Source organism: Amblyraja radiata, chromosome 17 (genome assembly GCF_010909765.2).
Source record: "Amblyraja radiata isolate CabotCenter1 chromosome 17, sAmbRad1.1.pri, whole genome shotgun sequence".
Classification (NCBI taxonomy): Eukaryota; Metazoa; Chordata; class Chondrichthyes; order Rajiformes; family Rajidae; genus Amblyraja; species Amblyraja radiata.
In genome coordinates, this window is record NC_045972.1 from 27,443,699 (window position 1) to 27,504,646 (window position 60,948).

The 60,948-nt window shown below is 51.3% G+C and overlaps 2 protein-coding genes across 3 annotated transcripts; both read right to left on the reverse strand.

Annotated features, from left to right (window-relative positions):
- Positions 1-14,716: 14,716 nt before the first annotated feature.
- Positions 14,717-50,092, reverse strand: cdh16 (cadherin 16). Its single transcript, XM_033035889.1, has 18 exons — positions 49,963-50,092; positions 46,833-46,941; positions 45,864-45,962; positions 45,075-45,212; positions 43,069-43,207; positions 40,872-41,030; positions 38,607-38,803; positions 35,936-36,067; positions 34,187-34,337; positions 32,898-33,119; positions 31,487-31,563; positions 30,502-30,693; positions 28,907-29,154; positions 26,667-26,791; positions 19,739-19,963; positions 18,965-19,081; positions 17,605-17,721; positions 14,717-16,345 (listed from the first exon to the last, which is right to left on the reverse strand). Exons 2-18 carry the CDS (start codon positions 46,863-46,865, stop codon positions 16,236-16,238), a joined length of 2,481 nt encoding a protein of 826 aa, XP_032891780.1. The 5' UTR covers positions 46,866-46,941; positions 49,963-50,092; the 3' UTR covers positions 14,717-16,235.
- Positions 50,093-52,931: 2,839 nt separating this feature from the next.
- On the reverse strand, positions 52,932-59,434 carry rrad (RRAD, Ras related glycolysis inhibitor and calcium channel regulator). Of its 2 annotated transcripts, none has more exons than XM_033035891.1 (5): positions 59,255-59,434; positions 57,494-57,792; positions 55,321-55,394; positions 54,647-54,851; positions 52,932-53,463 (listed from the first exon to the last, which is right to left on the reverse strand). In XM_033035891.1, exons 2-5 carry the CDS (start codon positions 57,783-57,785, stop codon positions 53,186-53,188), a joined length of 849 nt encoding a protein of 282 aa, XP_032891782.1. In that variant the 5' UTR covers positions 57,786-57,792; positions 59,255-59,434; the 3' UTR covers positions 52,932-53,185. The 2 variants fall into 2 exon arrangements, with proteins under 2 accessions (XP_032891782.1, XP_032891781.1); XM_033035890.1 differs by having other exon boundaries at positions 52,935-53,463; positions 57,467-57,792; positions 59,255-59,430.
- Positions 59,435-60,948: the final 1,514 nt, after the last annotated feature.

Consider the following 60,948-nt stretch of genomic DNA (forward strand, 5'->3'; position numbering starts at 1 on the left):
TCCCCCACCCCCCACACCCTCATCTCCCACTCCCCACTCATTCCCCACCCTCATCCGCATTCATTCCCCACCCTCAATTCCCACCTCAATTCATCTCCCACCCTCAGTCATTCACACTCTCATCTCCCACCACCTTGTTTTTGTTTGTGTATCTGCAATGAATTGAGGTCCTGGATTTCAGGTTTCATGTGCATAGGTTCAAGGCTTGCAGATGACTCGGGACTTGGAAATGCCCCAAATAGCGGGGAGACAGGCACCGATGAAATATGGATTAATGGAATAGGGGCTAGTGTGAAACCTTGCACTTTAGGAGGAAGTTTAGGAGTCAATATAGGGAGGTTGCATGCAGTCGAGGTCACGACCCGCGACCCGTACTGTTGCCACGCAACGCCAACTGGAGTACACGCGGTGAACTGCAGGTAAGCATTTACTATGGCCGCCAGCACAGCGGGCCCTTCTGCTGGCCCAGCATCTGGACTGGTTGCACACTCGCGGACCCCGGGCCGTCTTTCCCGGAGGTGGGGGGTAGGGGGGAGGTTCGGCGGGGGGGGGGAGGAAGAGGTCGGGGTGTTGGTGCAGAGTGGTCCGTGACTCTGGGTGGGCAGAGGGAGCAGACCGTCCCCAACTTTGCTGCAGCTGACATTGCCCAGAGCCGCAGCCCCACCTCACGCGGCCCCGCTCCACCCGGCCCCGCCTCACCCGGCCCCGCCCCACCCGGCCCCGCCCCACCCGGCCCCCGCCCCACCCGCCCCGCCCCACCCTCCCCCGCCCCACCCGGCCCCGCCTCAGCCGGCCCCGCCCCCCACCCGGCCCACCTCCCCACCCCGGCCCGCTCCCACCCCCCCCCCCCCCCCCCCCCCCCCCCCCCCCCCCCCCCCCCCCCCCCCCCCCCCCCCCCCCCCCCCCCCCCCCCCCCCCCCCCCCCCCCCCCCCCCCCCCCCGCCCCCCCCCCCCCCCCCCCCCACCCCCCCCCCCCCCCCCCCCCCCCCCCCCCCCCCCCCCCCCCCCCCCCCCCCCCCCCCCCCCCCCCCCCCCCCCCCCCCCCCCCCCCCCGCCCCCCCCCCCCCCCCCCCCCCCCCCCCCCGCCCCCCCCCCCCCCCCCCCCCCCCCCCCCCCCCCCCCCCCCCCCCCGCCCCCCCCCCCCCCCCCCACCCCCCCCCCCCCCCCCCCCCCCCCCCCCCCCCGCCCCCCCCCCCCCCCCCCCCCCCCCCCCCCCCCCCCCCCCCCCACCCCCCCCCCCCCCCCCCCCCCCCCCCCCGGCCCCGCCCCCCCCGGCCCCGCCCCACCCGGCCCCGCCACCCCCCCCCCCCCCCCCCCCCGCCCCGGCCCCCCCCCCCCCCCCCCCCCGCTCACCCGGCCCCCCCTCCACCCCCCCCCTCCCCCCCCCCCCCACCCTCCCCCGCTCCCCCCGCTCCCCGGCCCCCCCCCCACCCGGCCCCCGCTCCACCCGGCCCCCGCTCCACCCGGCCCCCGCTCCACCCGGCCCCCGCTCCACCCGGCCCCCGCTCCACCCGGCCCCCCCTCACCGGCCCCCGCTCCACCCGGCCCCCGCTCCACCCGGCCCCCGCTCCACCCGGCCCCCGCTCCACCCGGCCCCGCTCCACCCGGCCCCAGCTCCACCCGGCTCCCGCTCCACCCGGCCCCGCTCCACCCGGCCCCACCTCACCCGGCTCCCGCTCCACCCGGCCCTGCTCCACCCGGCCCCCGCTCCACCCGGCTCCCGCTCCACCCGGCCCCGCTCCACCCGGCCCCACCTCACCCGGCCCCAGCTCCACCCGGCCCCACCTCACCCGGCCCCGCTCCACCCGGCCCCCCCGGCCCCGCTCCACCTGGCCCCGCTCCACCCTGCATCGCTCCACCCGGCCCCAGCTCCACCCGACCCCAGCTCCACCCGACCCCAGCTCCACCTGGCCCCGCTCCACCCGGCCCCATGTGTGGGCGCTGCTGACCTACAGCCCCTGACAGTGTGGCCCACAGGGGAGATGGGCCGGAGGGCAGCCGTGGCTGGACAGCGCTGACCCCGGGGGGGGGAGAGTGGGGGGCTGTCCCGAGGGATGCGCTCCTTCGGCCGCTTACACCTTAGTGCTCGGGTTCAGAACAAAGATACTAGAGCATTTGATTCTGAGCGCTCAGTCACCCAAAAAAACAACCCCACAATATTGCAATCAAATTGCTCTGACTTTGAGTTGGCTTTATTTAGCGAAGGCTTATCGAGATGGTGCTGTCTCTCTGGACACGACAATGAATGCGGCTATTAGTCGCGGATTGTAAAAGACGCTACACCATGAGATAACACCAGTTTAAACCTGATACCTTCGCTCTTTCAATGACAGCACCCACAATTATTTACAGCGTAAAAAATGATAATTTCGGCGTTTTTTAACAGGAAAGAAAGTACGCGTTTCGTGTGTTCACAGTGCATACCGAGGCCGGCATGTCCTCCACATTGATTGAGCTACTCCGTGCATCACGCCCTTTGACCCGGTGACCTTACGTGCAACTCCCCTGTAAGGTCATTTTACAATGCCTTTATAAGGCTGTGGAGGCAGTGTAGCGGTAGAGTCGCTGCATTACAGCGCCAGAGACTTGGGTTCGATCCTGACTATGGGTATTGTCTGTGCAGAGTTTGCACGTTCTCCCTGTGGCCACGTGAGTTTTCTCCGGGTACCACACGCCTACACTCCAAAGATGTGCGGGTTTGTAGGTTAATTGCCACTGTAAATTGTCCCTAGTGTGTAGGATAGTACCATAAGGTGTACTATCCTACACAGGGTGTACAGGGTGATCGCTCGTTGGCGCGGACTTGGTGAGCCGAAGGTCCTGTTTCCGCGGTGTATCTCTGAGACGCTGGTGAATGTTAAGGCGTTGGGCAAGCTGAGAGTACATTTACAGAAACAGCCACAGTTCTTGGTTTTATAAATAGCGGCACAGAGCACAAAGGCACAGAAGTTATTCTAAATATTTATAAATCACTGATTTGTCCTGAGCACGTGGCTTGTGTTCTGAGCTGGGCACCGCACAGTGAGAGAGATGTCAAACCTTGGAACATGTAGAGATTTCTGCAGAGTTTGTGTGATCTCTTGGACTTAGTAGCCAATGAAGTGCTTTTTAAAAAAAGTGTGGTTATTAATAAAACATCGGGAACCAAGCAGCAAGGTTGTACAGAGCAAGACCCCAGAATAGCCAACAAGGTTGTTTATGTTTCTCGTGATCTGGGAGGTGTTATGTAGAAAAGAACTGCAGATGCTGGTTTAAATCGAAGGAAGATACAAAATGCTGGAGTAATTCATTGAAGAAGGGTTTTAACCTGAAACGTCGCCTCTTCCTTCTCTCCAGAGATGCTTCCTGTCCTGCTCAGTTACTCCAGCATTTTGTGTCTACCTGGGAGGTATTGTTAGTGGGTTTAGGTTTAGGTTTATTGTTGTCACTTGTAGCAAGGTACAGTGAAAAACGTTGTTTTGTATGCAACACTGTGGATGGCTGGATTGTAATCGTATAGTCTTTCCATTGACTGGATAGCAACAAAAAAGCTTTGCACTGTACCTCAGTACACGTGACAATAAACTAAACTAAACTATCTAATCAAATTAGATATAGCGTACATAGATGCAATCATTTCAAACTCAAGTACAATAGGTAGAGCAAAGGGGAAGATACAGAGTGCAGAATATAGTTCTCAGTATTGTAGCGCATCAGTTCCATTGACAAAGTCCAATGTTCGCAATGGTGCAGAGATGAATAGGACAGTGCCCTAGCTTATGGAAGGACCGTTCAGGAACCTGATAACAAGCTGTTCCTCAGCCTGGTGGTGGTGTGCACTTTCAAGGTTCTGTATCTCCTGCACAGTGGGAGTGGGAAGCAGCAGGAATGACTGGGGTGGGACAAGTCTTTCATCATGTTGGCTGCTTTTCTGAGGCAGCTTGAAGTGTAGATGGATAAATAACAGTTTAATCTTGGTCTGAACCTCCTCCCAATTAGGGAAAGTTTAAAAGGATGTTTCTGAGAAACTGCCACTGTGCCACTGTGCAATGACTCTATGAATCTTAGTGTCTGGGGGTGGAACTTGAACCCACGGCAGTCTGACTCTACTGAGCTGCAACCATGTCCCCAGCTCTGGGCACCAACGTGTTAACCGTAATACATCAGTGGCAAGCACAACACACGGAGGACACAATATCACCTTGGACTCCGTGCTGTCAGTTGAGTATCAGTTTGTGCTAAATCATGCCTTTTATTTTCTGCTGGGTGGTACATCTGCCATCACACAGCCTCTCCTAGTGTGAGAACAGAATTAGACCCGGCCCTGCCCTCTGGGGATGGGCTGTGTCTGTCCCCTTGTTGTGTCACAGTGTCGTTCCTCTCCTCAGTCCAAGCTCAGACACCGGGTGCTTCTGGAGATGAGGGGTCAGGGCAACAGTGTAGCAGAGACACAGAGACACAGTCCAACCTCCACTCCACAAAGCACAAAGGCAGCAGGGGAACATCCCCACTCACGGCTTCCCCTCCCGGGAGCACAGTACAGTGGCGCAGCAGGTAGAGCCATTGCCCCACAGTGCAAGACACCCCGGTTCAATCCTGACCTCAGCTGCTGTCTGTGTGGAGTTTGCTCGTTCTCCCTGTGGGTTTTCTCCGGGTGTCCTGGTTTCCTCCCACAACGTGAAGACACGCGGGTTTGTGGATCAATAGGCCTCTGTAACCTGTCCCCTCGTATGTAGGGAGTGGATGAGAAAGTGAGATAACATACTACTTTTTGCTTGGACTTGGTGGGTGAAGGGCCTGTTTCCACGCTATCTCTGAACTAAACTAAACTAAAGTCACGCATACCATCCTAACCTGGAAATGTATCAGGGCCATTCCTTGGCCCTCTGCTAGAAGCCTCTTCCCAAAGCACCTTCACTGATGCAGTTGATGCAGCAGGTCAAAAAGGCAGCTCCTGTCAACGTGTGAACCGTGGTTGGGAACCAAAGAGGCTTCAGTAGTTATGGACAAGTCAAGTCCTTTCTCACCCTGGTCATTCCATCTTCTCCCCTCACCCGTCAGGCAGAAGATACCAAAGCTTGAAAGCAGATCACCAGATTCATCTTCTACCCTGCTGTTATAAGACTACCAAACGGTCCTTCCATAAACCAGAGTGTAGTGTCGATCTCCCAACCTAACACTTTGCAGACTGTACACTATTTTCACTTGCACTACACTGGTAACTGTAACACTATAACACTCTATTCTGCAGAAGATAATAATAAACCAATACCAATTCCAGGGACCTCACATTACAGAACGGGCTATTTTAGACTCAATTCTTTCGAGTCAAAGGTGAATGGTGAATCTTTAGAACTACTTACCTGCACACTGCCTACAGATTGTCTGGACATTTCTGGATGTTAAAAACATCAGGAGATATGGGAATAGTGCAGGAAAAGGTAGAACATCAGCCATAGAGTTACACAGCACAGAAACAGGCTCTTCGGCCCAACTTGTCCATGCTGACCAAGATGGGCCTCTTCTGTGGCCAGAGTGAGGCCACACATAAACTAGAGGAACAGCACCTCATATTCTGCTCGGACCACTCACAACCCAGCGGTATGAACATGGAATATTAGGTACCAACTCCTCCCTTCTCTTCCCTGTGTCCTACCTTGATGAGCACTAATTTCTCCCTTCCCCTCCTCTCCCTCGTTCCCTTTCACCCCTATTCCTTCCTCTGGCTTCACATTCCCAGCCTCTTCTATCGGTTGCTCATTATCTCATGCTTTTGTCTTTTCATTTTTGATCTTTGGACAACCATCTGCCAATTAACCTCTCCCCCTCACCGGTATCCAACTATCACTCGCTGGGCTTTGTCCCACTCCCACCTTTCTCCCATCTTTCTCCCCCCCCCCCCCCCCCCCCCCCCCACCACCCACAGTCAGTCTGAAGAAGAGTCACGACCTGAAATGTCATCAATCCATGTTCTCCAGAGATGCTACCTGACCCGCTGAGTCACTCCAGCACTTTGTGTCCTTTCTCTAAGTGATTCAATGCTTACTCGCACAGTAGTTCTATTTCATTTGTGTTTATGTAACTTCTCAAAGCCAGTGGGGTTTGCTGACCTGGGCAACAATAGACAGATGTTGAATATTAATTGGTGAACATTCAGAAAACTGTGCCCCGGGTTTGAGTTAACATCTGGGTTCTCTGAGGACTAATGGTTCAATGGTTCTTTTATTGTCACATGTACCACAGGTACAGTGAAAAACATTTTTTACACATGGATCAGTACAATTATTGCCATACATAAAGACAACTCCTCGATTAAGTCCCCCATACATGGAAACAGCCCACTAAGTCCACATGCAAGAGTCGCCAGGTTTAGACGCCATTTTACACAGTCCAGGCTGCAGCCGACCTTGAAGGTTGCGGAAGGATTAGATTCCCCGGTTCTCCCACCGGCCCTATGTCCAACGTCCGCCGGTGTCACCGACTCTCTCCTCCTTCCGGTTCCTGATCTTTGGAGGGCGTGCGGGAGACAAAGCTCGGACTCACTCCAGGTGGGCTTCATCAGTTCATAGTGTTATCGGAGCAGAATTAGGCAATTTGGCCCATCAACTCTGCTCCGCCATTCAATCATAGCTGATCTATCTTTTCCTCTCAACGCCATATGCCTTCTCCCCATAACCCTTGACACATTTACTAATCAAGAATCTGTCAATCTTCTCCTTAAAAAATATCCATTGAATTCTACAGATTCACCGCCCTCTGGATAAAGAAATTCCTCCTCATCCACTTTCTAAAGGTACGTCCTTTAATTCTGAGGCTATGGCCTCTCGTCCTAGACTCTCCCACTAGTGGAAATATTCTCTCCACATCCACTATCTCCAGGCCTTTCACTATTCGCTACATCTCAATGAGATCCTCTCGCTCATCCTTCTAAACTCCAGTGAGTACAGGCCTGGTGCCCGTGGTAACGCGGTTGGTTGGCTGCCTGCCGGGGTTCGGCAACCACCCGCGCCACCCTCCGAGACCGTCCGCCGTGCTGCCCTGTGTCCGTCGCCGCCGCCGCTGGCTCCTCTGACCATTGTCAGACGTGGAGTGGGGGGGGGGGGGGGAGTATTGGCGTGATCTTCTGTACAATACCGGCTCAATTGGTCAAATTGTTCTTTTGCTAGTGAGTACGCAATGACTCACACCGAGCAAATCTTTATCAAATCTGCTAGCTGCTCAGACAGCTTCCTTCTATTTATAGTTCATTTATTCAAAAGATAGCTTTCAAATGATTGTGTGAGTTCTTTGCAAGTCAAGGATTCATATTCTGCTTGTGGCAAGAGCCAGTGCAGCCCCTACAGGGACAACATTGAGTTTTCCTTCTCCACCCACACCCGCCCCCTCCTGTGACACTGACTGCCTACACGCTGCTCTCCAATGAAGGCCAGCGTAGGCTGGGGAACAGCACCGCACCTCCCACGTGGACTGTTGCAGCCTTCCCGACTCCGCAACAGTCCACGTGGACAGTCAGAAAGATTGGAAATGCCAGCTCTGCTTCACCTCTACACGGCTCCTGCCTGACCTGCCGAGCATTTCTGACATCTTCAGCTTATAGTTAAATGTTTAGAGTTTGGTTTATTGTTATCACATCTACTGAGATACAGTGAAACTTTATGTGCTATCCAGGTAAATCATACCACACGTCAGGACTATCAGATAACAACATATCAAAGAATGTGCCATAATAACATTTAAAGGGCATTTGCACAGGTACATGGACAGGAAGGGATATGGGCCAAATGCAGGCTAATTGGACTAGACATTAGACTTTAAAGATACTGCGCAGAAACAGGCCCTTCAGTCCCCCGGGTCTGCGCTGACTAGCAATCACCCCATGCACTAGCACTATCCTACACACTAGGGACAATTTACAATTTTACCGAAGCCAATTAACCTACAAACCTGTACATCTTCAGAGTGTGGGAGGAAACTGGAACACCCAGAGAAAACCCACGTGGTCACAGGGAGAACGTAGTCAGGACCGAACCCGGGTTTCTGGCACTGTGAGACAGCAACTCTACCACCGTGCCATCCAAGCTTCAATAGAGCATATTGGTCAGCATGGATGAGTCGGGTCGAAGGGCCTGTCTCCGTACTGCATGACTTTTGGGCTCTCTGACCATCTCAAGCCTATTAAGAGTTGGGCAATAAAAACTGGTCTTAACAGCAAGAACCAAAACCTATCCCTTAATAAACTAAGTCAACATTCCATTTAATATTACTGATCAAGGCTGCTGTTGTTGTCCATCATTCTTATCGGTTTATTGTCGCGTGTACCAAGCTTCAGTGAAAAACATTGTGTACTATCCAGTCAAATCACACTATACATGAATGAGTACAATCAAACCACGCACAAATACAACAGGTAGTGTAAAGGGAAAATACCAGAGTGCTGAATATAGTGTTGCATCAGTATAGCCAAACACCTACAGACAAAGTTCAGGTAAAAAAGTGCAAGGTCCATAATAAAACTGGTTGGAAGATCGGTGATCCTTGACTATGGTGGTTATTTTCCTGAGGCAAAGTGGTGTCGATGGAGTGGGGGAAGCTGGTCTGTGTGATGAACTGGGCTACAACTCTGCAATGTGTGTGTGTGTGAGAGTGTGGGAATGTGGGTTTTTCTGTGTGTGTCTGTGTGTGTTTGCGTGCGTGCGTGCGTGCGTGTGTGTGTGTGTGTGTCTGAGTGTGTGTGTGTGTGTGTGTGTCTGAGTGTGCGAGTGTGTGTGAGTGTGGGAATGTGGGTTTTTCTGTTTGTGTGTCTGAGTGTGCGAGTGTGTGTTTGTGTGTGTCTGAGTGTGTTTGTCTGAGTGCGTGTGTACGTGTGTTTGTGTGTGTGTGAGTGAGTGTGGGAGTATTTATGTGTGTGTGTGTGTGAATGTGCGAGTGTGTGTGTTTGTCTGAGTGTGGGTGTGTTGGTGTGCGTGAGTGTGGGAGTATTTATGTGTGAGTGTGTGAGTGAGTTGCGTGAGTATGTGTGTGAGTATGTGTGTGCGTGAGTGTGGGAGTATTTATGTGTAAGTGTGTGTGTGAGTATGTGGGAACATGCGTGCTTGTTCATCCATGCCTGTATGTGTGCATGTGCATGCGTGCTCTGTGCACGGTGTGTATGTGTGCACGTGTGTGCGTGAGGCCAGAGGTCAGGGGTGAGGGGCAGCCGTGTTCCGGTAGCCTTGGTTTTCCGGAGCTCTTACTTGGAGACCAACGGGCGATTTCCCGACCAACAGCCGAGACAAACCGGGAGAGTGAGCACCTCAAGGTCAAGCCGTCCCTCCACCTGAGCCTCTCCTTGCTTCAGTCTGTCAGTGAACATCCATCAGCTCCCTGTCACCGGTATAAATAGAAAGCACTCCAAACAAAAATAAAATGCCCTAATCTAAGAGGCCTTAAAAATAGCAGCCACATGTATGCCTGACAATGGAGCGGTGGTGCTGACGGGCCTTCTCGGAGCTGAGTTTGATGCAAAGATAGGAAGACACTCACTTCTGTTTGGTAAACACCAGAATAATCCTCCTGGAAACCCTGAGCGACAGCCCATCTCCTTGCCCTGGACAGGCTCCAAGATTCCAGTAAACCTGTCTGATGAGGAGACAGCTTGCTGGCTACAAACTGATTAAGAGTGTCAGGAACATTTCATCGGCCGCGCCTGTCCCAACTGTGTTCAGTTATCACACCGCCGGGCCTTTCCAGACACAGAGAGAAGAGAGCAAAGTGAAATAAACTGCTGGAGGAACTCAGCGGGTCAGGCAGCAACTGTGGAGGGAATGGGGCAGGCGACCTTTCATGTCGGGGCCCTTCTTCAGTCTGACTGGACATATGTAGTAAAGTGGGTGATGGGTTCCTGAAACGTATTGCCAGGGATGGTGGTGGAGGCAGATACGTTGGATGTGTTTAAGAGGCTTTTAGATCGATATTCAGGGAAGAAACTATATGGATTACATGCGGGCAGAGATTACTGTAACTTGGCATCATGTTCGGCACAGACATTGTGGGCAGAAGGGCCTGTTGCTGTGCTGTACTGTTTTGTGTTCCATGGTGTATAAATTATTGTGAGCACCAGGGATCAGGTGAGCTGTTCCCCAACAGTGATGGCGGTGGAGGTAATGGCTACGTTAGTTTGTCAAACATCAAAGCTCTGTAGACTACACACTGATTCCCACAGGCAGGAAGGCAGCAGATGTAACCTAAACTATCGCGGAGAGGAGGAGAAAGCAAGTAAGCATCTGCTGAGAGCAACCAGCTGACTACAGCAGTGGGAAAAGTGCCAGCATCTTTTATTAAAAGAATAGGGCACTTGAAAAAAATAACAGAATCGGGGCAAGGTCAGTGTGGATTCGTGAAAGGTCAATGAGGTTTGACAAATCTGTGAAAAACATAAAGCGCTGGAGTAACTCAATGGGTCAGGCAGCATCCCTGGAGAATGTGGATAGGTGACGTTCCAGGTCGGGACCCTTCGCCAAGGAGAACTCCTTCAAAGTAGGCCTACCTCGAGGAGATGGGCAAACCATGTTTTAGATGGAACCCTTCATCAGACTTCAGACAGGTTCCCGACCTGAAACATCGTCTGGCCATGCCCTCCATAGATGTGCCTGGCCCCCCTGAGTTCCTCCAGCACTTTGCATTTTTCACAGGAATAAAGCATCTGCAGTTCCTCGTGTCTCCATCAATAGTGGCGTCCTAAGGTTTTCATAATCTATGCCAACGATTTGGATGCTGGAGACTGCATGTTATTCATACACTAAAATACATATTTGTCATCAATTCCAATGAAGGATCTGTTAACTCTGTTTCTCTCTCCATGGATGCTGTCTGGCCTGCAGAGTATTTCTATCAATGAGGAGTATTGTGGATAGTGAAGATGGTCTATGACTACCTCAGGATGGAGATCATTCTGTATCTTGCTCATTCAGGACCTGTCTCTTAAATTTATATTACTGTCCCAGCGTCCACCACCTCCTCTGGCACCTCATTTCATTTACAAATTATTCTTAGTGAAAAATTTTCCTTCCTCAGATCCCCTTTTCACCTCCTCTCTCTCTCTCTCTCTCACCTTAAACCTATGCTCTCTAGATTTAGAGATCTAGATCCTACCTGAGGCACAACGTTTTCCACACAAAGGGTGGTGGGTATGGAACGAGCTGCCAGAGGAGGTAGTTGAGGTAGATACTGACACAACGTTCAAAAAGCATTTGGACAGCTGCATGGATAGAATAGGTTGAGAGGGATATGGGCAAAGCACAGGCAGGCAGGTCTCGTATAGATGGGACATGTTGGTCAGTGTGGGTAAGTTGGGCCAAAGGACTTGTTTCCATGTTGTGTGGTTCTGTGACCTTCCCCACACAGACTGGGGTTGATAGGGAAAGGCAGATCAGCCATGATCAAATGGCAGAGAGACTCGATAGGCTGAATGGTCTCATTCACAATCTTATGATCAGTTGGAAGACGGGGCAGAGAGTTGACAGATGGAAGACAGTAAGTTCAAGATGATGAATTTTCTGAACTCAAATCGGAGTTGGAACACATCCTGTAAATAGAAGGGTGCTCAGAAATATTGATGCCCGGGGGGGCTAAGAGGTTAGAGTCATAGTCATGGAATCGTACAGCATGTCCTAGTCCATAGTCCTCTGACAGATAGAGGGGACTTGGTTAACCTGCATAAGATTACGAGAAACAAAGATATTTTAGATTTTCAGGATCTTTTCTTTTCCATGGTTAGGGTAGCAAAAGCAAGTGGGTATGGGTTTAAAATGAGAGGAAGGAGTTGAAAGGCGATCTGAGAAGAGTGATTTTACACACAGAGTGTTGATACCTTAACGCTGCCAAAAGGAGGTGGTGGAATCGGATACAATTGCCACATTTGACTGATTGAGATACAGCATGGAAACAGGCCCTTCGGCCCATCACGTCCACGCCGACTATCCATCACCCATTCACACTAGTTCTATGTTATCCAACTTTCTCATCCACTCCCAACACACTAGGGGCAATTTACAGAGGACCAATTAACCTATACATCTTTGCGGTGTGGGAGGAAACTGGAGCACCAGGAGGAAACCCACGCGGTCACAGGAAGAACGTGCAAACGCCACACAGTCAGCACCCGAGATCAGGATCGAAGCCTGCACACTGGCACTGTGAGGTATTGAGACAAACATCCAATTAGCAAGGCATAGACGGATATAGTCCGATAGACTGGCGTAGATCAGCAAAATGACCACTGATGGTCTGTGTCTGTGTTGTCCAGTCCTACGGCCCTATAATGATGATAGATGGCTTTCCTGGCTGCAGAGGGTTCTGGGATTGTCTATCCTCCATGGCTGGCCCTTTGCCACGAAGCTGTGGAAAGCCAATGTAGAATAGGAGAAAGCAAGGTCAAGCAAGTTGGAGGGGAGGGAAATGAATCATCACCGTTGGCACAGTCGGGAAATGGACAGGGAGTTAGAAAAGGCTCTTGTGAATCTCCAGACACAGGGACAGTAATTTAAGATCCCTTGGAAGTTTCCAAGTGCTGTGCCAAGCTTGGGCAGAGTTCCAGAGGGGGATGGTTATCTGGCCTGATCTGTCAGTGCGGTCTGAGGCTCCACGGCAGAGATTATACTCTCCCTGGATGAAGAGCTGCCTTGCCCTGGAGGGAGGGGGGCAGCAAAGAGGGGGAGAAAGACGGGGCCTCAGGAGAGGGGAGCGAGGAGGAGAGGAGGGAGGGGTTGTATCAGCGGGCTGGATTGTATGGGGGGGGGTGGATTGACTGCAAGTCATACAGCACGGAAACAGGCCCTTCGGCCCAACCTATCAATGCCGACCAAGATGCCCCATCAATGCTAGTCCCATCTGCCCGCCATTTGGCCCATATTCCTCTCAACTTTTCCTATCCATATACCTGTACAATTGTCTTATAAATGTTGTGATAGTACCTGCTCAACTACCTCCTCTGGCAGCTCGTTTCATACACCCACCACCCACTGTGTGAAAATGTTGCCCCTCAGGTTCTGATTAAATGATTCCCCTCTCACCTTAAAGTTATGCCCACTGGTTCTTGATTCCCCTACCCTGGGTCAAATACTGTGCATTCACCCTACCTATTCCCCTCATGTTTTATACACCTCTATAAGATCACTCCTCAGCCTCCTAAACTCCAAGTAATAATTAGTTGGCCTGCCCAACGAGACCCTCGAGTCCTGGAAACATCTTCGCAAATCTTCTCAGCATTCTTTCCAGCTTGCCGGCATTCTTCCTACAGTAGGATGGCTGTAATTGAGCATGGTACTCCAGGTGCGGCCTCACCAACGCCTCGTACGGCTGTAACCGTGTCCCGGTGACTGGTGGGTTAACTCAGTACCTGAAATGTCTCTGTGCACATGTTGGAAAATGTGAGTGAGACGGGTTACTGTGGCCGTCTCTCCCGCTCCCGGGCCACTCTCATTACACTTTCCATCCATTAGTACTGATCCACTGCAGCCATGGTGAATCACTGTCTCTTAATTGGTTTTCAACTGTATTTATAGAGAGCGATTCAATAACTGGGGGGATAAAGGAAAGATCGTCCTCAGAGTGAGAACCTGGGACAGGAGACTGGGGTGGGTGGGGTAAGCAGGTGGGGGTCATGATACTGTGCAAGCCCCTTGGCTGTGTTTGTGTTTGGGGTTCTGGATGCCTTGGGAGAGTGTTTGGGAGGGCGGAGTGTCTGTCTATGACTTTGGGGAGGGGTATGTTGGGTGTCTACATGTGAATAGTGGGGGGGGGGGTGTGTTTGAGGGGTGGGGGTGGGGGGTGTGTGTGTTTGCAGGCCGCACAATGGCGCAGAGGTAAAGATGCTGCCTTACAGTGCCAGAGACCCGGATTCCATCCTGCCTGCTTGTGCTGAGTGTACAGGGTTTGTATGTTCTCCCCATGAATGCGTGGGTTTTCCCTGGTGCTCCGGTTTCCTCCCACACTCCAAAGCCGTGCAGGTTTGTAGGTTAATTGGCTTTGGTTAAAAAAAAGTGTCCATTACCCCAAGTGTGTAGGTAGTCCTAGTGTACGGGGTGATCGCTGGTCAGCGCGGACTCAATGGGCCGAAGGGCCTGTTTCCACGTTGTATCTGTGCGTTGGGGAGTGAGGGGGAATGTGGATGTGGGTTGTGAGGGGTGTGTGTATGTTTGGAGTGGGGTTGGTGAGAGCGTGTCTGCCTCTAAAGTTTGAATCATATCTCATTTAAAGTGCCATGTCTATTAAAAGGTGTTATAGTACCTGCCTCAACTACCTCCTCTGGAGTTTGTTCCATATACCCACCACCCTCTGTGTCAAAAAGCCACCCCTCAGGTTCCTATTAAATCCTTCCTCCCTCACCTTAAACCTATATCCTCTGGTTCTTGATTTCATAGCTTATTCTTATTGTGGGTGGTGGGTGTATGAAATGAGCTGCCTTCCAGAGAAGGTAGTTGAGGCAGGTACTATAACAACAGTTAAAAAGCACTTGGACAGGTACATGGACAGGAGAAGGTTCAGTGGGATATGGGCTAAACACAGTCAAATGGTACTAGTTTAAATGGTGCATCTTGGCTGGCATGGATGAGTTGGGCCAAAGAGCCAGAGGGTCTGTTCCTGTGCTAGATGATTCTATGACTATTTATGAGTGACTGTCTTTAATTTCTGATTTATTTGGGATCTTTCTCAAGTTTTTCATACAGATTCCCATTAATAACGTTATTGAATGAATTTATAAATTTAAAGACATTTATTTGATCATGTTTAGCACAAAGTGCCCCAGTCATTTTATATACGTGACTCTATCACCCCAATCACCACCGATATAGCACCCACTACTACATTCAGAATAATCTCACTCATAATCCATCACCCATGAACTTCACACAAAACATATAACCTCATATATATCACATTACATAACATCTAGATATAAATTGGAAAGGGTGCAGAAAAGATTCAGAAGGAAGTTACCTGGGCTTGTAGGTATGTTACAGCGAGAGGTTGGAGAGGCTGGGACATTTTTCTTTGGAGCGTAGGAGGCTGAGGAGTGACCTTATTGAGGTGTACAAGATCATGAGGGGTATGGATAAAGCGAAAGCTCACAGTCTTTTTCCCAGCGTAGAGGATTCTAAAACTAGAGGGCACAGGCTTAAGGTGAGAGGGAAGAGATTTGAGGGACCTCAGGGGCAGACAGTCTGTATCTGGAACGAGCTGCCAGAGGAAGCTATAGAGGCAGAAACACTTACGACCTTTTGGACAGATATATGAATAGGAAGGGTTGAGAGGGATATGGGCAGTAAATGCAACTAGTATGCCAACTTGGTGAACATCAGCAAATGCCTGTTGGCTTCCCAGGATATTGAGGTTGGGAGACGGGGGAGGAGAGAAGAAGGGTCCAGTCATGGTGCCGCCCATTTCAAAGGAGACACATGGAACTGCAGGTGCTGGAATATGGAGCAAATCACAAAATGCTACAGGGACTCAGCGGGTCAGGCAGCATCTGTGACCCTTCTTCAGACTGATGGAGTGGGGGGGAGAAAGCTGGAAAAGAGAAGTGTGTCCAGGACAAGCCTGGCAAGTGATAGGTGGATACAGACGAGGGGGGTGTGTGATCGGCAAATGGGTGGAGTAAGGCTGGAGGTGTAAAGGAGATAAATGGGTGTCAGATAAAGAGAGGAGAGAAAAAGTGAAATGTAAAACTCTATGGAGGGATGTGGATGAGGGGACGGGGGAGGGGAAAGAGGGGATAAAGGAAAAGGTGGGCCCGGGGATGGGAGATGAGCTTACGGAGGAGGGGAAAGGAGCAGGGAGCGTGGATGGTGGGAGAAATGTGTACGCACGAGGGTGGGGGTGACAGGAAAGGCAGGGGAGGGGAAGGGATATGTTACTTGAAATTGGAGAGGTCAATGTTCACGCTGTCGGGTTGCAACCAGAATATTAGGTGCTGTTCTTGTAGTTTCTGTCGAGCATTACTCTGGCAATAGAGGGGGCTCAGGACAGAAAGGTCAGTGTGTGCCCATTCCATTGCTTCTATCCATTCTTAATCTGTTCAAAGTTGCAAAGCAGGTTGAGTTATGATTGTGATTTAGAAGTCTCTATGAATTTCCAAGCTATTTTTTTTTTTTTTTTTTAAGATACACATTTCCATAATCTCCAAGATCAGCAAGTAAATGAAATGATCAGAGCTGGGCTGCATTCCACACTAGGAGTGGGATGTTCACACCAAGCCTGGTGTTCGCTGGTCTGGGCCTCTATGCTGAGGGGCGTAAAGGGGCTGCTTCCACACTGACATCTCTATTGCTTTTCTTGCGCTGTTTCCTGGTAACAGAGAGATGCACGAGAACGAGGATGAGGGTAAATCCTGTATTTGGGGAGAGAGAGAGAGAGAGAAAGAAGGGTGATGGAGGTCAGGGAGGAAGCAACTGAATAATTGTTTAAGAAGGAACTGCAGATGCTGGAAAATCGAAGGTACACAACAATGCTGGCGAAACTCAGCGGGTTCAGCAGCATCTATGGAGCGAAGGAAATAGGCAATGTTTCGACCCGAAACGTCGCCTATTTCCTTCGCTCCATAGATGCTGCTGCACCCGCTGAGTTTCGCCAGCATTTTTGTGTACCAGCAACTGAGTAAACATGGAGTAATACAAAAGAAATGCAGATGCTGGTTTATACCGCTGGGAAGGAGGGGAAGAGGTTCAGGTGTCATCTCCCACATTCCCGTGCCTGTCCCACGGTCCGCTATCATGTTTTCCTCAACCTCACCTTCCTGCCCCACACATAGTTCTCCCAGTGCCAGAATACCTATCGACCTCCACTGGAGCCTCCATGGTCCTCAGTGTCACTGCTCTCTGAGGGAAGAGGCTTCAACACATCTCTGTCCTGAATGGCCAACCTCATGTAAGTCTGCAATCATCTCTGGCATTGCTCTGGCAGTAGAGGGGGCTCAGGACAGGAAGGTCAATGTGGGCCTATTCCATTGCTTCTATCCAATCTTAACCTGTTCAAAGTGTAATTGTTTAACTAGAAGAACAGCAACTCACACTGTATTCTCTCTCTTTCTGGCTATCATTCTCCTTTCTCTCTCTCTCTCACTAACTTGCTCTCTTTCTCTGTCCTATTCTCTCTGACTTTCTTTCTCATTCTCTCTCTCTAATTTGCTTTTTTTCTCTGACTTCCTCTTTGTCTCTCTCTGACTTACTTTCTCTTTCCCTCTCTGACTTTCTCTCTCTCTCTCTCCGAGGCTCTTTCTCTCTCACTTTCTCCCTCTGACTTACTTTCTCTCTCTCTCTCTCTCTCTGACTTGCTCCTTTCACTCTCTCTGACAATTCTCTCCATCTCCCTCTTGTTCACTCTCTCTCTCTTACTCTTTCTCTGACTTGCTCCCACTTTCTCTCTCTCTGTGTGACATTTCTCACACTCTCTCTCTCTCTCTCTATCTCTCGCTCTCTCTCTCTCTCTCAGATCATTCAGAGCTGCTACTACAAGCCCACCCCTCTATGTTTCCCAACTTGTGGAGCAAATCCAAGCGTTTGACACATACTTCACGGGAACTGTCATTTTTCCAACAAAGTGCTTGGACTGTAATCTATCACAAACTGTTTCTACGTAAATCCCACTCACCAATCACAGCCAGGGTGCCAACAATGGTGCTGACAGTTGTTAAGACAGTCGGTTTGCCTTGAATTGGCTCTATTTCAATCCTGCACTTGCCGTGCGAACTGCAGGTACAAATATTCACTGCAAGGCAAGGTTTAGACAACGTGAGACGCAAAGCCAATGTGGCACAAATACTCAGCAGGTCGGGCAGCATCCATGGGATTCATGTTTCCACTCAATGTTTAGTTTAGTTTATTTATTGTCACGCGCACTGAGTTTACAGTGACCATTCATCACCCGTTCACACTGGTTCTATGCTATCCCACTTTCGCATTCACTCCCTATGCACTAGGGGGCAATTTACAGACGGCCAATTAACCTATAAACCCGCACGTCTTTGGGATGGGGGAGGAAACCAGAGCACCCGGAGGAAACCCACTCAGTCACAGGGAGAGAAAGAAAATTCCACACAGCAACACTTGAGGTCAGAATCACACCCGGAGTCTCTGACACTGTGAGGTAGCAGCTCTACCCGCTGCACCACTGTGCTGCCCAATTTTGTTTAGAAATAACATGTTGTGCAGTTTGTCATGTCAGGTCCAGTATGATTTGACCGGGTAGAAAGCAGCAAAGATTCTCGTACCTTGGTACACGTGACATTAATAAACTAATACCAGAGGAGCCATGATTCAGAAGTGTGTTAATCACCACAAGTTTAGTATTTATGTGACATTAAACATTACACTAAACGTTATTCCCTTTATCCAATAGACACTAAATGCTGGAGTAACTCAGCGGGTCAGGCAGCATCTCTGGAGATAAGGAATAGATGATGTATCAGGTCGAGACCCTTTTTCATACTGTTTTTATCCCATATCCTGTACACTGTGGACGGCTTGATTGTAATCAGGTATAGACTTTCCGTTGACTGGTTAGCACGCGACAAACAAGTTTTTCACTTTACCTCTGTACATAGAAACATACAACATAGAAAATAGGTGCAGGAGGAGGCCATTCAGCCCTTTGAGCCAGCACCGTCATTCATTATGATGATGGCTGATCGTCCCCTATCAATAACCCGTGCCTGCCTTCTCCCCATATCCCTTGACTCCACTAGCCCCCAGAGCTCTATCTAACTCTCTCTTAAATCCATCCAGTGATTTGGCCTCCACTGCCCTCTGTGGCAGGGAATTCCATAAATTCACAACTCTCTGGGTGAAAAAGTTTTTTCTCACCTCAGTCTTAAATGACCTCCCCTTTAGTCTAAGACTGTGGCCCCTGGTTCTGGACTCGCACAACATTGGGAACATTTTTCCTGCACATGTGAGAATAAATTAAAACTAAACTAAAAAAACACTAAAGCAAACACTGCTCCAGGCTTTACCTGGGAGAGTGTCTCTGAGTATCACCGTCGCATCTCCTTCCTCTCTGAGGACTAACGTGACCTGGTGCAAACCTGGATCCACCCAGCTCAGCCCGATGGACAGGAACGCCAGCGTATCTGGAAGAGGAAACATGGACCATCAGCTTATACACCTCGCTAGGCTGCCCATCTAGTTCAGAAACCAGAGCCTGTGAATGGGCTCAGTAACTAGCACAAAGCAGCAAAACCAGCCATAGTTATTTGAGATACTTTGCGGAATCAGGCCCTTCGGCCCACCGAGTCCGTGCCGACCAGCGATCACCCCTTACAGTAACACTATCCTATACACTAGGGACAGTTTACAATTCACAAAAGTCAATTTATGTTAATCTACAAACCTGCTCGTCTTTGGAATGTGGGGGAAACCGGAGCACCCGGAGAAAACCCATGTGGTCAGAGAGAGAATGGAGAAACTCTGTACAGATAGCACCCATATAATCAGGACCTACATTTATTCGGGCAAGTTAAAGGTCCTAGATGTAGACTCAAGAACTGCAGATGTTAGTTTACAAAGAAAAAGACAAAAGTGTTGGAGTAACTCAGCGGGTCAGGTAGCATCTCTGGAGAAGTCGGATAGGTGACGTTTTGGGCCGGGACCCTGATCCAGACTGACCTAGACCACCTAGATGTTTGGTAACACTTCTCCTGACTCTGGGAAGGAGTGGTGCCCTCAGCCTGGGTCCCACAGATGTTGTCGCTGCCAGGGATTACCCATGGTCTGTACACCTTCCTCACCATTCCTTTGATCGAGCTTCCACTTCCGTTGCTCCATGGGATGGCCATCGAGGGAGAGAGTGGCCATCCTGGCCCCGTGAGACACGGTGACGGAGATTGACTGCTCTTCTCTCCGTGGGGTGCACAGGAAAGTTCCAGAATAGACCAGCAATGGGCCAGGAGGAGCCACTCGGAGTTCAGCGACGTGGACCACCAGGTATGTGGTGACAAACAGGCTCGGGTCATCTACAGAGAAAATGGAGATACCATCACTAGATCGACAGGATATTAGTATTGGCTTTTTGTAGTGTTATTTTTTGTTTGGATTTATGTATATGTATGTGCAGAGATGTATATGTATGTATATGAATATATATATATATTATGTGTGTGCGTGTAGGAAGGAACTACAAGATATGATGCTGTGTCCCGCTGAGACTCTCCAGCATTTTGTGTCTTTTTTTAGATACAATTATATATTATAACTTTTATATATTACCTTGTTTGTATATTATAACAGTTATCTATATACAGTGCCTTCAGAAAGTATTCAGATCCCTTCATTTTATCCACATTTTGTTACGTTACAGCCTTATTTTAAAATGGATTAAATTCATTTTTTAAATTATAAATCTACACAATATCGCATAATGAAGAAGCGAAAACAGATGTTTCGAATTTTTTGCAAAGTAATTAAAAATAAATAACTGAAATATCACATTTACATAAGTATTCAGACCCTTTGCTATGACACTCAAAATTGAGCTTCTGTTCATCCTGTTTCCATTGATTATCCTTGAGATGTTTCTACAACTTAATTGGAGCCCACCAGTGGTAAATTAAATTTATTGGACATGATTTGGAAAGGCACACACCTGTCTATATAAGGTCCCACAGTTGACAGTGCATGTCAGAGCAAAAACCAAGCCATGAAGATGAAGGAATTTTCTGGTCCCTCTAGAGATGTTCGATCGTAAACCTCCGAGACAGGATTGTGTCGAGACACAGATCTGGGGAAGTGTATAAAACAATTTCTGCAGCATTGCAGATCCCAAAGAGCACAGTGGCCTCCGTCATTCTTAAATGGAAGAACTTTAGAACCACCAGGACCCTTCATAGAGCTGGCCGCCCGGCCAAACTGAGCAATCGGGGGAGAAGGGCCTTAGTCAGGGTGGTGACCAAGAACCTGATGGTCACTCTGACAGAGCTCCAGAGCTCCTCTGTGGAGATGGGAGAATCTTCCAGAAGGACAACTATATCTGCAGCACTCCACCAATCAGACCTTTATGGTAGAGTGGCCAGACGGAAGCCACTCCTCAGTAAAAGGCCCATGTCAGCCCACTTGGAGTTTGCCAAAAGGCATGAGAAACAAGATTCTCTGGTTTGATGAAACAAAGATTGAACTCTTTGGCCTGAATGACAAGCGTCACATCTGGAGGAAACCAGGCACCGCTCATCACCTGGCCAATACCATACCTACGGTGAAGCATGGTGGTGGCAGCATCATGCGGTGGGGATGTTTTTCAGCGGCAGGAACTGGGAGACTAGTCAGGATCAAGGGAAAGATGAACGGTGCAAAGTACAGAGTGATCCTTGGTGAAAACCTGCTCCAGAGCGTTCTGGAGCTCAAACTGGGGGGAGGTTCACCTTCCAACAGAACAACGACCCTAAGCACACAGCCAAGACAATGCAGTAGTGGCTTTATGACAAGTCTATGAATGTCCTTGAGTGGCCCAGCCAGAGCCCGGACTTGAACCCGATCGAACATCTCTAGAGGGACCTGAAATAGCTGTGCATCGACGCTCCCCATCTAACCTGACAGATCTTGAGAAATCTGTAGAGAAGAATGGGAGAAATTACCCAAATACAGGTGTGTTAAGCTTGTAGTATCATACCCAAGAACAATTGAGGCTGTAATCGCTGCCAAAGGTGCCTCAACAAAGTACTATGTAAAGGGTCTGAATAATTATGTAAATGTGATATTTCAGTTATTTATTTTTAATTTCTTAGCAAACATTTCTAAACACCTGTTTTCGCTTCTTCATTCTGGGGTGTTGTGTGTAGATTGATGATAAAAAACTTTTAATACATTTTAAAATAAGGCTGTAACGTAACAAAATGTGAAAAAAAGTGAAGGGGTCTGAATACTTTCTGAATGCCCTGTACTTATGAAACTGTCATCTTGTATGTATGTATGTATGTATGTATGTATGTATGTATGTGTGTATGTGTCTGTGTATTTGTATATTTGGCAAAACGCTACGCGGTAGCGCTGAAAAATTTCCACATTCTTACTCACATTTTTCCCGTCCACGCCATAATCAGGTTCCCTTCAGATTCTATATTTCACATTATTGATGATTCAAGTTTTAAAGAAGTCAACTTTAACAAGATTTTTATTGTTAAAATCCTTCCTGTCGGCTTCCAACAAACTTCGATATAAAGTTGCAATCCACCAACTTTTCATCTGAATGGGCTTATCACAGACCTCCACCTGACATTTGCAACAATGTTGCCATTATAGCTCCTGGCAGGACAGGAGGGAGAGGGTCAATTGGTATTGCAATTGTGGAAGTGGAATTGGAATTTTATTTTGAAGTCCAGTGCTGGCGGAGGCTGGTGAGTGCTGCAATCTTATGTTCGGCAACGCATTGAGTTGGGGGACCACGCCTCCCGTGGGGGTATGGGTTAGTGGTGCAATATTGCGTTGGGGAACGGGTTGCGTTGGGGGACCAGGCCTCCCATGTGACATGGACCCAATGGGTCCCAGTTGGTCTAGTATATATATATAAAACTTTTTAATTTTACATATTCTGTTGTGCTGCTGCAAGTAAGAATTTCATTGTTCATGTCTGGGACATGTGACAACACTCTTGACTCTTGCAGGGTGAGTCAGCAGGATTAAAGCACCAAAGATAGAGACAAAATGCTGGAGTAATTCAACGGCTTAGGCCGCATCTCCGGAGATAAAGGTTGGGTGATGTTTCGGATCTTTGTGTGAAGAAGGGTTCCGACCAGAAACATCGACCATCCTTTATCTCCAGAGATACTGCAGTCCCATTACTCCAGCACTTTATGTCTATCATTGGTATAAATCAGCAACTGCAGTTCCTTCCTACACTGGATGAAAGCACCACTGGGCTTCCGTTTAGTGGGTCTGACGCATTCTAACTGGTCTAGTCCCGCTCCACCCACTAACTAAGGGCAAGCAGCCCGTGACCTTCCACCTTTGACCTGAATTGTTTCTCTCCCTCCACATACGCTGACTGACCTGCCAAGTATTTCCAGCTCATTCCAGATACGGGCTACCATCTGTATGAAAGCGTTGTCCCTGTGGTTTCTATTTGTTAGTTTTAGTTTTTGAGATACAGCGTGGAAACAGGCCCTTCAGCCAGTGAGTCCACGGCAACTAGCGATCACCATATACTAATTCTATCCTACACACTCGGGACAATTTACAGAATCCAATAAACTTAAAAACCCACACGTTTTTCTCTACAACTCTCCCCTCTCATTTTCATCTTATGCCCCCTAGTTTTAGAATCTCAGCCTCTTACACTCCAAAGAAAAATGTCCCTGCCTATCCAACCTCTCCCTGTAACACAAGCCCCTGAGCCCGGGTGAGTGGGAGGGGAGGGGGAGCGGGTGCCTCAGTTTGAGGGAGATTCCTACAGCCTGTCACACAGGCACGCTGCACCAGTCAAGAGGTACAGAAGTGTGAAAACGCACAGCTCCAGATTCAAGGGACAGTTTCTTCCCAGCTATTATCAGGCAACTGAACCACCTATTAACAACTAGAGAGCGGTCCCGACCTACCATCTACCTCATCAGAGACCCTCTTATCCATAATCGGACTTTACAGGACTTCATCCTGCACTAAACGTTATTCCCTTTATCCTGTATGTCTGTACACTGTGGACGGCTTGATTGTAATCATGTGTTGTCTTTCCGCTGACTGGATAGCACACAACAAAAGCTTTTCACAGTACCTTGGTACACGTGATAAAAAACTAAACTAAACCAGCGTTACTTGAGCACCTGGCTCAGTAACCAGCCAGTGGAGTTTGTATGTTCTCCCCGTGACCGCGTGGGTTTTCTCTGGGTGCTCCGGTTTCCTCCCACGTCCCAAAGACGTGCGGGGTTTGTAGGTTGATTCAGCTGAGAGTTTGACAGGCCGTTGAATGTGGTGAAGTGGAGCCAGGATAAGCGGTGGGATCTGCTCTTTGTAGGCGCGTTCCTGGACAGTGGCATCATTGTCAGCTCAACACTGCAGGGTTTCCATGCCGACGCCTCACAGTTTGTTTTATCACCATTCAAGTAACTAACACACTCACACACTCAGACCACAGCCAGTGACTCCCACTTGCCAAGCTTGACACCAGGATGAAATGTCTCCAGGTTTATGCACCCAGTCTTATACCCAGGGCAGGGGAATCAAAAACTAGACGGCACAGGTTTAAGGTGAGAGGGGCAAGATGTAAAATGACACATGCACTGGTATTAATTGAAGATACATTTCAGAATGATCTAACACGAGACGATCTAAAGCAAACCTACTGTACTTAGGTACCCTGACAGTAAAGTACCATTGAACCATCAAACCTTTCCACACAGAGGCTATTGGGTATATGGAATTAATTGCCAGAGGAGGTAGTTGGGGCAGGTACAATAACAACATTTAAAAAAATCATTTGAACAGATACTTGTATAATAGGAAATCTTTGGATATGGGGCAAACTTGGCAAATGGGACTAGCTTAGATCAGTCTGCATAGATGATTCTGTTTCTGTGCTGTCTGGCTATGACTTTTTTTTGTTTCTCCTCTCCGTCTCTTTCAGCTTAACAGCTTTTCCCTCTCACTCTGTTTCTCTTCCCCCCCCCCCCTTTCCCCTCTTTTTTCTCTGTCTCCCTCTCTCACTCCACCCTCACCCATTTTTCTTCCCTCCTCTCTACCCTATCTCTGTCTCTGCCTCTCTCTCCGTCTCTTTCTGTTTATCTCTCTCTCTCCTGTTTCTCTCTGTCTCTGTCTGTTCTCTCTCTCTCCCCCTCTCACTCTGGCTCTGTCTCTCTCTCTCTCTCTCAGCTTCTTGTGTTAGGTCATTCTGAATTCTATCTTCAATTAATACCAGTAGTGAGTGAGTGAGTGAGTGAGTGAGTGAGTGAGTGAGTGAGTGAGTGAGTCATTCTGTGAGGCTGATGGGAAGGCAGGTTACAGTAAACAGGAGACACAAAGTGCTGGAGTCATTCAGCGGGTCAGGCAGCATCTCTGGAGGACATGGATAGGTGACATAGTGGTCGGAAGAAAGCTGGACAAGAGGTGGGGGTGGGGCAAAGCCCAGGGACCTTGCAGTGCGAAGAAAGGTCACGACCTGAAATGCCATCCATCCATTTTCTCCAGAGATGCTGCTTGACCCGTTGCATTGCCCCAGCACTTTGTGTCTATCTTCGGTGTAGAGCAGCATCCGCAGTGCTTTGTTTCCTCGTTCACCGTGGGTGGCTGAGGGAGTGGGTCTCTAACGCTGCCTGGGCCATGAAGCAAGCAGCAGCTGCCCGTTGAACACGGGGAGCCATCTTCCCACCGAGACGTCCCTGTCTGACAGCGCTGGAACAGCTGCTGCTGGGAGAGTGCTGTCCCCCGGGGTAACGCTTCACGTCACCGCCACTCTTCCCCGAGTCTCGGTAACCCCCTTGGGGTAGACTCCATCCTCCATTGGGAGAGAGCTGGAGGCATAACTACATCAACAATCCAGGGACTCAGGGACAGCTTCTTCCCCTCTGTTATCAGGCTTCTGAACGGTCCTTCCATAAGCTAGGGCACAGTCCGATTCACCTCTACCCCATTGCGGACATTGGACTTTGTCTCCGGAATTAATGCGCTACAACGCTGAGAACTATATTCTGCACTCTGTATTTCCCCTTTGCTCTACCTGTTGCACTTTAGTCTGACGATTGTATTTATGTAACATGGTGTATCTGATCTGATCTGATCCGCACACATGACAATAATAAAGCCACATCTCAAAGACATGTGAGTTTGTAGGTTAATTTGCCCTCGGTAAATTGCCCCTAGTGTGTAGGGAGCGGATGAGAAAGTGGGATAATGTAGAACTAGTGTGAATGGGTGATCGATGGTGGGCGTGGACTAGGTGGGTCGAAGGGGTCGTTTCCATGCCGTATCTCTAAACTAAACCTAAACCTGATACAGGCGGCACAGTGACCCAGCGGCTCCAGCTGCTGTATCACAGTGACAGAGAATCGGGTTCGATCCTGAAATTGGGTGCTGCCTGTGTGGAGTTTGCACGTTCTCCTTGTGACTATGTGAGTTTCGTCCGGTTGCTCCAGTTTCCTCCCACATCCCATTGACGTGCGGGCTTGGTAGGTTTTGGAGTGTAGACAGTCTATCTGTCTGAGTAGATGTCCTTCTGAGTAAGTAGATGTCTGTCTGAGTGAGGAGACGTCCGTCTGTGAGTATAGGCAGTCCATCTGGGAGTGTAGCCAGTCCGTCTGGGAGTATAGGCAGACTGTCTGGGAGTGTAGTCAGTCCGTCTGGGAGTATAGGCAGACTGTCTGGGAGTGTAGTCAGTCCGTCTGGGAGTATAGGCAGACTGTCTGGGAGTGTAGCCAGTCCGTCTGGGAGTATAGGCAGACTGTCTGGGAGTGTAGTCAGTCCGTCTGGGAGTATAGGCAGACTGTCTGGGAGTGTAGTCAGTCCGTCTGGGAGTATAGGCAGACTGTCTGGGAGTGTAGTCAGTCCATCTGGGAGTATAGGCAGACTGTCTGGGAGTGTAGTCAGTCCGTCTGGGAGTATAGGAAGTTCGTTTGGGAGTGTAGTGAGTCAGTTAGGGTGAGCAGGTAGTCCGTCTGGGAGTGTTAGACATCTGTCTGTGACAGTGAGCATGCCGTCTGCTCTGCGGAGCCACGTCTGCGGGGCCACTGAGCGTCTCCTCACCTCCATCCTCTGCCCAGACCTGCAGACGGTAGCTGCGGGCAGCAGGGGGCCGGCCCTGAACGGTCACCTCCCCAGATGTTGCTCCCACCGACAGCCAGTTCCCAGACTCGTTGTTCAGACGGTACCTGCAGAGGGCAGGAGTAGGTGGTTAGTCCGGGGCCAGTGACCCCCACTCTTCCCATCTCCGGGGACTCTGTGATAAACCTGGCACATTGTTTATACTGGAACCATGGGATCTACCCGGCTGTGGTGCCTAAAACACAGTCTGGGAGGAAACGTGCAGGGAAACATTTTGATCACAGTGTTAGTTTCATCACCGTGTTATAGGAAAGATGTTGTCAAGCTGGGAAGAGCGCAGAGAAGATTTACCAAGGATGTTGCCAGGACTCAAGAGTCTGAGCTGGAAGGAGAGGTTGAGCAGACAAGGACTTTATTCCTTAATAGGAACCAGAGTGGTAACATCTTGTTTACACATTGGGTGGTGGGTGTATGGAACAAGCTGCTGGAAGAGTTAGTTGAAGCAGGAATTATCGCAACGTTTCTGAGACATTTAGACAGGTATATGGATAGGATAGGTTTAGAGGGATATGGGCCAAACGGTAGGCAGGTGGGACTAGTGTAGATAGGACATGTTGGTCGGCATGGGCAAGTAGGGCTGAAGGGCCTGTTTCCATATGGTATGACTATGAAATCAGTTAAACAGGATTAGTGAAGGTGAATCAGTCCAAAGGATTATCCCGGGGATGAATGAGTTAACATATGATGAGGGTTTGACGGCACTGGGCCTGTACCTGCTGCCGTTTACAAGCATGACGGGGGGGACCTTATTGAAACTTACCAAATAGTGAAAGGCCTGGATAGATGTGGAGAGGATGTTTCCACTAGTGAGAGTCTTGGACCAGAGGACACAGCCTCAGAATAAAAGGACATACCTTTAGAAAGGAGATGAGGAGGAATTTCTTCAGTCAGAGGGTGGTGAATCTGTGTAATTCATTGCCACAGACTTCGGTGGAGGCCAGGTCAATGGATATTTTTAAAGCGGACATTGACAGATTCTTGATCAGTAAGGGCGTCAAACGTTAAGGCAGGAGGGGTTGAGAGGGAAAGATAGATCAGCCATGATTGTAAGGCGGAGTAGACTCGATGGTCCAAATGGCCTAATTCTGCTCCTGTGTTAAATACTAGAGGGCATAGCTTTAAGGCGAGAAGGGAAAAGTTTAAAGGAGATCTCCAGGGAAAGTTTTTTTTAAACAGAGAGTATTGGGTGTCACGAACATGCTGCCAGGGGTGGTGATGAAGGCAGATACAAGAGTGGCCTATAAGAAACCTTTGAATATGCACATGGATATGCAGGGAATGGAGGGATGTGGCAGATACGAGGTGGTCTTGGCATTAATTTTGGCACAGACATCGTGGGCCGAAGGGCCTGTTCCTGTGCAGTACTGCTCAGTTCTAGATGAGAAGGGCAGAGTTTAAAGAGGATGTACGGGGAAGGTTGATTTTACACAGAGGATGGTGGGAGACATGGAACGCGCTGCCAGAAATGGGGGTGGGGGAGATATACAACAGCGATTTTTTTCAAGAGACTTTAAGATACTGTAGGCACATGGATAGGCAGGGAATGGAGGGATATAGGTCATGTGCAGGCAGAGGAGATAAGTTTAATGGCATCAGGTCCGACGCAGACACTGTGGGGCGAGAATTCCTGCGCTATACTGTTCTATATCCTACTTATACTGTAAGTCATTTAAAATTAACCCAGCATGTTAACCCAGTTTTATTATACATTTGGATTATTAAGTATGTCTAGGAGGTGTGGAGGATGAGATTGGGTTAACTTGGCATAATGAACGGCATGGACATTGTGGGCCGAAGGGCCTGTACTGTTTCATGATCTACAATGGTGGCAGGGAGACACAGCTAAGGGTGCAAGAAGGAACGACAAATGCTGGTTTATACCAAAGATAGACACAAAGTGCCGGAGTAACTCAGCGGGTCAGGCAGCATCCCTGGAGAACATGGATAAGTGGCGTTTCGGCTTGGAACCCATCTCCAGTTTGCCAGTCTGAGGAAGGGTCCCGCCCTGAAACGCCACTTATCCATGTTCTCCAGGGATGCTGCCTGACCCGCAGAGGTACTCCAGCACTTTGTGTCCATCTTCAGAGCCCAGGCAAGGAGCGGGTAGAGGGGGCGGTGTTGCCGTTGCCAGGGTGAGCCGACGTGTCGCGGAGTTTCCTCACCGTATGGGGGTTGCCACAGAATCGGGGTCCCGAGCCTGCAGGGTCAGTAAGACGGTGCCGGGCGGCACCTCGCGGGACACGTTGACCTCGTACGCTGCCCGCGGAAACTCCGGCCTCTCGTTCACATTCTGCAAGTGGACAGAGAGGGTGGTGGTGGAGCTGGCTCCGTATTCCCCATCCTCCAGCTCCTCCATGTTCCTGGCACTCACCACCAGGCAGTACTCACTCACCGCATCAAAGTCTAGGCGCTGGGGACACAAACAGTACAGTGTCACCCCTCAGTACCTCCCCTCCCACAGTGCGGCGCTCCCTCACCCCACCCCCCCTCTCCTCACCGCCCCTCCTTCACCGCCCCTCCCCCCTCTCCTCACCGCCCCTCCCCCCCCTCACCGCCCCTCCTTCACCGCCCCTCCCCCTCTCCTCACCGCCCCTCCCCCCCTCACGCCCCCTCCCCCCCCTCACCGCCCCTCCCCTCACCGCCCCTCCCCCCCCTCACCGCCCCTCCTTCACCGCCCCTCCCCCCTCTCCTCACCGCCCCTCCCCCCCCCTCACCGCCCCTCCCCCCCCTCACCGCCCCTCCCTCACCACCCCTCCCCCCTCTCCTCACCGCCCCTCCCCCCCCTCACCGCCCCTCCCTCACCACCCCTCCCCCTCTCCTCACCGCCCCTCCCTCACTGCCCCTCCCTCCTCCTCACCGCCCCTCCCTCACTGCCCCTCCCCCCTCTCCTCACCACCCCTCCCTAAGGAGGAAGGGGTGGGAGAGAGAGAGTGGGGGAGAGAGAGAGGGAGAGAGAGGGAGGGAGAGGGGGGAGAGGAAGAATGAGGGGGAGGGGAGAGAGGGGAGAGAGAGGGAGAGAGGGAGAGAGGGAGAGAGTAGAGCGAGAGAGGGAGAGAGGGAGGAGAGGGAGAGAGGGTAGAGACGGAGGGGAGAGAGGGAGCAGAGAGAGGGCGAGAGGGATGAGAGGGAGAGAGGGAGAGAGAGGGAGAGAAGCAGAGAGGGAGAGAGGGAGAGAGAGAGTGAGAGGGAGAGAGAGAGGGGGAGAGAGAGAGGGAGAGGGGGAGAGAGGGAGAGAGGAGGAGGGAGAGATGGAGTGGGAGGGAGAGAGAGGGAGAGAGAGGGAGAGAGGGAGGGAGAGAGGGAGAGGGGGAGAGAGAGAGGGAGAGAGGGAGAGAGAGAGAGAGAGAGAGAGAGAGAGAGAGAGAGAACCCTTGACACCCTAACTAATCAAGAATCCTTCAATCTGCGCTTTAAAAATACCCAATGCCTTATCCGTCTGTTTATTCCACAGATTCACCACCCTCTGACGAAAATAATTCCTCCTCATCTCCATTTCAAAGTCTGTGGTGCAAACCCAGACAGTTGGCAGTTCAGAGTTTAATTGGCTGTTGTAGTGTTCAATAGCTTGATGGTTGCAGGGAAGAAGCTGTTCCTGAACCCGGACTTTGGAGTTTTCCGGCTCCTGCATCTGCAGCTTGGAAGTGGGGAAATCGAGTGGGAAAGAGGGAAGGAGTTGGCGAGGAGCAAAATGCCCAAGAGAGTAACAGGAGGGGGCAGAGAGATGGGGAGTGTGGTGTGGACACAGAGGGTGTGATACCTTGCGCAGTATCAGCTTCCCAATGTTGCTCTGTCCGCCCTGGACTATTCCGAACCGCTGGCCTTCATTCCCGGATTCGAGTGCGTACGTAATGAGCCAGGCATCAGACGTGTTGAAGTCAGCATCGCTGGCACTGAGGTTGGTGATGACGTGACCAATGCCAGTGTCCTCTGGTACGTTGAACGGTCCGTACTGTAGGAGAGCAGGGGACATGGTCAGCTCGCCCGACCGGCAGGCCAGCAACTCACGGGCCAGTGGTACGGTGTAACCGACATCATCATCAGCCCTTTAGTCGTTTAGTTTAGTTTATTATTATCACGCATTGCGTGCTGTCCAGTCAACAGGAAGACTACACATGATTACAATCGAGCCGTCCACAGTGTACGGATACAGGATAAAGGGAATGACGTTTAGTGCAAGATAAAGTCCAGTTATGTCCGATTAAAGATAGTCCAAGGGTCTTCAACGTGGTAAATGGGAGGTCAGGACCACTCTCTAGTGGTGATAGGATGCCTGATTTACTGGTAAATCTTCTCCGCACTCTTTCCAGATTGCCTGACAACAGCTGGGCAGAAACTGTCCCTGAATCTAGGGGAATGCATTTTCACACGTCTGTACACCTTGCCTGATGGGAGAGGAGAGAAGAGGGAGTGACCTGGGTGAGACCCATCCTTGAATATGCTGGTGGCCTGGCTGAGAAAAGGTGAAGTGTAGACAAAGTGAAGATGTCTACTCTGTGCTGCCCTGTTTCAAGAGTGTGTGATGGGACAGTGTTATGGGAGCTGCACTCTGTGTCTGGCCCCAAGGCGCATGTGATGGGACAGTGTTATGGGAGCTGCACCCTGTGTCTGGCCCCAGGCGCGTGTGATGGGACAGTGTTATGGGAGCTGCACTCTGTGTCTGGCCCCAGGCGTGTGTGATGGGATGGTGAGGAGTAGATTTGAGTCTGAGATTTACAGATCCATCTCAATGGTAAAACCTGTACCTGTCGCTGGGAGAACTCAGGGGCATGGTCGTTCACCTCATCCACATCCACTATGACAGTGCACGTACTCGACAGGCCTGTGAATAAAACAGCAGCGTTAGTGTGGACCATCGATATACCCCAAATGTCGCCTGTCCATTCCCTCCACAGATGCTGCCTGAGCCACTGAGTTCTGAGGAAAGACATTCTTGCCATAGAGGGAGTGCAGAGAAGGTTCACCAGACTGATTCCTGAGATGTCAGGACTTTCATATGAAGAAAGACTGGATAGACTCGGCTCGTACTCGCTAGAATTTAGAAGATTGAGGGGGAATCTTATAGAAACTTACAACATTTTTAAGGGGTTGGACAGGCTAGATGCAGGAAGATTGTTCCCGATGTTGGGGAAGTCCAGAACAAGGGGTTACAGTTTAAGGATAAGGGGGAAATCTTTTAGGACCGAGATGAGAAAAACATTTTTCACACAGAGAGTGGTGAATCTGTGGAATTCTCTGCCACAGAAGGTAGTTGAGGCCAGTTCATTGGCTATATTTAAGAGGGAGTTAGATGTGGCCCTTGTTGCTGAAGGTATCAGGGGGTATGGAGAGAAGGCAGGTACAGGATACTGAGTTGGATGATCAGCCATGATCATATTGAATGGCGGTGCAGGCTCAAAGGGCTGAATGGCCGACTCCTGCACCTATTTTCTATGTTTCCTCCAGCACTGTGTGTTTGGCTCCCCCTGGATTCACATTGTTGGTCTCCCTCCATCAATGTCCAACCGAGCTCCCACAACCCATGGACTTCCTTCTCCATGGAGATGTCTCAATGCTATCTCACATGGACGTGGCTGCAGACCTGTCCCCGTGAAACGCACTCGCTGCTACCCCAAGTGCCAACACAATCAACGACCGCTCTCACCACTGTCGTTCCCTCTTTAGACATACAGCACAGAAACAGGCCCTTCGGCCCACCGAGTCAGTGCCAACCAGCAATCACCCCGTACACTGGCACTATCCTACACACTAGGGACAATTTACAATTTTACCAAAGCAATTTAACCGACAAGCCTGTACTTCTTTGGAGTGCGGGAGGAAACCGGCGCACCAGGAGAATACCCACGCGGTCACAGGGAGAACGCACTAACTCTGTACAGACAGCACCTAAGGTCAGGATCAAACCTGGGTCTCTGGGGCTGTGAGGCTGTAACTCTACCGTCGCGTCAATGTGCCACCATCACTAGTACCAAGGTACAGTAAAAGGCTTTTTTATTGCGTGTTATCCAGTCAGCAGAAAGACTAAACACGATTACAATCGAGTTGTCCACCGTGTGCAGATGCAGGATAAAGAGAATCGCCTTCCGTGCAAGATAAAGTCCAGTAGAGTCTGATCCAGTGTGTGCAGTGCCCGGTGCCTCCGGTCCCAGTGCTTACCTCCCTCTGCTCCGGCAAGGTCGGCTACCTCCACCAGGAGGCGGTAGGTGAGTGAGCTGTAGTCTGTCATGTCTCTGGCGAGGGTGACCTTCCCGTCACCGTCCATTGTGAACAGGGGCTCCGGATCCTCAGGCTCCTGCCCGAGCTGTCGGAAAGTGAACTGTCCGTTCTCAGTCGAAGGGTCATCCTCATCTTCTCCCCTCAGCTGAACTATGCAGGCGCCTGGAAAATATTAAACTTTAGAGATACAGCGTGAAAACAGGCCCTTAGCCCACCAAGTCCATGCTGACCATCGATTGCCTGTACACTAGTTGTATCCCACACGCTGGGGACAATTTACAGAGGCCAATTAACCTGCAAACCTGCACGTCTTTCAATAGTTCAATGGTTCTTTATTGGTAACAAATGCAACTGCACAGTGAAATTATTTTTGCATATATTACACACGCAGGTGTCTCCATGTATTGGAGCCATTTCCAAATGTGGGATGTGACAGGAAACCGGAGCACGCAGAGAAAACACACACAGTCACAGGGAGAATGTGCAAATTCTGTACAGACAGCACCCGAGGTCACAATCGAACCCGGGACTCTGACACTGTGAGGCAGTGGCTCTACCATCGTGCCGCCTCAAAGGATGAGCAAGTTACAGAATGGGAGCAGTGTGCGTTGGAGGAGTCCCTGCGCTGGGGATCAAACTCAAGTATAATAGGCAGGGCAAAGGGGAAGATACAACAAACATAAACCTCAGCCCAAATCATTGGGTATTTTTAAAGTAGAGATTGATAGGTTCTTGATTAGTAAGGGCATCACAGGTTACGGGGAGAAGGCAGGAGGATCGATTTAGAGATACAGCGCGGAAACAGGACCTTCAGCCCATCGATTCCACGCTGACCAGTGATCACCCAGTATACTAGCAAATATCCTACACATTAGGGACAATTTACAGGGGGGCCAATTAACCTACAAAACTGTACATCTTTGAAATATGGGAGGAAATCGGTGCACACAGAGGAAACCCACGCAGTCACGGGGAGAACGTGCAAACTCCACACGGTCAGCACCCGAGGTCAGGATCGAACCTGGGACTCTGCCGCTGTGAGGCAGTAACTCTTGCGTTGCACCACTGTGCTGACCTCTGATCAGCCATGATTCAATGGTGGGGCAGATCCGATGGGCTGAATGGCCTAATTCTGCTTCTATGTCATAGTTATATAGAATGCAAGCCTTGCTTTGGTCACCCTTCACTGCGACGAGTGGCCGGCGTTACGCTGCCATACGCGGACCCACCTTTCCTCCTGTGCTCCGTTACGAAGGCGAGGTGAATCTCTGGGGAACAGACGGGTGCGTTGTCGTTCTCATCCATCACCATCACCTGTAGCTCCAGCGGCTCGGCGTACAGGTCCCCCGCATAGTCCAGCGCCGAGACCGACAGCCGGTACTGTAGGGGAAACCGCCATGCTGTCACCGGCCCACACCAGCCCCATAGACCGTACCACACGGTGTCACCATCCCAGCATCCCCGTCTCCTTCCACACTCTCCCCCTCCCTCCCTCCCTCCACACACTCCCTCCCTCTCTCCCTCCACACTCTCCCTCCCTCCACACTCCCCTCCATTCCATATCAATATCCCTCCATTCTCTGCATATCCATGTCACTATCTAAGAGTCTCCTAAATGCCACTCATATATGCCTCCACCACCACTCCTGGCAGCACGTTCTACTCCAAATGAGAGCTCACCAAGTCCTTTAAACCAGCAAAGTGACATCCTGACTCTTATACTCAATGCCCCGACCGATGACGTCAAGCATACACCCACCGTATGCCTTCCTCACCGCTCTGTCTAGATGTTGCCACTTTCAGGGCATTTACAGGCCTGTTAAATGGCAGCAAGCAAGAACTTCAATGTTCCATTGCCAGTACATGTGACAAACCTCACCTGTTACCCCTTGAAACCCCAACCCCTGCATGTCCTGGGATGTCAGGACTTTCATATGAAGAAAGACTGGATAGACTCAGCTTGTACTCGCTAGAATTTGGAAGATTGAGGGGGGATCTTATAGAAACTTACAAAATTCTTAAGAGGGTGGACAGGCTAGATGCAGGAAGATTGTTCCCGATGTTGGGGAAGTCCAGAACAAGGGGGTCACAGTTTAAGGATACGGGGGAAATCCTTTAAAACCGAGATGAGAAGAACTTTTTTCACACAGAGAGTGGTGAATCTCTGGAACTCCCTGCCACAGAGGGTAGTCGAGGCCAGTTCATTGGCTATATTTAAGAGGGAGTTAGATGTGGCCCTTGTGCTAAAGGGATCAGGGGGTATGGAGAGAAGGCAGGTACAGGATACTGAGTTGGATGATCAGCCATGATCATATTGAATGGCGGTGCAGGCTCGGAGGGCCGAATGGCCTACTCCTGCACCTATTTTCTATGTTTCCATGTTTCTATGTTACTTGTTTTCCCCCCTTCCCCCTCCCCCCCCTGCATGCTCTCCTCCCAGTCACACACCGCCCCAACATGAAACATCCTCACTCTTCCTTCATGATTAAAGGGTCACTCATTTTTTCTCTCTCTCTCTCTTTCTCTCTCTCTTTTTCACTCTACCTCTCTTCTCTCTGTATCTCTCTATGTATATCTCACCCCTCTTTCAATCTTTCCCTTTCTTTCTCTCTGTCTCTCTCTCACTCTCTCCCCCTTTCTCTCTCTCTATTCTTTCATTCTCTCACACACTCTCTCTCGCTATCTCTCTCTCTCTCTCTCTCTCTCTCTCTCTCACACAACCAGGTACATGGGTAGGGTGTAGAGGGATATTGGCCAAATGCAGGCAGTGGGACTAGCCCAGTTTGCCAACTTGGACAAGTTGGGCTGAAGGGCCTGTGTCCGTGTTCAGTGTGATAACAGGCTCTTCGGCCCACCTTGTCTATGCCGACCACATTAGCATACTGGGCTAGTCTCATTTGGGCCCAGAGCTGCACTCTTGTTTCCACGGGGCCAGCACAGGCCAATGTGTGAGTGATCTCCGCGGGTCTGCCGCTTACCTCCGGCTGTTCCTCGTGGTCCAGGGGCTGGTTCAGGCTGATGCTTCCTCGCTCGCTGATGGTGAAGAGCCCGTGGGGGGCGGGGGGCTGCGACTCCAGCTGGTAGCGGACCCGCTCCCCGTTCCAGCGGACCTATGGACACGGGGACAGAGACGGAGAGGTCACCCCCTCCCCACTGGACATCCCCCCCGGCGCACGCCATCCCCCTGCTCACCCCTTCACTGCCGCTCATCTCCGCACTCCCTCACCCTCCCTTCACCTACCTTCCCTCCCCTCACCTCTCACTTCCCTCACTCCCCCTTTCCGTCCCTTCCTCCCTCCATGCCCTTACCCACCTCCCCCCCTTCCTCTCCTCAACCCTCACCACCCTCCCTTCCTCTCCTCGCCCCCTCACCCCTTCCCTCCCTCCCCATCATTCACTCTCTCTTCCCTAGCCCCTCTCCCCCCTTCCCTCCCATCCTCTCTCTCTTCTCTCTATGTTTCACTCTGTCTATCTCTCCGCTCTTTCACTATCTCTCCCACACTCTCTCTCTCTCTCTCTCTCTCCCCCCTTTATCTCTCTCTCTCTCACTCAAACAGATACATGGATAGGAAGTATTTAGATAGCTACAGTATGGGCCAAATGCAGGCAAATGGGGCAATGACAGTGCCAGCTTGGTTGGCATGGACAAGATGGGCTGAAGGACCTGTTTCCATGTTGTACTGCTCTGTGACTCTCTCCCCTACCGCAGTGAGGGACGTTCAGTGGAGGGTGGGAGACCGCAGTCACTTCTAGAGGGCGGCTGGGGATTTAGGATGAACATTTTATTGAGTGAGAGAAAAAGAGAGGTGGGGTGAGTGGAGGGAAGGGGGAGGGGCTAGTGAGGGAGGAATGAGATGGAAGGGGGGAGGGGAGGGGGGAGGGAAGCGGGTAGGGGATGAGAGAAGGCAAGAGGGGAGGGAGAGAGGGGGGAGAGAACGGGAGAGGGGGTGAGGGAAGGGGAGAGGGGAGGAAGGAGCAAGGGGAGAGGATCTAGAGGAAAGGGAGGGGAGAGGGATGGGAGGGAAGTGAGGGGAGAGTTGGCGAGAAAGAGGGAAGCCAGCATCTCCCGGGGTAACCGCCCGGAAAATCCCACCGAACGCCCCTTGGAAAATAACCTTTTATTGGGTTTTCTGCCTGGAATCAGCTCTGCTTCGTTCCACTGCTTGCTTCTTCTATGTTTAGATCCATCTCCAGCTTTAGTGTCAGTGAAAAAAATCCCATGCCCAGAGCAAACAGCTGCTGCTCCTAGTCGCACCGAACCCGCCCCCAAACCTCGGCTCCCCAGCTCCCCGACCCCCGGCTCTCCAAACCCCGACCCTTCAACCCCTGACCCTTCAACCCCTGCCACCCGGCTCTTGAACCCCCTGACCCTTCAACCCCTGACCCTTCAACCCCTGACCCTTCAACCCCTGACCCTTCAACCGCCGACACCCGGCTCTTGAACCCCCGACCTTTCAACCCCCGACCCTTCAACCTCCGACCGTCCCTCAGACCTCCAGCCGCTGCTCAGCTAACTCCCCTCATTCTCCATGATCACCACCACCTCTTGTTCTATTTGTGGAGCTGACAACTCAACAGCTCAGTTTAGTGTAGTGTTTAGTTTCATGTTGCTTCAATTACTTTTATTCCATTCAGTTCAGTTTAGTTTAATTTTAGTTAATTTAGTTTAAGATTGTTTTGTTTCATATTGTTTCATTTCATTTAGTTTAATTTAACTTAGTTTAATTGAAATCAGTTCAGTTTAATTTAATTTCATTTCATTTAGGGTGTTGTCTGTGTGGAGTTTGCATGTGACCACATGGGCTTCCTCCAGGTGCTCCAGTTTCCTCCCACATCTCAAAGACACGTGGGTTTGTGGGTGAATTGGCTGCTGTAAAGTGTGTAGGGAGTGGATGAGAAAATGGGATAACATAGAACTAGTGTGAACGGGAGATGGTTGGTCGGCGTGGACTTGGTGGGCTGAAGGGCCTGTTTCTATGCTGTATCGGAGGTTGGCTCCAGGGTCCGGTGTGTTTGAGCCCGAGGCCTCACTATTATGCCCTGCAGATCTGGACTTTGGTACTGAGGGGGGGAAACCACACTGGTCCTCATAAAAAGCCATGCACCAGAACGTGCAATAGACATCTGGGCAGGTACACGAATAGGAAAGGTTTAGAGGGATGTGGGTCCAACACGAGCAGGTGGGACTAGCTTCAAGAGTATTTTGGTCAGCATGGGCATGTTGGGCTGAAGGGCCTGTTTCTATTCTGTATGACTGTTCGCTACTACCTCAATGTAAGAAGAGTTGAAAAATCGTCTTGGTGCAAAACATCATCTAAATGTTCTCCAGAGATGCTGCCTGACCGGCTGAGTTACTCCAGCATTTTGTGCCCCTTTATCCTGTATCTGTACACTGTGGATTGCTTTATTGTAATCCTGTAAAGTCTTTCTGCGAGCTGGATAGCGCGCAACTAAAAGCTTTTCACTGTACCTCGATACACATGACAATAAACTAAACTAAACTCCTCTCCCCACACATCATCCACATCCCTCCAATCCCTGCATGTCCACGTGCCTATCTAAAAGGTGGACACGAGGAACTGCAGATGCTGGTTTACCTCGGTGTAGGAGCTGTCTTTATGCTCCTTAGTGGAGAGGAAGGGTCCTCACCTTTGAGAGAGGCAGTGGATAGGGACCCTCGTGGTTCTCGCGCACAGACACGGGGCTGAGGGGGACCCAGGTGTTTTGTGTCACGTTGATAAGGATGTGGGCCTGTGCGTAGTGGCCTTGGCTCAGGTTGCCCATGTCCTTCACCTGTATGGCCAGCTGGTAATGGTCAGCTATGTCCGCATCCAGTGTGGCAGCACCTGCAATCACACACAACCAGGTTTACGTTAGAGATACAGTGCGTAAGCAGGCCCTGTCGGCCCACCGAGTCAATGCCAGCCAGCCTTCACCCCGTACACTGACACTATCCTACACACTAGGGACGATTTACAATTTTTACAGAAGCCAATTAACCTACAAACTTGCACGTCTTTGGAGTGTGGGGGAAACCAGAGCACTCCCCCATTCAGTCATGGCTGATCTATCTTTCCCTCTCAACCCCATTCTCCTGCCTTCTCCCCATAACCCCTGACCCCTTTACTAATCAAACACTTGTCAATCTCCACTTTTAGAATGCCCATTGATGGCCTCCACAGACGTCTGTGGCAATTCAACAAAAATGTCATCCTTTGGCGAATGAAATTCCCCCCTCATCTCCTTAAAGCTACGTCCTTTTATTCTGAGAACAATCTTCACACAACGCTGGTCTGATTGACTTGCAGGGAGCAGGAGTGATGGAGAGGAACACCCTGTGTGCGTTCAGGCAGAGACTGACGGCGTTTCCAGCCCCCGCTGTTTAAACAAAGCATGTGTCAGCTGCCGCCCCCACCCCCAGCCTCTGCCGCAAGGAGACAGCTTGCCTCCTGTTCCCGTAACGCACGTCACCAGCAGCATCCCGGGTAAAACCTTATTATGTAGCCGCGGTGAATCAGCGAGGGGCAGAGAGACGGTGTCACATCCTGTGTGTGTGACACTCAGCCCTGAACACGAGAGTGGCCCAGTGTGAAGCAGCCGCTTGCTCTCTGTGTGTGTGTGTGTGTGTGTGTGTGTGTGTGTGTGTGTGTGTGTGTGTGTGTGTGTGTGTGTGTGTGCGCGTGTGTGTGTGCGCGTGAGAGTGTGTGTGTGCTTGTGCACATGTGCGCGTGTGTGTGCATGTGTCTGTGTGCACATGTGTGTTTGTGTGTACATGTATGCATGTGTGTATGCATGTGTGTGCGCATGCATGTGTATGTGTGTGTGCACATGTGCGTTTGTGTGTACACGTGTGTGTGCGTTTGTGTGTACACGTGTGCGTGTGTGTGTGTGTGTGTGCACATGTGCGTTTGTGTGTGCGGTGTGTTCATGTGTGCGTGTGCTAGCGTTGTCATGTTGTGCTTTATGCCTCGGGTGTGAAGAAGTGTCCCAAACTGAAACGTCACCCATCCATGTTCCCTAGAGATGCTGCCATGATCCGCTGAGTTACTCCAGCACTCTGTGAAACGTCACCTATCCATGTTCTGCAGAGATGCCATCTTACCCACTGAGTTACCTTGTGAATGTCACCTATCCATGTAGTCCAGAGTTGCTGCCTGATCCACTGAGTTACTCCAGCACTTTGAGTCTATCTTTGGAATAAACCAGCATGTGCATTGCTAGTTTTTAGACATTGTGCTGCTGCCTGGCTCCTCACCAGGCCACTGCCTCTGCTCCCCTATGGACAGCACTGGACCAACGCTGTCCATGGGGAAAGCAGACAGCACTTGGTGCTGAGGAGGTTTACCAGATTGATGTGTAGGAAGAAACTGCAGATGCTGGTTTACACCGAAGATAGACAAAAAAATGCTGAAGTGACTCAGCAGGACAGGCAGCATCTCTGGTGAGAAGGAATGTGTGATGTTTCGGGTCGATCTTCCATGTTCTGTTCAAAGGGGAACAGAACCATCCTATCACCAACTAGAGAGCGGTCCTGACCTCATTGGAGACCCTCGGACTATCTTTAATCGGACTTGACTGGAATTTATCTTGCACTAAATATTCCCTTTATCCTATATCTATACACTGTGGACAGCTCGATTTAATCATGTATAGTCTTTCTGCTGACTGGATAGCACAGAACAAAATAGCTGTTCACTGTACCTTGGCACCTGTGACAAAAACTAAACTAGACTAAGGTTCCATGTCCTCTATCCTATGCTCCATATGCCATGGCCTATGATCCATGTTCCATATTCTATGTCCTATGATCTATGTTACATGCTCCATGTCCTATGTTCCATATTCTATGTCCTATGTCCCATATTCTATGTCCTATGTCCCATGTTCTATGTTCCATCTTCCATGTTGCGTTACCTTCTGTGGTGAGGGTGAGGTGGCCAGTCTGCGGGTTGACCTGGAACATGTTGTCTGAGGGCAGTTCTGGCTGCTGGCTGATGATCTGGTAGCGGAGATCAGCGTTCGGTGTCTCGGCATCGTCCCGGTCACTTGCGACTACCTTCAGGATTCTGTACCCTGCAACCACAGACAGCCTGGGGTTACAGCAGGACAACCCCCCCCCCCCCCCCCCCCCCCCCCCCCCCCCCTCCCAGCCCCTCCCAAAACCACGCCTCTACCTCCCAATAACCTACAACCCCACACGTCTTTGGAGTGTGGGGGGAAACCGGAGCACCAGGAGAAAACCCACGCGGGCACAGGGTCACGGCTCAGAAAACCGCAGTTGCCCCAAACCCGAGACAAAAGTAGAATCTACTGGAAACACCCAGCGGGTCAAGCAGCATTTGTAGAGAGAGAAACACAGTCAAGGCACCAAGTGGTCGAGCTCTCATTAGAACAGATATCCCTCTAAAGAAACAAGGAACTGCAGATGCTAGTTTACCAAAGAAAGACACAACATGCTGGATTAACTCAGCGGGTCAAGCAGCATCTTTGGAGAACATGGACAGGTGACGATTCAGGTCAGAACCCAACTTCAGTCTAAAACATCACCTATCCATATTATCTGGAGATGCTGCCTGACCCTCTCAGCTACTCCAGTATTTTATGTATTTCTTTCGTAAACCACCAGCTGCAGTTTCTTGTTTCTATAGAGAACAGAGATCAGGAGAAATATCTCCCTTAAGAAGTGGTTAAACATTCCCCTCCTCCGGCAGCTCATTCCATATCCCCACCACTCTCTGTGTGGGAAGGTTGCCCCTCGGGTTCCTATTCCTTTCCTTCATTGCCCTACCCTGGGAAAGAATACACTCTGTGCATTCACCCTATCTATTCCCCTCATGATTTTATACAACCCCTCAGCCCCCCCCCGCCCGCCCATCCTCTCCTTGTAGCTCAGGCCGTCAAATCCCAGCAACATCCTCATAAATCTACTCTTTATGCTGAGAGATGGGAGGCACTATGTGCAGAGTCACTGCCTTGTAGCCCAGAGACCAGGGTTCAATCCTGACCACGAGTGCTGTCTGGGTGGAGTTTGCACGTTCGCCCTGTGATCACAAACGTTTCCTCCGGATGCTCTGATTTCCGACCACATCCCAAAGATGAGCAAAATGCTCATTAATTGATTGCCCTCGGTAAATTACCCCTAGTGTGTAGGTGAGGGGTAGGAGACTTGAGGGCACAGGAGTTGTATTAAGAGTGAAAATAGGCAGGGGAATGGGAGTGATGGGAACACTGAGTCTGCATAGACTCGATGGGCCAAATGGCCTCTCTCTCTGTGTCATAAGGAAATGTAGAGCAATGGTGCTGCTCAGTTCTACACGGGCACAAGACTAACATCTGATGACTCAATTCCTGAACATAAAACCTCAACAGTCATCTGTCTAACGTTTCAAATTATATGCTGCTTTACATAAATATTAACAGTTTAGCGGCAGGAATGGCTGAGGCTGTGAGCGGTGATCATGCATCAATGAGACACGTCTCCCGGGAAACCAGCAGAGATTGTTGCTGGCTTGTTAATCTCCCCACAGTAAGTGTGTGTGTGTCAGAGAGAGTGTGAGACAGAGTGTGAGAGAGAAAGTGCGCGTGTGTGTGAGAGAGTGTGTGTGAGTATGTGTGCATGAGTGTTTGCGTGTGTACATATGTGAGATGTGTACATATGTGTGTACATGGGTGTATGCATGCATGTAGATGTGTGTGCATGTATGTGCATGCATGCGTGTGTGCGAACATTAACAGCAACATGTCCGGCACTCCAGAGAAAACAATCCAAGTCTGTCCCTCCTCTCCCTGTCGCTAATACCCTCTAATCCAGGCATCATTCTGGTGAACCTCCTCCGCACCCACTCCAAAGCCACCATGTCCTTCCTGTAATGGGGCGACCAGAACTGCACGCAATAGTCCAAATGCAGCCTTGCCAAAGTTTTATAAGAGAAAAAATCTTAAACTGCTGAGAGGGTGGGCAAGGGGATGGTGCGGTGGGAATATCTATGATAGGGCGAGGCGAGGGCTGTCGCTGGGCTGCGGGAGGGGAAAGAGGGAGATCAGAGACAAAGGAATGGACAGATGCATGAAATGCAGAGGCGCAGGCAATGCGATGAAACCTTTTGGTTACCTGCAGGCGCTCCCATGTAGACGCGGGCTAGAAACGTGTCCTGTTCAAACTGGGGAGCATTGTCATTCCTGTCGGTGATGTTAATGGTGATCGACACGGGCTGGTCCAGCTGTGCACCCTCATCATTCACCACAGCAACCTAGAGCAGGATGTGTAGAGTCAGGAGTGACAAGTGTGAGGTTTATTATTGTCACATGTACAGACCTGCTGCCTGACCCACTGAACACTTTGTGTATTTCCTTTGTGTTCTTTTTTTGTGTAAACCACCACAGTGGCGCAGCGGGTAGAGCCGCTGCATCACACCGCCAGTGACCCACGTTCAATCCTGACTACGGGAACCGTGTGTGTGGAGTTTGCACGTTCTCCCTGTGACTGCGTGGGGTTTCTCCGGGAGTTCCGGTTTCCTCCCACATCTCAAACACGTGCAGGTTTGTAGGTTAATTGGCCTCTGAAAATTGTCCTTAGTTTATAGGGAATGGATGAGTAAGTGGGATAACATAGAACTAGTGTGAACAGTGATCAATGGACAATGTGGACTCAATGGGCCGAAGGGCCTGTTCCTATGCTGTATCTCTAAACTAAACGAAACTATTTATTATTGTCATGTGGACCAAGGTCCAGTGAAGAGCGTTTAGTTGCATGCTCTCCAGTCAGCAGAAAGACTGTACATGATTATAATCCAACCATCCACAGTGTACAGATACAGGATAAAGTCCAATTAAAATTAGTTCAAGGGCCTCCAATGAGGTAGATGGTAGGTCAGGACCGCTTTCTAGTTGGTGATAGGATGGTTCAGTTGCCTGATAACAGCTGGGAAGAAACTGTCCCCGAATCTAGAGGCGTGAGTTTTCACACTTCTGTACTTCTTGTCTGATGGCAGAGGGAGTGACCGGGGCGAGACTGGTCATTGATTATGTTAGTGGCCTAGCCGAGGCAGCGTGAAGTGTAGATGCAGAGTTGAACTAAACTAAACTGAAGGGGCAGCATGGTGGTGCAGCGGTAGAGTTGCTGCCTCACAGCTCCCGAGACTCAGATTCGATCCTGACCTTGGGTGATGTTTGTATGGAGTTTGTACATTCTCCCTGAATTAAACTACACTAAACTAAACTAAACTAAACTAATAACTAAACCTCCTCCCTCCGAAACAGTTTAACGACCTCCTCTCTCACTGCCCCCCCCTCCCCCCCCTCTGTGATTCCCCCTTCCCTCCAACTCCACGACCACATCCTAACCCAGACCTGGTACCACAGCCACGTTTGCTTTCTCGAGACTTGCCCGCGCCTCCATCTTGTACCTCAATTCATCCCTTCCCACCCGAACCACCCCCTCTCCGGGCACTTTCCCTCACAACCGCAGGAAATGCTACACTTGTCGCTTTACCTCCCCCCTTGACTCCATTCAAGGACCCAAGCAGTCTTTCCAGGTGCGGCAGAGGTTCATCTGCACCTCCTCCAGCCTCATCTGTTGCATCCGCTGCTCTAGATGTCAGCTGCTCTACATCGGTGAGACCAAACGTAGGCTTGGCAATCGCTTCGCCGAACACCTCCGCTCGGTTCGCAATAACCAACCAACCTGATCTCCCGGTGGCTCAGCACTTCAAATCCCCCTCCCATTCCGAATCCGACCTTTCTGTCCTGGGCCTCCTCCATGGCGAGACCACCATGGTCTGAGGACCACTGTAAATTGGAGGAGCGGTATGAACATTGACTTCTCTAATTTCAGGTAGTCCCTACTTTCTCCTCCCCTTCTCAGCTCTCCCTCAGCCCACTGGCTCCACCTCTTCCTTTCTTCTTCACACCCCCCCACCCTCACATCAGTCTGAAGAAGGGTCTCGACCCGAAACGTTGCCTATTTCCTTCGCTCCATAGATGCTGCCTCACCTGCTGAGTTTCTCCAGCATTTTTGTCTACCTTAAACTAAACTACACTAATCTTAAGGAAAGAGCACCCGATCCTTAATCCTGCCAGACCAGTATCAAGGGAGAGTTCCCATCCCCAGCCACCAACCTGCAACTCGTAGCTGCCCCTCTCTTCCCGATCAAAGGAGGAGCGGGAGAACAGGAACGTCTGCCCTTCGATCCCGAAAGTCCCGTTGTAATCGTCCTCCAGTCTCAGTCTGAAGTCTCCACTGGTGTTGGTCTCCACCTGGAGCGGGAAAGGTGCACCCACACTGAGGCAGTACCTTGACCCCTCTCCCACCCTTCACCTCTTCCCACCCCGCCCCCTCATTCCCACTTCTTCACCCTGGGGACAATACAACCTCCCCCCCCCCCCCACCACTCCCACCACCGCACCACCGCACTGCCCCTCGTTAGTTCCTGACCCCCCGTCTTCTCCCACAACTCACATCTGGGAGCCTTTACTCATGGAATTCCAGTGCTGGTTAGCAGGAGCTCCATGTTCCCGCAGATCCCACAACATTCCCACATCGTTCCCACACAATTCCCACAATATTCTCCCAGTATTCCCAAAACATGCCCAGTCCACAGTTCCCACAGCATCCCCACGGTTCCCACAGTATTCCCAGTTCTCACAGCATTCCCATAGCATTCCCAGCTCCCACAACATTTCCATAGTTCCCACATTCCCAGTTTCCACAGCATTCCCAAAGCATGCCCACAGATCCCACCACACTCCCACAGTTCCCACATTTTCCACAGCTCCTCCAGCTTTCCTACAACATTCCCACAGCATTCCCACAGCATTCCCACAACATGTGTGTTGTGCCCACAGCACCGTGCCCACAGCTCCCTCCCTGCTGTGCCAACTCGCTGCCCTCTGGTGATGACCCCTCACCTTTGCCAGGAACCAGGGGAAGTGTCCGTCGTAGTTCTCAGGCACCGTGACAACAGTGGCTGTCGACAGAACTCCGAGCAGGGTCATCAGCGCACACACCTGGTCGGAAACAAACGCCTTAGCAACCAATTTCCAACCCTCGTCTCCAGAGCATTAACCAACGATGTTTTAATTCAAAGACACAGTGTGGAAACAGGCCCTTCGGCCCATCGAGTCCATGCCGCCCAGCGATCACCCGTTCACACTAGTTTTCTGTTATCCCACTTTCTCACCCGCTCCCTACACACTAGAGGCAATCCACAAGCCCTGGAGTAAGCGAGGAGCTTGGGCCGATGGGAGGGTGAACTGGGGTAATGCCTCCAGCACCTTCAAGGTCGGCTACAGGAGGCAGCCCAGGAACACAAAGATGGCTGGGCGAGGAGAGGAGAGTCAGTTCGCAGGAACAGCTCCAGTGGTACCTGGACGTGGCGCGGACAGTCGAAGCCGAAGAACCGAATGGAAATGAGGCCGAAATGTCAATAAACCGAAAGAGTCCGAAGACGAAACACCTACTAACCAAAAGGGCGGGACGCCTGAATGCAAACGAACCGAAAAGCTGCGTCGCCTAAAAGCAAACTTACTGAATGACCGCTCTGTCGAAACGCCACCTACCCGAAAGGCGGCGTCACCTACAAGCCAAAGGACCGATTGCCGCTCAACAGAAAAGTCCAACAACAGACATGAGAAAAATTGGTAAAAGTCTCAGAAGAGAGATAAAAAGAGACAGAAAATGAAAGGAGAAAGGTTGGTGGTGACATTGGGCAGCAGTGTGGTGAGTTCTCTAGATTCAGATTCAGATTCAAATGTTATTGTCATTGTGCAGTGTACAGTACAGAGACAACGAAATGCAGTTAGCATCTCCCTAGAAGAGCGACATAGAATCTAGTGCGGATAGAGGGGTTTTGGAGGGGCGGGGTGGGGGTTACTGACCTGGCTGCAGTGTGGGACCCCCGCTGCAGTCATTATGCTGGGTGTAGAGGAGGGGGGTGACGTCAGCTGCCTGTGAGTCCCGGCGGTGAGGACGGAAGTTCAGTAAACCCTGAGAAAAGGCACATGAGCGAGAGTCAGACACGAGGCTCAGGCCTGGTGGAGGCGGGCCTTAAACCAGCAGCGGCCATTTCACCGACACCCCAGCAACGACCTTGTACCGACGGCAGAACCATAGCAACTCCACACTCCTCACATAAACCTCTCCCTCCCCGCTATCTCTCCACTCCCTCTTCCTCTCCTCTCTCCCCTTCATTCTACCCTTCCTCCCTCTCGCTCTCTTACTCCCCTCTCTTTTTCACTCTCTCCCTCCCCCGCTCCCCTCTGCCTCTCTTTCTCTCCTCCACTCTCTTTTCTCCCTCTCCCAGTCCTCTCTCACCCTATCCACTCCCCCTCTCTCCTCTCTATCTCATTTTTCCTCTTTCTCTCTCCCAATCTTTCATTATTCTCTCTTTCCCCCACTCTCCTTCATTTATATTTCTCTTTATCCATCTATAACAACTTCCCCCTTCCCTGTCTCCCTTACTACCACCCTCTGCCTCTTCTCCTCCTAGTACTGTTCTCCCTTGCTCCACCTGTCAGCCTCTTGTTCATTCTTTCTCTCCATTTCCACCTTCTCTCCCTCTCCTTTGACCTTCAATCTCACCTTCCCTCTGTCCACACTCTTCCCCCTTACTGTCTCCTTGTTCATTCTCTCTCTCTCTGTCAGTATGCCTCTGTCTCTCCCTCTCTCTCCATCTCACTTGTTCCCTCACTGCTCATGTTTCATTCTCATAACCTCCTCATTTTCTGCTCATTCTCACCCCTTCTTGTTTCACTTCTCCCCCCCCCCCCTCCCTCTCTCTCTCTAATCTGAGCCATTCCCATCCATTTACACTGTATTTTCCTTCCTGTTCAGTTTTATTTCCACTTAGTCTTGCAGCAGCAAAATAGCTTCACAACAAATTACTTGGATCCAGGGTGACCTTGGTTGTAACACAAACTGTAACGCAAACTATAAAACCGCTTCAGTAAACTACAAAATTGCTCTCACGTGGTTATTTTTTCATCGTAAAGAAACCCCAAGTAAACTTGTTCTCGAAAAATACTTCCAATAACTATTCATTAAACAGTACAACACAGGAACAGGCCCTTTGGCCCACAATGTCCGTGCCGAACATGATGCCAAGTTAGATTATTCCCCTCTGCCTTCACCTGCTCCATACCCCTCCATTCCATGCACATCCATGTGCCTGTCTAAAAATGTCTTAAATGCCATTATCATATCTGCCTCCACCACCACCATCCGTGGCAGCATGTTCCAGGCATCCACCACCACCACCCTTTGTGTAAAAAACTTGCCACGCACGCCTCCTTTACACTTTCCTCTGCTGGCCTTGACGCTGACCCCTCTAGTCCTTGACATTTCCACCATGGGGAAAAATAAATTCTGTCTGCCCCATCTATGCCTCTCTTAATTTTATACACATCTACCAGGTCTTCCGTCAGCCTTCAACGCTCCAGAGAAAACAATCTCCTCACGTCAAAGTTTCTAGTGCAAAGATTCTGAATATTTCCCCTAAATGTTGGCAGATGAGACGTGAACCTTGTGTAAACCACCAGCATAATCACCCTGGTCTCACCTGGGTGACTCCCTCTGTTCCTTTCTCCCATCAGGCAAGAGGTACAGAAGTGTGAAAGCTCACACCTCCAGATTCAGGGGCAGTTTCTTCCCAGCTGTTATCAGGCAACTGAACCATCCTATCACCAAGTAGGGAGCGGTCCTGACCATCCATCTACCTCATTGGAGACCCTCGGACTATCTTTAATTGGACTTTACTGGCACTGAACGTTATTCCCTTTATCCTGTATCTGTACACTGTGGACATTTTGATTGCAATCCTGTGTCGCTAAAGGGATCAGAGGGTATGGAGAGATGGCAGGTACAGGATACTGAGTTGGATGATCAGCCATGATCATATTGGATGGCGGTGCAGGCTCGAAGGGCCGAATGGCCTACTCCTGCACCTATTTTCTATGTTTCTATGTCTTTCCGCTGACTGGATAGCACGCAACAAAAACTTTTAACTGTACCTCGGTACACGTGACAATAATAAACTAAACTAAACTGGTTATAATGGTGCGTCAGTCAGGATTTCCCTGTACACGAGGTGTCAGGTTGAACAGGTACAGTTGGCTGATCACTTCCCAGGGTATGAGGAAGGGTCTCGACCCGAAACGTCACCTATTTCCTTCGCTCCATAGATGCTGCCTCACCCGCTGAGTTTCTCCAGCATTTTTATCTACTTTCCAGTTCCCTCTCTGTTCCGCTACACTCCAACGGCTCTTCACGCCTCCGCTCACTTTTAGTTTTGGTCTTAAAGTAATCAACAACAAAGCACCCAGACAAACTAGTCTTACCTGTCTCTCGGCGAGTCCAGCAACTGTGTGAAAACCTTCTTATAACCTTCTTATAATTCACCGTTAATCATTGACCAGACCAATCCTATGGTCACCACACTGGTTCTTTTTATTTTATTATTTCACACCCCACACAGCTGACACATCTTTGATTTTCCAGAAGAGAGAATCAGAGGGGGAGGGGGGGGGGAGCAGGAGGTATTGGATACAAAGGGGGAACAGGCACAGAGAGAATAAAACAGGGGAGATGGAATGGACATGGGGAGGATAGGGAAAAGGTGTGTCAGAGGTAAACGGAGACACACACACACACACACACACACACACACACACACACACACACACACACACACAGGGAAGGAGTGTGGGAAATAAATGGAACGAGAGAGAGAAAAAATATAGAAAGATAGTGTGGGTGATAACGAGAGGGAGAGACTGAGAGCAATGGAGAGACAGAGAGAGACAGAGACAGACAGAGAGACAGAGACAGAGAGGGAGAGAGATAGAGGGGGAGACCGGGACAGAGATAGTCAGAGAGTGACAGAGAGAGAGAGATATGGCCCGAGAAGGGGAGACACAGGACATGAGCGAGAGCCAAGGACACCAGCGTAGAGAGTTAGACAGAGTAACGAGTTTTCCCTCTACATGATGCCGTTTGCCACAGCCTCCTCACCTCTTGGTGTGCGTGAGTCTGTGGCCCAGGACCATGGGCAACTGGCAGCCGCGCCCAGTCACTGCTGTGCCAAAGCTATGCCGAGCTGTGGGCACCGATGCCACGCGGACGGCAGACGACAGAGTCCTGCTGCTGCTGCTGCTGCTCAAGGGCACCAAGGGATGGGAAATAAACGTTGGCCAGTGGAGCCAATGTGCACACTGTGAGCACATCAACATAGGGGCGAGCAGAGAAAAATAAATAAACAGTGGAGAGAGAAAGAGAGGGTGCGGCAGAGAGAGAGAGAGAGAGAGAGAGAGAGAGAGAGAGAGAGAGAGAGAGAGAGAGGGTGGCAGAGAGAGAGAGAGAGAGAGAGAGAGAGAGAGAGAGAGAGAGAGAGAAGATAGAGAGAGAGCGAGAGAGGGAAGGAGGAGGGAGAGAGAGAGAGAGAGAGAGAGTAGAGGCGGAGGAGGGAGAGAGAAGAGAGGGAAAAGATGAGAAAGACGAGAATTGAGAGAGAGAGAGAGAGAGAGAGAGAGAGGGATGAGAGAGAGATGAGAGAGAGAGAGAGAGAGAGAGAGAGAGAGAGGAGAGAGAGAGAGAGAGAGAGAGAGAGAGAGAGAGAAAGAGAGGAGAGAGGGAGAGGGAGAGGGAGAGGGGGTGAGCAGCGGGGACCGAGAGGGGAGAGGAAGAGGGGCAGAGAGAGGGAGAGAGGAAGGGGGGAGAGAGAAAGGGGAAATAGGGAGAGGGTGGACTGAGGAAAGGGGAGAGATGGAAGTGAAAGAAGAGAGTGTAGGGCAGAGAGATATGGAGAGAAGAGGGGGCAAGAGAGAGTGCAGGAGAAAGAGGGGGAGATAGAGAGAACAAGAATGGAACAGAATAAGCCAAAGAAACCAAGAGATTGATGACAATACATCTATTGATGCTCCTGACACATCATCAATGATGTAATCTGGGGTCATTGGGTGTTTCGGGTCTTTCAACATCAGACACCCCCACCCAGGCGACCCAGCCGTGGTTGATCAGACCATGACTTGTGTTCAAATAGAAAAAGTGAAGGGGAAGAGTGTGGGAGAAAGACAGAAACACAAACAGCAAATGGAAACAGAGATACAGAGAGAAGCACAGAGTGTTGGGGAGGGAGAGGGTGGACAGGACAGGGCAGGACCAGAGCTCATTCATACCCACAAACAGAGGCAACTTCACCATCCATGTGTCAGTATTTTCTATGAAAAGGGAAGTGCTGCTTTATGTTCAGCCTCTCCATAAACCCCCAGGAGCTCGTGGCTGTTTTACGACGCACAGCTTCCAGGTGAAGTGAGGAAAGTTTCAAGGAGATGTGTGGGGCAAGGTTTTTTACACAGAGGACAGTGTGTGCCTCGGGTTGGTGGTGGAGGCAGATATGATGCTGGTGTTTAGATGATCTCTAAACCTCTCCTGTCCATGTATACATACAAATGTCTTTTAGCCCAGATCTTTTAGCCTTTTAAACACAGGTGGGGGTCTGGAACGCGCTGCCGGGGGTGGTGGTGGAGGCAGATATAATAGTGGCGTTTGGAAGACTTTTGGATAGGTACATGGATATACAGCGAATGGAGGGGTAGGCAGATGAGATTAAACTTGGCATCATGTTCGACACGGACACTGTGGGCCGAAGGGCCTGTCCTTGTGTTGTACTCTTGTGTGTTCAATGACAGATTTGACAAGTCATGACTGCACTTTGTAAAAGGCTGATACTCATCGCAGCTCGATCCATAAACTGGATGACGCGGGTGGGGATGCAGTCAGTGGCGCAGGGCGCTGGGAGAGACGGGTCACTGACGGAGCTAGATTAACGTTGGCCGAGATACAGACAGGGCGCTGGGAGAGAGAGGTTACTGAGGCATGGTGTGAGGGAGCTGGATTAACGTCTGTGGGATAACACTGCCGATTTAATGACTGTTTCCAATATGGAGCAAGTGTGACATAATTGTTCTTCCCACTGAAAGAAACATAGAGAATAGGTGCAGGAGTAGGCCATTCGGCCCTTCGAGCCTGCACCGCCATTCAATATGATCATGGCTGATCATCCAACTCGGTATCCTGTACCTGCCTTCTCTCCATACTCCCTGATCCCTTTAGCCACAAGGGTCACATCTAACTCCCTCTTAAATATAGCCAATGAACTGGCCTCAACTACCTTCTGTGGCAGAGAATTCCAGAGATTCACCACTCTCTGTGTGAAAAATGTTTTTCTCATCTCGGTCCGAAAAGATTTCCCCCTTATCCTTAAACTGTGACCCCTTGTTCTGGACTTCCCCAACATCGGGAACAATCTTCGACACACGTGAAAAATCAGCACACATATTGCAATACTTAATAAATTTTATTTTAAATACAAAAATTGATATGTAAACAGTTAGGAAACCATTGGAATACAATAATATGAAACAGAAATAAACGAGTGGGTTTCTCCGTGAACCGCGGTGATGGTGTCATTATTGCTGTTATTCACAAAGACCAGACATGACCCAGTGTTGCCCGCGATGTACGAGCCTGCGCACTTCACGGGTCGATGGACCCCTCTTTGGTATTCCGCCTATAACTCCAGAAAACTCGCACAGACGCACAGCTCTGATGATCCGACTACAACTTGTGTCGGTCAATTCACTAGACCAGGGTCTGGGCTCTGTCTGTGTCTATTCACTTTATCCACTGTCCCCAAATGCCCCACTCACTCCCCCCCCACCCCCCCCCCCCCCCCCCAGCGCCACAGCCCCAACACAGTGGTAGAGCCGCTGCCTCACAGTGCTAGAGACCCAGGTTCGATCCTGACCTCGGGTGTTGTCTGCGTGTGGAGTTTGCACGTTCTCCCTGTGACCGCGTGGGTTTCCTCTGGGTGATCCGGTTTCCTCCCACACTCCAAAGACGTGCGGGTTTGTAGGTTAATTGGCCTCTGCGTGGGAAGTGGGTGAGAGAGTGGGATAACATGGAAACATTGCGAGGAACCGCAGATACTGGTTTATACAAAAAAAAAGACCCAGGCTGTGTACGTGTCAGGGGTCAGAGGTTAGAGCAGGGCTGTGGACAGGTCAGAGCCAGGGCTGTGAACAGGTCAGAGCAGGGCTGTGAATGGGTCAGAGGTCAGAGCCAGGGCTGTGTACGGGTCAGAGGTCAGAGGCAGGGCTGTGGACAGGTCAGAGGTCAGAGCAGGGCTGTGAATAGGTCAGAGGTCAGAGGCAGGGCCGCGGGCACCAGTCGCTGGTCAGAGCACCGACAGGTCATGGCAGGACTTGGACTTCTGCCTGAAGGCCATCTTCTTGTTGTTCCTGGCCACCAGGCGGCCGAGGAAGCGGCGTGCCCTCTGGCCCACACTCTGCCGCCGCTGGCCACTGGCCTGGCGCCGCTCATTGTCCTCCTTGCTGTCCCGGCGCAGGCGGATCTGCCGCGTGATGCCCTCGAACAGCTCCCGCACCCGGTGCTGCAGCGCCGCCGACGTCTCGATAAACTTGCAGTTGAACACCACGGCACACGATCTGCCCTCTGGGGGAGCACAGCACAGCACACACAGTCAGCAACAGATCGTCAACAGATCCACACACACACACACACACACACACACACATGTAGCAAGGAACTACAGATGCTGGTTTACAACCAAACATAGACACAAAAAGCTGGAGTAACTCAGGGGGTCAGACAGCATCTCTGGAGAAAATGAATAGGTATGTCTGAAGAAGGGTCGCCACCCAGAATATCACCTTCTCCAGAGAAGCTGCCTGACCCGCTGAATTACTCCAGGGTTTTGTTTCTATCAGACAGACAGATATGCCAGACAGACATGGCAGGCGGGTAGACAACATCCAGACGGACATCACAGACAGACAGGGCAGACCGCAGGATATTAATTCCTGATCAGAATGGAAATTTTTAAAACTCATAATTCTTGATTTTAAAGGGTGTTTGGGGTTATGGAGGTGAAGGCAGGAGAATGGGGTTGAGAGGGAAAGATAGATCAGCCGTGATTGAGTGGCGGAGTAGACTCGATGGGCTGAACGGCCTAATTTTGCTCCTATAACCCATCAGCATGAGACTGCCTCCCAGATCAGAGATAGAATAAACTGAAGGATGGGGCTTTGGGGTAGGGGGGGGGGGGGGGGGGGATTAGAGAGGCGCGAGTACCCGGAAGACACTGCTGGGAGGAGAGGTGAAGGCAGACCCACCGACTGTTTAAGAACTGCCTCGGCAAGGCCTCCAGCATAATCAAAACTAGTCTCACCCCGGCTCCTGCCTCTTCTCCCCTCTCCCATTGGAGAAGAGGTACCGAAGTGTGAAAACGCACACCTCCAGATTTAGGGATATTTTTCCCCAACTGGTATCAGGCAACGAAACCATCCTATCACCAACTAGAAAGCCGTCCTGACTTACCATCTACCTCATTGGAGACCCTCGGTCTATCTTTAAATCGGACTTTACTGGACTTTATCTTGCACTAAACATTATTCCCTTTATCCTATATCTGTACTCTGCGGATGGCTCGATTGTAATCACGTTTTGTCTTTCCGCTGTAAGTAGTGTCTGGACCAGACCCCATCGCTCAGGTGTACAAGGCAACGGGACAGGGTTACAACGGGTGGGTTCCCACTGGTCAGCATGGACTCGATAGGCCGAATGGCCAGTGCCTCTATTAAACTGAGAGGGAGCGCCGGGGGTGCGGGGAACTCACCGTCCACGGACACCTCACGACTGCGGACCAGGTCGGTCTTATTGCCGACCAGGATGATGGGGATGTCCTCGGACTGCCGTACCCTCCTCAGCTGGATCCGCAGCTCCGACGCCTTCTCAAAGCTGGCGCGGTCCGTCACTGAGTACACAATGATGTAGGCATCGCCCAGCTTCATGCACTGCTCACCCATACACTGGCTCTCGTCCTAGAAAGGTGTGAGACACGTTTTAGGCTCATCAAAGAAACAGTTCAGCACAGGAATGTGTCGGAAGGAACTGTAGATAGACACAAAATGCTGGAGTAACTAGCGGGACCGGCAGCATTTCTGAAGTCTGAGGTCCTTCAGACTGAAGAAGGGTCTCGACCCAAAACGTCCCCCACTCCTTCTCTTCAGAGATGCTGCCTGTTCCGCTGAGTTAGTTCAGCACAAGAACAGGCCATTCGGCCCACAATGTCCATGCTAAACATGATGCCATTTAAACTCATATCTGTACGCACGTGATCTACATCCCTCCATTCCCTACAAACCGGTGTAAGTGAGACACATAGTGCAAGAGAGAGCGCGCGAGAGAGATTGAGAGCGAGTGAGTGTACATGTGTGTACACAATAGCGTGTGCCCAGAGGCGGACTGGGCTGGCGGCACAAACCGGTACCACGGGGATCGCGCACTGACCTGTTCCCACGTGTCAAACACCATGAGATTGGCTTCCTCCCCGTCCACCATGATTGTCCTGTCGAATGCATTCCCTGCAAGGAAGAAGATTGTGTTTAGACCGGAGTGCTGCAACACTGTGGAACACTCCCCACCACACCGAACCTGTGCCATGAACTCCTGAACCCTTGCCCTCTCCCCCTCTCTCCCGCTTGCTCCCACACCTCTCGCTCAAACCCCCTTGACATTGAAGGACAATGTATAGATTGCCTTTCCAATTTGCGACCATTTCGCTGAATACTTGCCCTTGGTCTGCCAAGGCCTGCTGGATCTCCCAGTTACTAATCACTTTAACTCCCCTTCCCATCCCCATCCTGACCTTTCTGTCCTGGGCCTCCTCCACTGTTAGAGTGAGGCCGCCACCACACGCGAATTGGAGGAACAGCACCTCACATTCCGCTCGGGCAGCTTAAACCCCAACCCTGACCCACTGTGTTACTCCAGCACGTTGTGTCTACTTCTGCCTCTCCAATTGCCTGCTAGATCTGCACACTAGGTTTTGGTGAGAAGTATACAAGGAGGGACAAGCTACCTCAATCTCACCATTTAACAGAAATGGTTGCAACTGACCACGTGTTATCCCGACTGCAGTCTTCACCCCCTCACTTCTGTCTACATTTCTCAGATTCTCCTTCATCCTCTCACTGACGCCCAGATTTGCATCTTCACCAACCCCAATGTTATTCCACAAGTATACAACCGTACCTCCTGGGGATCTGGCGATTACAGGCAACATTACACTTCTACCCTCTGCTTCTCCAGACCTGAGACTGAGACTGCCTCACCCCTCCCTCCACCATCGCTGGAGACCGTAGAAGCAAAGAACAGCAGACGCTGCTTTATACTCAAATAAAGACACAAACTGCGGCTCAGGCAACATCTCTGGAGAAAAAGGATGGGCGGTGTTTCAGGCCAGGACCCGCCTTCAGACATTCTTCAGAAGAAGAATGTTCCGATCCGGAACATCACCCCTCCATGTTCTCCAGAGATGCTGCCTGACCCGCTGAGTTGCTCCAGCAGTTTGTGTCTGGCTGAAGAGGTTATGTTTGATGTTCATTAATTATTTACAATTCAGATTCGACAAGCTAGCTACTTGCGGGGAAACCCTGATCTCAGGCTGTGGGTTCTATTAATAACTCCAGCGGACCTTGCTGTTTTCTGCCCAGTGTCAGGAGACGGTTCAGGGCTAATTTTAACGGAATCGATTAAAGGGTCAGGTTTCCAGATTGAGTGAGTTGCAGTAATGGGTCTGAAATGTGGGGAAGTCCGGGCTGGGGACGGGACAGGAGGCAAGGAAGACTTTTCTAAAACATCGCTCGCAACTTCGGAATGCCTCCGTCTGTTCATAGAACATAGAGCAGTACAGCACAGGAACAGGCCATTCGGCCCACTATGTTTGCGCTGTACACAATAGCAAGGTACACACTAAATGCTGGAATAGCTCAGCGATACAGGCAGCATCTCTGAAGAAAGAGGATGGGTGACGTTTCGGGCAGGGTTGTGACCTTGTCACCTATCCATGTTCTCCAGAGATGCTGCCTGGCCCGCTGAGTTACTCCAGTACTTTGTGTCTATCTTTGGAATTATACAGCATATGCAGTTCTTTGTTTCTACATGATGCCAAGTTCAACTGATCTCATCTGCCTACATGTGATGCACTTCAATGTGCCTGCTTATGAGCCTCTTAAACGCCACTATCGTATCTGCCTCCACCACCGCCACGAGCAATGCGTTCCAGGCCGCCGCTGCCCCAAACTTGCCCGGCACATCTCCTTAATCCCCCCCCCCCCCCCCCCCCCCCCGTCACCTTAAAGCTATGCCCCCTAGTGTTGGACATTTCCACCCTAGAAAAAAGGTTCTGACTGTCTCTACGCTCCTCAAAAGTTCTACGTTATCCCACTTTCCCATCCACTCCCTTCACACCAGCGGCGATTTACAGAGAGCCAATCATCCTCCAAAGCCGCGTGTCTTTGGGATGTTGCAGGAAACTGGAGCCCAGAGTAAACCCACGCCGTGACATGGAGAACGTACAAACACGGTACACACACGACCTTAGGACTCTGCCACTACCCCCCCCCCCCCCCCCCCTTCCTCCCCCTCCCCTCACCTCTGCCGTCTCCCTCGTGGTTCTCACCCTCCTCTAAGCCGCCGAAGATCCTCGCCAGGCTTGTCTTGCCGACGCCGCGGCCGCCCAGCACCAGGACTTTGTAGGGGCCGGAGCCCGACTCGCTGCCGCTCGACCTGACCGAGTCTGAGGAGCCGGGGGTCCAGGTCGGTGGCAGGGCCGGCTCGGGGCGACCCTCGCCCGTCGCCCGCAGCTCCCGCTCGTCCACCGGCATGCTCCGCCGGTGCAGCTGCGCCTGAAGCGGGGCGCTGGACCGTCGCCGCTCCGCCGCCCGGCTCCGCTCTGGCTTGTTCAGGGTCATGTCCGCTCTGCCGGGAGGGAGGGGGAGAGGAGAGAGGGATGGAGAGAGGAGAGGGTGACAGGAGGCAGGGCAAGAGAGGATGGGGGGGGGAAATGAGGGAATGAGGGAGGGAGAGGGGCGAGAGGAGAAATGGAATGAAAGGGAGAGAGGAACGGAGAGAGAGAATGGAGAGGGGGAGAGAGCGGGAGAGAGAAGGGGAATAGAGAAGCGTGGGAAAGAGAATGAGGAAAGGGAATAGGAGAGGGGAAAGTGTGGAGGTAGAGGGGAGGAAGGGAAGGGAGAGCGTGGGAAGGGGAAAGGGGTGATGGAGGAGATGTAGAGAGGTGGGAGAAAGGGAAGTGTGAGGTAGCGAGAGCAGACAGGGACAGGAGGATGCGGGGAGAGAGAGGACGGGGTGTTGAGGGAGAGGGAGGGTGGAGAAAGCGGTGAGGGCGGGAGAGAAATAGGGATAGGAGGAGGGAGACAAGAGAGAATGAGGACAATGCCGCCACAGGAACCCCGCGACACCCGGCGCCGGACACTTACAGAAAATAAGGGATCGCGAATCCACCCGTGTCCACCCCTCGGTAAGGGGGCCCCTCGGTAAGGGGGGGGGGGGGGGCGGGTGATGGAGCACAGCGCTGTAAGAGGAGCGGTACTGAGGGAGCGCCGCGGAGGCAGAGAGAGACAGTGAGGCGAGCAAAGGGCGGGGGGTCGGGCAGCATCTGTGGGTGGAGGTGGACCGACCCAAAGGATGGGTCTGGTCTGGACCCAAGCGTCCGTCCCCTCCTCAGATGCTGCCCGACCCACCGAGTTCCTCCAGCACTTTGTGTCTTTTTCCGATAATCCAGCATCTGCGGTTCCCGCAGTTTACATTTAATTCCGCGGACCAATCTTTCAACGCCAGCCCGGCCAGGGAGCTTGTCCTTCCGCCATCCCCAGCGCCCGTTCCCGCAGCTCCCTCAACCCCCACCCAATGTAGGGCGGCACATGGAACTGCAGGTGCTGGAATCCGGAGCAAAGCACAACGTGCTGGAGGAACACGGGAGGGGCCGGGCAACATCACGGGTCGGGCAACGTTTCGGTTCCGGACCCTTCTTCAGGCCGATGGGGGGGGGGGGGGGGGGGGGACGGGACAGAATGAAGCCTCACCGCTCTCTCCGCGAACGCTGCCCGAGCTGCCGAATTCCTCCGGCGCTCTGTGTCCCGCTGGGGTAAGTCATTAAACGGGAGACAAGGGGTTCCTGGCCGTCTCCCAGCCAAAGCGCGAGGGGCCGGAGGGAAGGTTGCACGGTGTGGTCCCATGCAATGGAAACACTAAGAACTGCAGGTGCTGATTAACACCGAAGATAGACACAAGATGCTGGAGGAACTCAACGGCTCAGGCAGCAACACTGGAGAAATGGATGGACGAAGTTTCGAGTCTTCAGTGCGGGCTAGGACGCCTGTCCGAGTCCGGACCCCGGCCCTTCTCCCCCTCAGCTTCCTACCTGCCCGTCTGCTTTCCCGTGGGTCGGCTCTGCGCTCTGTATCTCTCTCTCCTCCGCTCGATCGTTCACGGTGCCCGGCTCGGCGCTGTCTGCCGTGCCCGCTGCACGCTGCGCTCTATTTATACCCGGTGGCCCAGTGAAGTCAGCCCTGACATCAGCCGGCGAGCTCCGAATAGCTGGCGTTCCGTTTCTCAGAAATCCCCTGCCCGCCCCCGCCCCCGCCCCCGGCCTTGCCCTGCCCTGCCCGCTCCCTGCCCTGCCCGCCCCTACACAGCGGCCACTCGGCCAGGGGTGTCACAGCCTCGGCGGACACCTCCTAGGAGGGGGTTTCCCGCTGCGATTTGCATCCTGGCGGCAGAGGGAAATCCAGCAGGGAGTGGGAATACCTGGAGGGATTGTTAGGACTGGGGAATTCTGCTGATTGGGAATTCGGATGGGATTGGGAATTCTGCAGGGAGTGGGATTTTAATCCTGCTGGCAGCGGTAATTCCAGCTGGGATTGGAATACGGGGAAGGGGTTCCCTCGTGCAGGGAGAGGCTTCTTTCCTGCAAGGGGTTCCCTCATTCAAGGGGTTCTCTCGTACGGGGGGGGGGGGGGGGTTACCTCCTACAGGATGGGGCGTTCCCTCGGGCCGGATGGGGGGTTCCCTCCTGCAAGGGGGGATTCGTGCAGGGAGGGGTTGCCCCGTGCAAGGAGGCCCCGGCTGCCCACGTTTGCCCCCCCCCCCCCCCCCCCCCCCCCCCGTGTCTCTGCGCACCGCAGCAAGGTCAGACCGTCTAGACGAGACGAGAGCGAAGGGAGACAATGATGATCGGATCATCCGCTGCTCGCTGGCAGCCCGCCACTTGCACTGACTGGCCTGGGAGAAAATCCTGGAAATGTTTAGGAAGGAACTGCAGATGCTGATTTAATCCGAAGAGAAGACACAAAATGCTGGAATAACTCAGCAGGGCAGGCAGCATCTCTGGAGAGAACGAGTGGGTGACGTTTCGAATTACTCCAGCATTTTGTGTCTATCCTGGAAATGTTCCTCCTTCGGGGTCGATAGGGTGGGTGCTGAGGCTTTGTTCCGACAATTGTCATACGGCAGGGAAACAGACCCTTCGGCCCAACTCGTCCATGCCGACCAAGTTGCCTATCTCAGCTAGTCTTCCCTGCCCGCGTTTAGCCCATGCCACCTCTGAACCTTTCCTATTCATGTACCTGTCCAAGTGTCTTTTAAATTCACCCTATCTATTTCCTTTAGGATTTTATACACCTCTATAAGATCACTCCTCAGCCACCTGCTTTCCAAAGAATAAAGTCCTAGCCTACCCAACTTCTCCCTGTAACTCAGTCCCTCAAGCCCTGACAAAAACCTCGTAAAACGTCTTTGCATTCTTTCCAGTTGACCAATATCCTTCCTAAAGCAGGGTGACCAAACCTGAACACAAAACACCAGATGCAGCCTCACCAAGGTCTTGTACAACTGCATCATTACGGCTCAACTTCTATACTTAATACCCTGACTAATGTAGGTCAGTGCACCGAAAGCCTTCATGGCCACCCTATCCACCCATTAAGCCACTCCTAAGTCCCGCTGCTCTGTAACACTCCCCGGAGTCCTGCCATTCACTGTGAAGTTCCTGCCCTGGTTTGACTTCCCAAAATGCAACTGAACTAAACTACACTCTATCAGCCATTCCTCTGTCCA

Coding starts and splice junctions, on each gene's coding strand:
- cdh16 (XM_033035889.1), bottom strand. CDS start 46,865: ATGACTGCAGCGGGGGTCCCACACTGCAGCCAG. Junction 45,963..46,832: donor GGGTCCCACACTGCAGCCAG/GTCAGTAACCCC, acceptor GTTTCCGACCAG/GTGTGTGCGCTGATGACCCT. Junction 34,338..35,935: donor ACCACGAGGAACAGCCGGAG/GTAAGCGGCAGA, acceptor TTTCCCCTACAG/TACCGGCTGTCGGTCTCGGC.
- rrad (XM_033035890.1), bottom strand. CDS start 57,785: ATGACCCTGAACAAGCCAGAGCGGAGCCGGGCGGCGGAGCGGCGACGG. Junction 55,395..57,466: donor CCACGAGGGAGACGGCAGAG/GTGAGGGGAGGG, acceptor TCTTCCTTGCAG/GGAATGCATTCGACAGGACA. Junction 54,852..55,320: donor TGTTTGACACGTGGGAACAG/GTCAGTGCGCGA, acceptor ACACCTTTCTAG/GACGAGAGCCAGTGTATGGG.